Raw genomic sequence first — 70,966 nt, forward strand, 5'->3', positions numbered from 1 at the left:
CATGATGCCTTCTAATTGCAGTCGTTGTACTTATAATATACAGGAGAACGATCGCCTTACGGCAAGGATAGCTGTGCTGCAAGCCCAGCTTCAGACGCAATCGTTAGGCAAGGGTAATTTCAGTGTAGGAAAGGATGAAACAGCGTCTGTGGCACCAGTAAGTACAGATAGTAACGTTAGTATAAACCCCTTCGCACGGTCCCCGCAGCCGGACAACTTTCTCATGGCTTCTGGAGGGAAACGCTGTAGGAATGCTCAACCGGTGTCGCTTATTCAGCCGACAGAAACTTTCAACCGGTTCTCCCCATTAAGCAAGTCGGAGTCGGAGGCCGAGACTTCTCTGGTCTCTACTCCTCCCGTTGTGGGGTCTGAGACGCCGACGGCTCCCACCATTAGCTCTGACAAATTGAAAACCCTAGTCATTGGCGACTCCATTACCCGCAGTATTAGACTTAAAACGAATCATCCAGCGATCATACACTGTTTACCAGGGGGCAGGGCTACTGACGTTAAGGCTAATCTGAAGATGGTGCTGGCTTAGGCTAAAACTGGCGAGTGTAGAGAGTATAGAGATATTGTTATCCACGTCGGCACCAACGATGTTAGGATGAAACAGTCAGAGGTCACCAAGCGCAACATAGCTTCAGCGTGTAAATCAGCTAGAAAGATGTGTCGGCATCGATTCATTGTCTCTGGCCCCCTCCCAGTTAGGGGGAGTGATGAGCTCTACAGCAGAGTCTCACAACTCAATCGCTGGTTGAAAACTGTTTTCTGCCCCTCCCAAAAGATAGAATTTGTAGATAATTGGCCCTCTTTCTGGGACTCACCCACAAACAGGACCAAGCCTGGCCTGTTGAGGAGTGACGGACTCCATCCTAGCTGGAGGGGTGCTCTCATCTTATCTACGAACATAGACAGGGCTCTAACTCCTCTAGCTCCACAATGAAATAGGGTGCAGGCCAGGCAGCAGGCTGTTAGCCAGCCTGCCAGCTTAGTGGAGTCTGCCACTAGCACAGTCAGCGTAGTCAGCTCAGCTTTCCCCATTGAGAACGTGTCTGTGCCTCGATCTAGGTTGGGCAAAATTAAAAATGGCGGTGTTCGCTTTAGCAATCTCACTAGTATAAAGACCTCCTCCATTCCTGCCATTATTGAAAGAGATTGTGATACCTCACATCTCAAAATTGGGTTACTTAATGTTAGATCCCTCACTTCCAAGGCAGTTATAGTCAATGAACTAATCACTGATCATAATCTTGATGTGATTGGCCTGACTGAAACATGGCTTAAGCCTGATGAATTTACTGTGTTAAATGAGGCCTCACCCCCTGGTTACACTAGTGACCATACCCCCCGTGCATCCGGCAAAGGCGGAGGTGTTGCTAACATTTACGATAGCAAATTTCAATTTACAAAAAAAAAACAATGACGTTTTCGTCTTTTGAGCTTCTAGTCATGAAATCTATGCAGCCTACTCACTCACTTTTTATAGCTACTGTTTACAGGCCTCCTGGGCCATATGCAGTGTTCCTCACTGAGTTCCCTGAATTCCTATCGGATCTTGTGGTCATAGCAGATAATATTCAAATTTTTGGTGACTTTAACATTCACATGGAAAAGTCCACAGACCCACTCCAAAAGGCTTTCGGAGCCATCATCGACTCAGTGGGTTTTGTCCAACATGTCTCTGGACCTACTCACTGCCACAGTCATACTCTGGACCTAGTTTTGTCCCATGGAATAAATGTTGTGGATCTTAATGTTTTTCCTCATAATCCTGGACTATCGGACCACCATTTTATTACGTTTGCAATCGCAACAAATAATCTGCTCAGACCCCAACCAAGGAGCATTAAAAGTCGTGATATAAATTCTCAGACAACCCAAAGATTCCTTGATGCCCTTCCAGACTCCCTCTGCCTACCCAAGGACGTCAGAGGACAAAAATCAGTTAACCACCTAACCGAGGAACTCAATTTAACCTTGCGCAATACCCTAGATGCAGTTGCACCCCTAAAAACTAAAAACATATGTCATAAGAAACTAGCTCCCTGGTATACAGAAAATACACGAGCTCTGAAGCAAGCTTCCAGAAAATTGGAACGGAAATGGCGCCACACCAAACTGGAAGTCTTCCGACTAGCTTGGAAAGACAGTACCGTGCAGTATCGAAGAGCCCTCACTGCTGCTCGATCATCCTATTTTTCCAACTTAATTGAGGAAAATAAGAACAATCCGAAATTTCTTTTTGATACTGTCGCAAAGCTAACTAAAAAGCAGCCTTCGCAAATGGAGGATGGCTTTCACTTCAGCAGTAATACATTTATGAACTTCTTTGAGGAAAAGATCATGATCATTAGAAAGCAAATTACAGACTCCTCTTTAAATCTGGGTATTCCTCCAAAGCTCCATTGTCCTGAGTCTACACAACTCTGCCAGGACCTAGGATCAAGGGAGATACTAAAGTGTTTTAGTACTATATCTCTTGACACAATGATGAAAATAATCATGGCCTCCAAACCCTCAAGCTGCATACTGGACCCTATTCCAACTAAACTACTGAAAGAGCTGCTTCCTGTGCTTGGCCCTCCTATGTTGAACATAATAAACGGCTCTCTATCCACCGGATGTGTACCAAGCTCACTAAAAGTGGCAGTAATAAAGCCTCTCTTGAAAAAGCCGAATCTTGATCCAGAAATTATAAAAAACTATCGGCCTATATCGAATCTTCCATTCCTCTCAAAAATGTTAGAAAAAGCTGTTGCACAGCAACTCACTGCCTTCCTGAAGACAAACAATGTATACGAAACGCTTCAGTCTGGTTTTAGACCCCATCATAGCACTGAGACTGCACTTGTGAAGGTGGTAAATGACCTTTTAATGACGTCAGACCGAGGCTCTGCATCTGTCCTCGTGCTCCTAGATCTTAGTGCCGCTTTTGATACCATCGATCACCACATTCTTTTGGAGAGATTGGAAACCCAAATTGGTCTACATGGACAAGTTCTGGCCTGGTTTAGATCTTATCTGTCGGAAAGATATCAGTTTGTCTTTGTGAATGGTTTGTCCTCTGACAAATCAACTGTACATTTCGGTGTTCCTCAAGGTTCCGTTTTAGGACCACTATTGTTTTCACTATATATTTTACCTCTTGGGGATGTCATTCGAAAACATAATGTTAAATTTCACTGCTATGCGGACGACACACAGCTGTACATTTCAATGAAACATGGTGAAGCCCCAAAATTGCCCTCGCTAGAAGCCTGTGTTTCAGACATAAAGAAGTGGATGGCTGCAAACTTTCTACTTTTAAACTCGGACAAAACAGAGATGCTTGTTCTAGGTCCCAAGAAACAAAGAGATCTTCTGTTGAATCTGACAATTAATCTGGATGGTTGTACAGTCGTCTCAAATAAAACTGTGAAGGACCTCGGCGTTACTCTGGACCCTGATCTCTCTTTTGAAGAACATATCAAGACTGTTTCAAGGACAGCTTTTTTCCATCTACGTAACATTGCAAAAATCAGAAACTTTCTGTCCAAAAATGACGCAGAAAAATGTATCCATGCTTTTGTTACTTCTAGGCTGGACTACTGCAATGCTCTACTTTCCGGCTACCCGGATAAAGCACTAAACAAACTTCAGTTAGTGCTAAATACGGCTGCTAGAATCCTGAATAGAACCAAAAAATTTGATCATATTACTCCAGTGCTAGCCTCCCTACACTGGCTTCCTGTTAAGGCAAGGGCTGATTTCAAGGTTTTACTGCTAACCTACAAAGCATTACATGGGCTTGCTCCTACCTATCTTTCCGATTTGGTCCTGCCGTACATACCTACACGTACGCTACGGTCACAAGACGCAGGCCTCCTAATTGTCCCAAGAATTTCTAAGCAAACGGCTGGAGGTAGGGCTTTCTCCTATAGAGCTCCATTTTTATGGAATGGTCTGCCTACCAATGTGAGAGACGCAGACTCAGTCTCAACCTTTAAGTCTTTACTGAAGACTTATCTCTTCAGTAGGTCCTATGATTAAGTATAGTCTGGCCCAGGAGTGTGAAGGTGATCGGAAAGGCTGGAGCAACGAACCGCCCTTGCTGTCTCTGCCTTGCCGGTTCCCCTCTTTCCACTGGGATTCTCTGCCTCTAACCCTTTTACAGGGGCTGAGTCACTGGCTTACTGGTGTTCTTCCATGCCGTCCATGGGAGGGGTGCGTCACTTGAGTGGGTTGAGTCACTGACGTGGTCTTCCTGTCTGGGTTGGCGCCCCCCCTTGGGTTGTGCCATGGCGGAGATCGTTGTGGGCTATACTCGGCCTTGTCTTAGGACGGTAAGTTGGTGGTTGGAGACATCCCTCTAGTGGTGTGGGGGCTGTGCTTTGGCAAAGTGGGTGGGGTTATATCCTGCCTGTTTGGCCCTGTCCGGGGGTATCATCGGATGGGGCCACAGTGTCTTCTGATCCCTCCTGTCTCAGCCTCCAGTATTTATGCTGCAGTAGTTTATGTGTCGGGGGGCTAGGGTCAGTCTGTTACATCTGGAGTATTTCTCTTGTCTTATCCGGTGTCCTGTGTGAATTTAAATATGCTCTCTCTAATTCTCTCTTTTTGTCTTTCTCTCGGAGGACCTGAGCCATAGGACCATGCCTCAGGACTACCTGGTATGATGACTCCTTGCTGTCCCCAGTCCACCTGGCCGTGCTGCTGCTCCAGTTTCAACTGTTCTGCCTGCGGCTATGGAACCCTGACCTGTTCACCGGACGTGCTTGTTGCACCCTCGACAACTGCTATGATTATTATTATTTGACCATGCTGGTCATTTATGAACATTTTAACATCTTGACCATGTTCTGTTATAATATCCACCCTGCACAGCCAGAAGAGGACTGGCCACCCCTCATAGCCTGGTTCCTCTCTAGGTTTCTTCCTAGGTTTTTGGCCTTTCTAGGGAGTTTTTCCTAGGGAGTTTTTCCTAGCCACCGTGCTTCTTTCACATGCATTGCTTGCTGTTTGGGGTTTTAGGCTGGGTTTCTGTACAGCACTTTGAGATATCAGCTGATGTACGAAGGGCTATATAAATACATTTGATTTGATTTGATTAATGAGTGAGCGTTCATGTGGAAAGGATTAGTATTTCAATTGTTATAATTATCAACTCTGTAGTGCCTTCTCAGCTGACCCCCACTCCCCTTTTGTCTAACAAGCCGCCATGCCGGTTTAGCCCACTAGGGCACATTCCCCTATCATTTCCTTGTAAACATATCTACTGTTTGTTATGCATTTCTGTGAATTAATTAGTTAGTAAATAAATTATTTTAAGACAATTGATGAATGGATGACTCATAGTGAAGACTGGGTTCGTGCAGATAACCAACAATTTACGACGTTTGGAATGAGACTGACGTGAGGTAAATAATAATTAATTAATTCGAAGACTAATTGATCAGATTAAAATATCTGAAAGTTATATTATAACTTTGTAATCTGAATATTTCCCTTGGTGCCCCGACTTCCTAGTTAATTACAGTTACATGATTAATCAGGTTAATTGCGTAATAATAATTACAGAGAGTTATTTGATAAATGTCTTCAGTTTTAATGATGCCAAAGACACGACACTGTCCATGTTGTCTCTGTGAAGCCTGGACGCCCAGACCATCCTGCTGCAGGAGAGCCTGAGAGAGGAGAGAGAAGAGAGGGAGGAGAGGGAAAGAGAGGAGGGAGGAGAGGGAAAAAGAGGAGAGGGGTAACATCGGTGAGTATTTATAGGCATACAGCCAGGACACCTATGACCCATTTATATAATCTCTGTCTGACCGAAATCTAACCCCCCCATCCTTTTTCTCTCTATCAGCGTCTGCCAAGTTTGCTGGAGGAGGAGACTGGGTGAGTACCCAAAGTTATGGCCAGGAGTTTTTCCTTGAGTTGCCCATAGCCAATGGAAATCATCAGACCTCACACTCATGCTGCTCTGTTGTCATGTTTACCAGGGTGAAGCCTTCTGATTTCCACAACCTGAACGTCATCGGCAAAGGAAGCTTTGGGACGGTGGGAGCAACTGTGTGTGTCCCTTTACGTGTGTGTGTGTTTATGAGTAGGCCAGTGTGTGTTTGTTGTGTTGGTGATGTATTTATCTTGTTGCAGGTGGTGTTAGCGAGACACAGACAGAGTGGAAGTATGTACGCTGTCAAGGTTCTACAGAAACAGGTCATACTGAGGAAGAAAGAGGTATCTATTATTCTATTCTATTTCCATTCCATTCAACTATATCCATTATCTATCCCTCTCTCTCTCTCTCCTTCCAGCAGAGCCATGTGATGGTAGAGAGGAGTGTGTTGCTGAAGGGACTGCAGCGTCCATTCCTGGTGGGGCTCCACTTCTCCTTCCAGACCTCTCACACTCTCTTCTTCGTACTGGACTACATCAATGGAGGAGAGTTGTTCTACCATCTCCAGAGGGAGGGAGCTTTCCCGGAGCCCAGAGCAACATTCTACTCTGCAGAGATGGCCTCAGCCCTGGGCTACCTCCACTCCCTCAACATAGTCTACAGGTGCACACACACAACCACACACACACACACACACAATGAGAGAGAGCACATTTTCCTCACAATGATTTAACCCTCGGTACCCCCCCTTAGAGACCTAAAGCCAGAGAACATCCTATTGGACAGTGGAGGTCATGTGGTTCTGACGGATTTCGGGCTGTGTAAAGAGGGCGTGTCTGTGGGTGGGACTATGCAAACGTTCTGTGGAACCCCTGAGTATCTGGCGCCAGCGGTGTTGTTAGGCCACACCTACAGTGGAGCCGTGGACTGGTGGGAGCTGGGGAATGTACTTTATGAGATGCTTCATGGACTGGTGAGTGTGTTTCTCTTTCTCTTCTCTTTCAGCTACTTTTCAACTAGCATATTCCATCCACTGCACACTTATCTGGCTCCCTCTCTCCTCTTTCTTCTTTTCTCTCTCTCTCTCTCTTCCTCAGTCCCCGTTCTACAGTCGCAGTAAGGCCGAGATGTTTGAGAACATCCTTCACACCCCCCTGCAGCTCCATAGAAGTGTGTCCCAGTCTGCCCGGTCTCTGCTGCAGGGCCTGCTGGAGAAAGACTGTACCAAACGCCTTGGGGGAGAACATGACCTTGTAAGCACCCCCCCATTACCCCACCTGGCACAGAGTGCTGACACATACATGCAAGACCACATAAACACACGCACCCATACACACATTGACGTGCTGTCTCACTTTGTTTGTAGGCTGTCCAGGGATGACCTGCTAGCCAGGAAAGTCCCTCCCCCATTCATTCCCAACCTGGTGAGTGTGTTGTGTGGTATTTTGACCCGGAGTTCACGCTTCTTCCAGTCCCCGCCTCCCTCGGTTTGAGTGACATGTTGGAAGACGTGGCCAATGGAGCCTTCCCAGGGTTCTCCTATATGCTTCCGGCTGAGGTTGGAGTCACAGAGCCCTGATATCATTCTGATATTATTTGTGTTTTGAATAAATTAAAATGCCTTTTCCTATCATGTATCAGATTGTTTATATCTCACAGAGAACGGAGGCCCAGGCCGGGTTAGAACCAGTGGTTAAATTGAACCGGAGCTTCCTGGAGTCAGCCTCCTGCACCTTGGGTCAAAGGGAGAACCAGGCGGAGCCTAGCTTCAGCACATTACGGGTCAAAGAGAAAAGTAGGATAAAAAGTAAGATAAACCAACGTTAGGGTCAGGGTTGACTTTAAGGTGTCGGTCTGGCCTAGTGGTAGCCCCTCAGACTGTGGAACACATATATCCCTGGTGACGTGAGCACGAATCCCGTCTCAGCCCTTCCTCTCTGTCTCCCTCTCTATCTGTCTCCCCTCTACACTCCAACTATCAGTGGTACTATCACTGTCCATAAAACAATAGAATACAATAAACATATATTTAAAAAACAACATAAAATTAGGGCAGGGTTGAGGTGCTAGGGTTAGGGTTGTGGTTGAGGTGCTAGGGTTAGGGTTGTGGTTGAGGTGCTAGGGTTAGGGTTGTGGTTAGGGTTGAGGTGCTAGGGTTAGGGTTGAGGTGATAGGGTTAGGGTTGTGGTTAGGGTTGTGGTTGAGGTGATAGGGTTAGGGTTGTGGTTGAGGTGCTAGGGTTAGGGTTGTGGTTAGGGTTGTGGTTGAGGTGCTAGGGTTAGGGTTGTGGTTGAGGTGCTAGGGTTAGGGTTGAGGTGATAGGGTTAGGGTTGTGGTTAGGGTTGTGGGCGAGGTGCTAGGGTTGTGGTTACGGTTGTGGGTGAGGTGCTAGGGTTAGGGTTGTGGTTGAGGTGATAGGGTTAGGGTTGTGGTTAGGGTTGTGGGTGAGGTGCTAGGGTTAGGGTTGTGGTTGAGGTGATAGGGTTAGGGTTGTGGTTAGGGTTGTGGTTGAGGTGATAGGGTTAGGGTTGTGGTTGAGGTGCTAGGGTTAGGGTTGTGGTTAGGGTTGTGGTTGAGGTGCTAGGGTTAGGGTTGAGGTGATAGGGTTAGGGTTGTGGTTAGGGTTGTGGGCGAGGTGCTAGGGTTGTGGTTACGGTTGTGGGTGAGGTGCTAGGGTTAGGGTTGTGGTTGAGGTGATAGGGTTAGGGTTGTGGTTAGGGTTGTGGGTGAGGTGCTAGGGTTAGGGTTGTGGTTGAGGTGATAGGGTTAGGGTTGTGGTTAGGGTTGTGGTTGAGGTGATAGGGTTAGGGTTGTGGTTGAGGTGCTAGGGTTAGGGTTGTGGTTAGGGTTGTGGTTGAGGTGCTAGGGTTAGGGTTGAGGTGATAGGGTTAGGGTTGTGGTTAGGGTTGTGGGCGAGGTGCTAGGGTTGTGGTTACGGTTGTGGGTGAGGTGCTAGGGTTAGGGTTGTGGTTGAGGTGATAGGGTTAGGGTTGTGGTTAGGGTTGTGGGTGAGGTGCTAGGGTTAGGGTTGTGGTTGAGGTGCTAGGGTTAGTGTTGTGGTTAGGGTTGTGGGTGAGGTGCTAGGGTTAGGGTTGTGGTTGAGGTGCTAGGGTTAGGGTTGTGGTTAGGGTTGTGGTTGAGGTGCTAGGGTTAGGGTTGAGGTGATAGGGTTAGGGTTGTGGTTAGGGTTGTGGGCGAGGTGCTAGGGTTGTGGTTACGGTTGTGGGTGAGGTGCTAGGGTTAGGGTTGTGGTTGAGGTGATAGGGTTAGGGTTGTGGTTAGGGTTGTGGGTGAGGTGCTAGGGTTAGGGTTGTGGTTGAGGTGCTAGGGTTAGGGTTGTGGTTAGGGTTGTGGTTGAGGTGCTAGGGTTATGTTAAGGGTTGTGGTTAGGGTAAGGGTTTTGGTTGAGGTAAGGGTTGAGGTTAGGGTAAAGCTTGTGGTTGAGGTAAGGGTTGTGGTTGAGGTGCTAGGGTTGAGGTTAGGGTAAGGGTTGTGGTTGAGGTTAGGGTTGTGGGTAAGGGTTGTGGTTAAGGTTGTGGTTGAGGTTAGGGTAAGGGTTGTGGTTGAGGTTAGGGTAAGGGTTGTGGTTGAGGTTAGGGTTGTGGGTAAGGGTTGTTGTTAAGGTTGTGGTTGAGGTTAGGGTAAGGGTTGTGGTTGGGGTTAGGGTAAGGGTTGTGGTTAAGGTTAGGGTAAGGGTTGTGGTTAGGGTTAGGCTTAAACCAGGATGTGATAAGAACACCTGTGTGTGTGTGTGTGTGTGTGTGTGTGTGTGTGTGTGTGTGTGTGTGTGTGTGTGTGTGTGTGTGTGTGTGTACATAAGATTAACATTCATAGAGAACACAGATATTACATACTACAGATATTACATACTACAGATATTACATATAAAAGCTGTTTCCTGGACTCAAAAGCTTGCTCAGTGGAGAATCACTTGGCTCAATTGGTGTCTGGGAAGCCGGTCCAACAGAAACAAAGTGCAACAATCAAACAGGTAACCAAGTCAACAGGAACATTTGGCTTCCCTCCATTTCCACCGGACTCACTGCAAAGAACTCTAGTCAGTGTGTGTGTGTGTGTGTGTACTCAGTAGCTGTTGAAGGTGGGGTAACTCTGGTCACTCTGGCAGGTGAAGTAAGCTATCAGCTGACCGTTACAGATCATCAGAAACAACCCGCTGCCTTCAAACAAAACATACAACCAAACACACAAACACACACAAGACCGTTAATAAAGAAGAGACATAATCAATTACTCATCTATAAATCCTCAGAAGGTTTTACACAATAAAACAGAACATGTGTGGGTGAGGTGAGGTGAGGGTGAGGTACAGGTCTTACCAAGGGCCAGCCACCACTGCCATACCAAGGGAAACTCCAACATCACTGAAACACACACATTACAAACACACATTAAAAACAGGTAATATACCACACAGAACTAAGGAAGGGGAGTGTTCATCGTATTGCTTTAGAGCTAGACCCATCCAATCCTTACACATGAGGAAGGGGAATTAAAGAAGACCATTGGATAGGGTCAATATATGTGCCTTGTTTAGGGCCCAGCTGCTTCTCAACTCTAACCCCACTTCCCGTCCTGTCATGATGTCATCAAAGCTGGCCCTGAGCACTCTGCTCTGCCAGCAAGGGATTATTCTGAGTTAAGCCAGTGTGTGTGTGAGTGAGTTCAGGCATGTGTATGCATTTCTGTGTATGTGTGTGCGTCTCACCCAGGCTGGTGAGCAGTACGTGCAGTAGTGTGACTGTGAGAGCGTAGTCCCAGACCCATCTCCTCACCACGGCTGCAAACAGCAGAACACTGCAGAAATAGGTCAACTCCATGGACAGCAGGTTCACTGGAACAACAATATAAGACCTTAACCATCTGTAGAGGACATGCGCGCACACACACACACACACACACACACTACACATCTTCGCTCACCCAGGTATTTGGAGTTGGACTCCAAATTGGTTGGTTCAGTCTTAAAGTCAAAGGGAATAAGTCCATCAAAGTGATCCAACCTGAATGCAAACAGAAGAACAGCAGATAAAACAAACAAACAAACAGGATATTCAAAAGGAGGAGCTAGGAGGGAACCAGGGTGGTTGAAACTGACTGTCATTCCAATCAATGAAAACAGATCAATAGTTGCTGTGGATTCCACGAATCCCTCCCCCTCTCTTCTGTCACCTGGCACCAGGTTTCTAGAAGCCGCGTGAGGACGGCTCACCGTTCCAGCAGGGTCACTTACCCAATAACCACACGTGCACGCAGAGACAGGAAAAGGTTCGCACCTGAACGCGCCGAAACACACACTCACAATCATGTAGTGGAGAGAGTAGAATATGACGAGCCACAGCAGCAGGTGCACAAGCACTGTCTGGGGGAGAGAGATCGAGAGAAAGAGAGAGTGAAAGAGAGAAAGAGATCGAGAGAGTCAGAGTCATTCATCCCAATAATAATATATCACACATCATAGACCTAGGCTATACTCAAATCAGCCGCCAAGACACTGTAGCAAAGCCGTGACAGCACTGTCAACTGAACCGTGGATCATTCAGCAGGTGTAAAAGCTCCCATGGCAGAACTCCAACAGACTCTGCAGGGGATGCGCACTGCGGGGGAGCAGCAGAGGACAGAAGACCTTCATTTGCACAGACTGAGTGATCATTATCTGTTGCATTTGCCATTCACGATAAATGAAATATCAGTCGCTGAATAGAAATGATAGGCTGATAGCTTATGTTTCATAGTCGCCAACAACGACACCTGATGATTTCGTATTTTATTATAACAGCGTCCATATCTGACCCACGGCTGCCCGGATGGCACATAATCCGATTTTTTCTGAGTGTAAAATCCGAGTAAACAGTCCTCTTACCCTCGTGTCGGCCACTTTACCCCTGAAGGCCATCTCATGGTTTGCATCTGTCGTTCTTCTGATGTTGAGAATAATGTATGTGACTGGGCAACTGAGATGTTACAGTGTAATCCGTCAGAAAACGGCATTATTCTGCCATCTAGCGGTAGCGACTAAAAAAGCAGGCTTATTTATAGGCGACACTGCATTTGAAGGTCTGAATCTCATGCCAAATAGACTACAGTAGCCTCTTCCAGTCCAACGTTTCACTTGAAATAAGAACAGTAGGGATGTCTTATTAATTAACCCTTAAAATAGCAAAGTCAGTGAGCTTCTATTCCGGACGTCTGGTCTGATTGGGCATAGATAACAAACATGAAAAGGCATCACGTTTTACAATAAGAAACATTAAGAGCTGATAGCCTATAGGCCTTGTTGCAATCAACACTACGGTCTAACTACTGTAGACCTATTTGGCGTCTGGACTTGACTGTTCTTACTTTTTTTCGGAATTACTGGTTGGAAGTGTGGCCAAATTCATAAAACACCTAGAAGTTGGGTTTGTGATTAGTCTACTGTCATTTTTCTTTTAACATATGGGGAGAATATTGACTGGTGGTGACGTAAACAGTTATTGACGACATCCAGCGACATGACCACAATGGAAAACGCGCGCCACGCCAAACAGACTCTGCACGCCCCTGCGCTCCGATTTGATGCTCTCTGAGATTCTGAAAATACACGAGGGAGAAAGACTAGTCCCAAGGCATTAATACAATATTTAATAAACTACATGTCCACTCTAAGCGTCCGTCTTGCTGTACCTATTGACCATCGATAGTTGTGTGCTCAAGTTTACCGAGATCCAAAGTTGTCAGGCAGCGTTCATTGAACGCATGCGCATTGCATCCACTATCCAGCTCAAAATAAGAGTTAAAACAGAAACGAGGTGAGTTCCATAATTTTCAAACAATATAATCGCCGTTATACATTAAATGTTGCAAATAACAACAGTAATCGATAAAGCATCGTTCGTTTTATAATTTGCACCGGTTCTTATTATTTGTACTGTGATTTAAAACCGTAAAGATAAATCGGAGAGTCAAGTTTCTATTGAAGAAATTAAAAGCAAGCAATTCTATATTTTAGCATTGAAGAAATAAGGCAGTGTAGGGGCGGTTATTTACTTATTTATACCAACTAATGTGGAAGTCCGTTCCTAAGCAATTTCTAACGTTCAAAACCTGGAAACTTATTTATTACTGGTTGTCCTTACTTCGCTACACCAAGCCAAAATGCTAGTCCCAGTTCATAGCCGTCTAGCTACCTATTTCAATTGAACCATAGTGACGCTTTGCTAGCCAGAAGCAGTTAGCAAGCTAGCTGGCAGCTAGCTGGCTGACATTCCGAGACAAGGGGAAAGTAAAGAAAATGGCCATGATGAGGGAAAACACTAACATATGAAATTGCAGGGTATATATTTGGTTTTATTTGACAGACACGGCCCTGCATTATGTGTTTCAATAAATAACTTGAGTCATTTACATAGTTTTAACGTGTTGGTGGCCTCTTCCTTTGCTCCGCCATTTTGTATAAGACGAATGCTAATCATGGGCGCACGTCCACTTTATTTATGGTCGAATAAATTCGAGGTTTATACTTGGGAACGTAAACTGACAGCTGTTGAACAGCACACTTCATTGTTTACTTCCCATCCGTATATTTCAGTCAAACAAATATTCTTTCGTACCAAAATATAGTGTTGATGCAGCGTCGAGGCGAAAACGTTATATCGTGATCATGGTTTGATTAAAACACACGTACATTTGACCTTTATATGCAGAACACATTGTTTTCTTTAAAAACATTGATTATTCTACCATCTCTGTTGTCCGCGTCAATGCAAACAGCCGATTTAATAAGATACTGTTAAAACAAGGAAAAGCTGAACTTGTTCTTTTAACTTGTATTTGACACGTCTCTCACGGTGTTTGTCAATACTTGTGTTCTAGGCCAATCCATGCAGGAGTGCTTGTGCATTTATTTTGAGATATTTAGCTTTAAAAAGTAAAATATTTACTTGTTTTGCTTCATATAAGTGCATGCACGTATTCCACAACAGTCGCCCTCTAGCGGCGATGGGATGCGGTTCTTTAGTACCCGACAACGCGCTGGTTGACTTCTTGCAGGTACCTGTACTTTTTGTGCCAGGGATATTTTTAGAGTACCACTTTTTGGATAATGTCATTTGATTGATTGATTGTTTTTATTAGCTAATTAAAAAAATACATACACACACACTACATTCATTTAAAAAACTTAATAGGGATTGCTAAATAAAGTCAGTGACTTATTCCCATTGTGGTCCCTAAAGTACATGGTGGAAAAAGATTACAAAGATACAGACATAGATATCTTATATAAAATGAAAACAACACATAGATAGACATTTGAGAAGGATCTGTCAAATGGATACAATTTCAGTTTTACTTTGAGAACATACAGACAGACCTATTCTAGCCCATATCCTTGCATGAACAAACTCCCACACATCTTGTCTTAACATGAGAGACAGGCAGATGTCAATAGGCATGTGGCAGTGTTTCCCCATCCACTGCTGAAGCGGGAGTGCTGTCTTAATTCAAATCAAATATTATTTGTCTCATGCGTCCTAAACAACAGGTGTAGACTAACAGTGAAATGCTTAGTGATGGGCCCTTTCCAACAATACAGAGAGAGAAATAGAAAAAATAAGAACACAAGGAATAAATACACAATGAGTAAGGATAACTTAGCTATATACACAGGGCACCAGTACTGAGTCCATATTCAGGGGTACGAGGTAGTTTGGATGTGACACCTGTATGGTTATTGATTGATTGAGTGTGTTCAAGTAGTAAGGCTAACAAAACTTTGTGTTAACGAGTAAAGTCAGGCGAGGTGCATTTGGGCACAACCAAATGTCGGACATTGTAATGGTTAGGCTGTGTATCGAAATACCAGTATCACAATATTTTTTACAATGCAAAAATTCTAACCCGAGGCAGACAAAACTCTTTGGTCCTTTAAAAACCTGCTGTATGTAAAATATTGAGGCTATAGCTTGGAAATAAATCAATGTGATTCTGGATGACAACATAATACTGTTTATTTCCACCTATAGGGCTTCTTTCCAAAATAAATTTGTTTCCTTGCCATGATCCTAACGAGAATCGCGATACTGGTATCTTCCCGGCCCAAGTAATGGTTTTCCAACAGAAAGGCTCAGATCAACATGGCAGTGTCAACATACCTGCTATTGTATATAAACGTTTTTCTTTATAGATGTCGAAATAAACTTTTCTATACTTTTCTATATCACACACTCACAAGCTGAAAACATAACATGTGTACAATTAATTGGTTGGAGAGAGGTCTCAAATATCACTTTCATTTGTATCCCCTAAAGCTTTAGAATCGCAGCAAAGTTGGTTCCTGTTTGTCACGTCTTTGGTCACGTTCACGTGGGTCCACCAAAAACATCCTAATGATTGGTTGACAAATAATGCATGGTGCAGTTGGTGAGAAGCAACAGCAGCGACTTCATCAAAAACTGCATGACCTTTGATCACATCGTTTTTGTCAAGTTCAAGCAGTCGACATGTAGGCACAAGTCGGACAATTTTTATCCCCATGTTGCAACACACTTTGAAAGGCGGTGACCGTCGACTAGACAAAATGTATCTGCTCGAACACGCCCATTGACTGGCTGACTGGACAACAACCTCTCCCTCAACGTGATCAAGACAAAGGAGATGATTGTGGACTACAGGAAAAGAAGGACCGAGCACGCCCCCACTCTCATCGACGGGCTGTAGTGGAGCAGGTTGAGAGCTTCAAGTTCCTTGGTTTCCACATCACCAACAAACTAACATGGTCCAATCACACCAAGACAGTCATGAAGAGGGCACGACACAACCTGAAAAGATTTGGCATGGGTCCTCAAACCCTCAAAAGGTTCTACAGCAGCACCATCGAGAGCAACCTGACTGGTTGCATCACTGTCTGGTATGGCAACTGCTCGGCCTCCGACTGCAAGGCACTACAGAGGGTAGTGCGTACGACCAAGTACATCACTGGGGCCAAGCTTCCTGACATCCAGGACCTCTATACCTTGCGGTGTCAGATGAAGGCCCTAAAAATTGTCAAAGACTCCAGCCACCCTAGTCATAGACTGTTCTCTCTGCTACCGCATGGCAAGCGGTCCCGGAGCGCCAGGTCTAGGTCTAAGAGGCTTCTTAACAGCTTCTACCCCCAAGTCATAAGACTCCTCAACATCTAATCAAATGGCTACCCAGACTATTTGCATTGCCCCCCCGCCTTTTACACGGCTGCTACTCTCTGTTATTATCTATGCATAGTTGCTTTAATAACTCTACCTACATGTACATATTACCTCAATTACCTCGACTAACCACTGTATATAGCCTCGCTGTTGTTATTTTACTGCTGCTCTTTAATAATTTGTTACTTTAATTTATTTATTTTTTTAGGTATATTATTTGTTTTTTAAACTGCATTGTTGTTAAGGGCTTGTAAGTAAGCATTTCACTGTAAGCTCTACACCTGTTGTATTCAGCGCATGTGACAAATACCATTTTATTTTGATTTGATTTGATTTTGACCTATGGATTGATTGATGTCAGTGCAGGAGGAGGAGAGCAGGGAGAGATGACTGACACCCCGCCCAGCGATGGCCCTTCCCAGGGGGCAGAGTTTGACATGATGGGCGCTCTGGACTGGCAGGACGGCATCGCCACACTGCCCGGCAGCGACATCAAGGTACTGTGTGTGCGTGTGTGCGTGTGTGCGTGTGTGTGTGTGTGTGTGTGTGTGTGTGTGTGTGTGTGTGTGTGTGTGTGTGTGTGTGTGTGTGGATACTACAGACAGGTGTGTGACTGACTGGTATCTCTCAGTTCCGTATGACAGAGTTTGGAACTTTGGAGATCGTGACAGAGCCAGAGGTCAAAGACGCAGGGCCAACCCCCCAGAACCCCGCCCAGTTGAAAAGCCCCACCCCTCCACCAGAGGCCCAATCAGAGAGCAGCGCAGCCTCTTCTGTAGTCAAGGAAGTCCAGCCACTTGCACCTAAGGGTAAAGTAAACATACGGTTATGAAGGAGTTATAACATAGTTTTGACTGTTTATAATACAGGTGTGTAGTATTTAGACTCATAGCTCTGATATATGTCAGCACTGTGTATATTAGTATACTACATACTGGGTGCACTGCAGATGGGGGCATAGAATCCATTACATTTTCCCCATTCAACGTTGAATTCTACAAAGCTTCAATATTACTCTGCTCTTTCCCCCAGCTCAAGGCCCTGTGCGTCTGTCTTTAGAGGAGGGTACCACTGTGGAGGAGCCCAGTGTGGAGGCGGGCCCCAGCGTCGAGGCGGGCCCCAGGGCGGAGGCGGCGGGCCCCATGGCGGAGGCGGGCCCCAGGGCGGAGGCGGCGGGCCCCAGTGTCGAGGCGGGCCCCAGGGCGGAGGCGGCGGGCCCCATGGCGGAGGCGGGCCCCAGGGCGGAGGCGGCGGGCCCCAGTGTCGAGGCGGGCCCCAGGGCGGCGGAGGCGGGCCCCAGGGCGGAGGCGGCGGGCCCCAGGGCGGAGGCGGCGGGCCCCAGGGCGGAGGCGGCGGGCCCCAGGGCTGCGATGGCTAGCTGTAGGTCGTGTGGGGGCTCCGGTCCACTGGAGAGTTTCCTCCAGGGCAAATACTGCAGCTCCATTTGTGTCCAGCCCTCCAGTGGCAGGTAAAGATGTTAGCTGTTCTTACTGTACTGTATTTTAGAAAGCATATTGATAGTAGTAACAGTTAAGACCCAAAACAGTCATCACATCAGCATAGTTCCTAGAATGACCTCTGTTCCATGTGTGTTTAGGTCATCTCCCAGAGAGCAGAGGGAGAGAGAGGGGTGGGAGGGGGGACTGGGGAAACGAGTGAGGAAGAAGAGGAAGATCTACATGGACTCTGGTGATGAAGAGGAAGATAACCAGGAGGAGGAAGAGGTGACGATATAAGATGTGGCCAACGCTGGTCCTGAAAAGCATTGTAATGTTGTGTGTGTGGCAGCTCACCTGCCGATGAGTGACTGTCTCTCTCTACAGGACAAGGCCAAGGCTGTCAAAGGGAGGAGAGCTGCTAAGCTGGCCAAGCTAGGTATGTCCTATTATTACACTGAGGGGAGGGAGAGGATGGATAGCTGGAGGGATGGATTTTTTGGGAATGACAAGGGCTGGAAAGTTTGTCCAATCAAGTAGACCAGGGGTCATGAGTGCTGCAACCCTGCTGGTTTTCATGTCACTGATTGGTTGATGTGACTGTTTCATTTTCCCACCCCCAGTGACAGCCCCACCCAATAAGAAGCGACCCTGGAGCTGGCCCTCCTACATGGAGGAGGAGAAGGCTATAGCTGCCCCCCTTAAACTGTTCAAGGAGGTGAGGCACGCACACTTTATCATACTCTCTCTGACACACACACACAGCTGTACAGACATGTGAAAGAGTGTTATGTGTGTGTGCCTCGCAGCACCAGTCGTTCCCTCAGAGCAGGAATGCCTTCAAAGTGGGGATGAAGTTAGAAGGACTGGACCCCTGTCACCCCTCTCTGTTCTGTGTGCTCAGTGTTGCTGAGGTACGTGTCTAACAGGTCAGACCAATAAGATATAGGAGGAACTTCTGTTTTCTAACAACTAACCCTTTGCTTTCCCTCATTTCTTTGCGTTCCTTCCTCTCTGTCTCTCTCTCTGTCTGTCTCTCTGTCTGTCTCTCTGTCTGTCTCTCTGTCTGTCTGTCTCTCTGTCTCAGGTCCAGGGTTATAGGATAAGGCTTCATTTCGACGGGTATCCAGAGTGCTATGACTTCTGGGTAAATGCTGACACCTGGGATGTGAAGCCGGCGGGCTGGTGTGAGAAGATGGGACACAAGCTGCTACTGCCTAAAGGTCCACATACAGACACTACACACACACACACAGATACAAACACACCCGACACGCATACACACACACCCGACAGGCATACCCACACACATACACCCCCCCCCCCCCCCCCCCCCCCACACACACACACCCCAGACACAGATACAAACACACCATACACACACACCTGACACACATGCATATTCTACCGACTGTACAATGGTGTGTGTGTAGTTAGACAAAACTATAACCTTCAACTTTTTGTCTAGGTTGTAAGGATGGGGAGTTCAACTGGAACATGTATGTGAAGAACTGCAGAGGTCAGCTGGCCCCCAAACACCTCTTCAAGAGCCTCAACACGGTGAGCCTACCTGACAGCCTGTGTGGATCCATTAATAGTGTGTTTGAGTTGTGAATTGTGGCTCAGTTGGTAGAGCATGGTGTTTGCAATGCCAGGGTTGTGGGTTCGATTCCCACGGGGGACCAGTACGGAGAAAAAATGTATGAAATGTATGCATTCACTACTGTAAGTCGCTCTGGATAAGAGCGTCTGCTAAATGACTAAAATGTAAATGAATTAGTTGGTGACATTAGGTCCATTCAAGTAAGTTTGTTTATGAACCATGTGTGTGTAGTCGGTGACTCCGTCGGGGTTCCGTGCGGGTATGAAGCTGGAGGCGGTGGATAAGAAGAACCCATATCTGATCTGCGTAGCGTCCATCGCGGCTGCTGTTGACAACAGACTCCTCATACACTTTGACAACTGGGACGACACCTATGACTACTGGTGTGATGCCAGCAGTCCCTACATCCACCCTGTAGGTTACTGTGAGGAGGCTGAGCTGACCCTCACCACCCCTGCTGGTGAGACACACAAACATATTTATTTAACATATTTAACGCTTTATTTGGATACACCCTCAAACATTGTATAAGGGTGTGTGTTGTGGTTTCTCCTCTCAGAGTATAAGCACCCGAGGAGTTTTTCCTGGGATAAATACATGGAGGAGACTGGGACACAGGCAGCCCCTGCACGTGCCTTCAAACTGGTAAGACACTCACATTCTCACACACACATACAGTTGACACTCAAAACATGTGACACATGCAAATTACATTGTTGGTGTTGATTGGGAGGCCTGGGGGAATTTCACATGGAGTTCCTCAGGGCTCTGTTCTGGGTCCACTGACTCTTTATTTATGTCACCTACACCGTTACAAAACATGCATATTAATCCATCTGTATCACCTGATGTAAACTCTTGAATGTGTCCTGTAGCGTCCGTGCCATGGGTTCCAGGCTGGAATGAAGCTGGAAGCCGTCGATAAGAGGAACCCCATGCTCATCCGCGTAGCAACCATCGCCGAGGTGGAGGACCACCGACTGAGGGTACGCTGTATGTGAGAGTGCAGTATGATTATTGTGGAGTAGTGTGTGTGTGTGTGTGTGTGTGTGTGTGTGTGTGTGTGTGTGTTTGTGTGTAACTCTCTGTCTTTCTCAGATCCATTTTGATGGCTGGAGTGAGGAGTATGACTACTGGGTGGATGCTGACTGCCCAGACCTGCACCCTGTGGGCTGGTGTCAGAAGACTAGTCATCCCCTACAACACCCCTCCAATGGTGAGACACACACTTCCAAAAAATTGACATGGTAATAACTTTGCTAAAACCCACAAATATTTCCCAATCTGTCCCAAAGTGTAAGATTGGCAAAAAGGTGCATGCAGAGAAAAGACATGTAGCTCAAATGATGCTGGTTCTTCACAGCTGCTGGAGCTGTTGGTTTGTGGGGACATACACACAGACACACCATATAGTGTCTGTGGTCAGGTCATTCTCTGGTGTAGTGTGTCTGCAAGTCTGTGTTTCTGTCGCTTTGTTTATGTGTGTGGGGTTAACACTCTGGTGTTTTTGTCTCTGTTTATGTGTGTATGTGTGTAGTATTAACTCTGGTGTTTTTGTCTCTGTTTATGTGTGTTTGTGTGTCTCTGTGTGTAGTATTAACTAGTAGTATTAACTCTGGTGTGTTTCAGGCTCCACTGATATGCTGGTCCTCCCAGGGCAGGGCTGTCCTACCCCAGGATGCAATGGGGTTGGTCACATCCGAGGACCCCGCTACGGAACCCACTACACGTCAGTAACAAACACACACACTAACTGTCAAAAAAGCTTTGTAATCAAAACACGTCATACAATGACTTGTGATCTGTGTGCTGTAATCTGTGAGCAAGGCGATGTGTGTTCCTGTTCTGAACTTGTGTAGGGGGGTGAGCTGTCCGTACTCGGAGATGAACCTGAACAGGGAGGGCCAGGTACCAGACCGTCTGAGTGGAGAACGACCTATGACCCTGAGTGGGCCTCATCACCGTGGGCGACGCCCAGACCCTCCTTCACATACCCAGACAAACAGCCCCACCACACCAGAGCAGCCCGAGCCTGCAGACGACTCCCCTCAGACCAGGTATGTGTGGAACATGTAACAGAAAGGGTTCGGAAGAGCTTCCATGACTTTGTTTGTTATCTGACTGCAAATAAAGTCAGGAGTTGTGGAGTTGTTTCCATGGTAACAGTTGTTTCTATGGTAGTGTAACTAGGGGGCCGACGGTTGACGAGGGCGAACGATTCAGGTGCAGCAGTCAGAGTGAGCCACCAGGGGGCTCCACTGAGCCCATCAACGAAGGAGCCAAGGCCAAGAGGTAGCACTCAGACTCCTCTCTCTCCTACCAAACTCTAGAATGCATGATGGAGCAGAGTGTTTGTTGTTGGTTTACTAAGAGAGTACAGTGCCTTCACAAAGTATTCACACCCCTTGACTTATTCCACATTTTATTGTGTTACAGCCTGAATTCAAAATGGAATCAATAGATTTTTTTTCTCACCCATCTGCACATCTAATGACAAAGTGAAAACATGATTTTAGAAATGTTAGCACATTTTTTGGCAGTTAATACAGAAATGTCTCATTTACATAAGTATTCCTGTAAGTCGCTCTGGATAAGAGCGTCTGCTAAATGACTAAAATGTAAATGTATTCACACCCGAGTCAATACTTTGTAGAAGCACCTTTGGCGGCGACTATAGCTGTGAGTCTTTCTGGGTAAGTCTCTAAGAGCTTTCCACACTTGCCCATTATTCTTTGCAAAATTCTGCAAGCTCTGTCAAATTGGTTGTTGATCATTGCTAGACAACCATTTTCAGGTCTTGCCATAGATTTTCAAGTAGATTTAAGTCAAATCTGTAGCTCGGCCTCAGGAAATGTCACTCTTCTTGGTAAACAACGCCAGTGTAGATTTGGCTTTGTTGTTTTAGGTCATTGTCCTGCTGAAAGGTGAATTCATCTCCCAGTGTCTGGTGGAAAGCAGACTGAACCAGGTTTTCCTCTGGGATTTTGCCTGTGCTTATCTCCATTAGGTTTAATTTTTAACCTGAAAAACTCCCCAGTCCTTAATGATTAAAAGCATACCCTTAACATGATGCAGCCACCACTATGCTTGAAATATGGAGAGTGGTACTCAGTAATGTGTTGTATTGGATTTGCCCCAAACATAACATGTTGTATTCAGGACAAAAAGTTAATTGCTTTGCCACATTTTTTGCAGTACTACTTTAGTGCCTTGTTGCAAACAGAATGCATGTTTTGCAATATTTTATATTCTGTAAAGGCTTCCTTCCTTTACTCTCAGTATGGTTAGTATTGTGGAGTAACTACAATGTTGTTGATCCATCCTTCTACCACAGCCATTAAACTCTGTAACTGTTTTAAAGTCACCATTGGCCTAATGGTGAAATCCTTGAGCAGTTTCCTTCCTCTCCAGCAACTGAGTTAGGAAGGACTCCTGTATCTTTGTAGTGACTGGGTGTATTGATACACCATCCAAAGTGTAATTAATAACTTCATCATGCTCAAAGGGATATTCAATGTCTGTTTTTTTTATTTATTTTTACCCATCTACCCATAGGTGACCTTCTTTGCGAGGCATTGGAAAACCTCCCTGGATTTGTGGTTGAATCTGTGTTTGAAATTCACTGCTCGACTGAGGGACCTTACAGATAATTGTATTTGTGGGGTACAGAGATGTTAAACACTATTATTGCACTCAGAGTGAGTCCATACAACTTATTATGTGACTTGTTAAGCACCTTTTTACTCCTGAACTTATTGACTCAAGACATTTCAGCTTTTCATTTTTAATTAGTAATAAAAAAAAATAAAAAACATAATTCCATTTTGATATTATGGGGCCAGTGTGTCGGCCAGTGACAAAACACAGCTCTAATTCATTCATTTTAAATTCAGCCTGTAACACAACAAAATGTGGGAAGATTTGTGGGGTGTGAATACTTTCTGAAGGCGCTGTATGTTGTCTTTCAACAGGTCTGCTCCAGTCCCAAAGTATCTGAAGCTGCACGTCGTCAAGCAGGAGTGTGGAGATGGGAAAGGTAGAGGTTCTGCTCTCAGAAATAGAGAATGGATGTAACGCTGTGTGGATTATATATTGTCTGTGCATGTCTACTGAAGATATTTACAGCTAATTTCTCCTCCCTCTCCCCCAGACTCCCTGTCTCTCCAGCAGGCGCTCCATGAGTCAGTGTTCTCCCCGGGTGGCTCCTCCTCTCCCCCTCACAGGGTGGCTCTGTGCTGGGACAAACACTGCCAGCTGCTCCCTGAGGTCCTGGGCCTCACAGCTAAGAGAGTTGCAACCTGGACTGCTGACGAGGTCAGACATGCACACATAAGCAATACAAACATGTACAGGCGCTGTACACATACTGTACAAACTCATATATTGTGCAAAGCACATACATACACCCAATACAATAGCTTTGTGTATCCTATTGCATTTTAATCACGTGTGTGTGTGTCTTAATGTTTGTTTCCCTGTGGGTCAGGTGGCCAGTTTTGTCAAAGGGCTCCCAGGCTGCAAAGAGCATGCTGCCACCTTCAGGACAGAGGTAAGAGCTACCATTTCAAACCCCAACTTTGTGAATCACGATAGTCACACACACTCCTCTCATCTGCTGCTCCTGGTTGGTGTGTCCTATGACAATGCAACCAAGTCAAATTCAATTCTGCCATTGACATTCAAACACTCACACACACGTTCTGTGTTGGAGCTTATTTTGTGTCTCTGTGTATCGCTCCAGCAAATGGATGGAGAGGCCTTCCTGCTTCTCACCCAAGCAGACATAGTCAAGATCCTGTCAATCAAACTAGGCCCCGCCCTCAAGATATACAACGCCATACTCATGCTGAAGAACGCTGATGAGGAGTGAGACGCCCCCTCACGCTTCATTTCCTCCCACACCGGACCGCTGTATCAGAATAGTCTAGAGAAGTTTCATCTCCTTTCTTTTCCTCCTCACCTTATCCTCTTTGGTCTTCATCTGCACTGATCTGAGCCTGTAGGATAGGTCAGGGCAACGTAATGGATGGCCACCAGGAATCTGCTTTCAGCTATCCTGTTCTTCCACATCGGTGTAGAGGAGTAGAGAGGATACAGAGAGGATGTACCTGGTGTCAGTGTAGAGGAGTAGAGAGGATACAGAGAGGATGTACCTGGTGTCAGTGTAGAGGAGTAGAGAGGATACAGAGAGGATGTACCTGGTGTCAGTGTAGAGGAGTAGAGAGGATACAGAGAGGATGTACCTGGTGTCAGTGTAGAGGAGTAGAGAGGATACAGAGAGGATGTACCTGGTGTCAGTGTAGAGGAGTAGAGAGGATACAGAGAGGATGTACCTGGTGTCAGTGTAGAGGAGTAGAGAGGATACAGAGAGGATGTACCTGGTGTCAGTGTAGAGGAGTAGAGAGGATACAGAGAGGATGTACCTGGTGTCAGTGTAGAGGAGTAGAGAGGATACAGAGAGGATGTACCTGGTGTCAGTGTAGAGGAGTAGAGAGGATACAGAGAGGATGTACCTGGTGTCAGTGTAGAGGAGTAGAGAGGATACAGAGAGGATGTACCTGGTGTCAGTGTAGAGGAGTAGAGAGGATACAGAGAGGATGTACCTGTGGTGTCTGTTGGAAGATCTTAATTGCATACTCCTCGTGTCCTCTCCTCGTCTCCTTCTCAAAACCCATTGGATGAGAAAGCCAGAGGAGAGAGGACGGGAGGAGTATGCAATTGAGATCTTACCTGTCAGACAGACATCACAGACAACCCAAGAAAGTGTTTTATACTATAACATAGCAACAACTATTATTTAAAGGGGCAATCCGGAGTTGAAACAATAACAAAGCAGTATCCCCACCATTGTTTTGGCCAAAAGCTGAGGGATGGATGGGGCTGGAGAAATGTTACCGCTCTCAAATTCATAGACACAACTACCGTAATTTCCGGACTATTAAGCGCACCTGAATATAAGCCGCACCCACTGAATTAACAAAAAATATATATTATTTTGAACATAAATAAGCCGCACATGTCTATAAGCCGCAGGTGCCTACCGGTACATTGAAATAAATGAACTTTACACAGGCTTTAACGAAACACGGCTTGTAACAAAAATAAATAGGCTTTAACGAAACACGGCTTGTAACAAAAATAAATAGGCTTTAACGAAACACGGCTTGTAACAAAAATAAATAGGCTTTAACAAAACACGGCTTGTAACAAAAATAAATAGGCTTTAACGAAACACGGCTTGTAACAAAAATAAACAGGCTTTAACGAAACACGGCTTGTAACAAAAAATAAATAGGCTTTAACAAAACACGGCTTGTAACAAAAATAAATAGGCTTTAACGAAACACGGCTTGTAACAAAAATAAATAGGCTTTAACGAAACACGGCTTGTAACAAAAAATAAAAAATTAGCAGTAAGCTTTACCGGTAGTTGTCTTTTTGCACTGAGTCAATTCCTCACGCTGCTGTTTCCAACGTCTTATCATCGACTCATTAAGACCAAGCTCCCGTGCAGCAGCTCTATTTCCTTTTCCAACAGCCAGATCAATTGCCTTCAACTTGATAGCTGAATCATATGCATTTCTCCGTGTCTTTGCCATGATGAGGGTGACAAAATGACTACCGCAATCAGAATGATGGGAAGTTTGAGCGCGCTCGATTTAATCTAAACAGTAAACAAAAAAGTTGTTTGACCTTAACCCGTTTGGCAATTTCATTGGTCTAATGAAAGCATCATGCCGCCTAAAAACTGAGCACGTCACAGAATGTGTTTTTTTGAAAGAAAAAAAAATAGAAAGCGGGAAAAATCCATATATTAGCCGCGTCATTGTTTAAGCCGCGACGTTCAAAGCTGGGAAAAAAGTTGCTGCTTATACTCCGGAATTTACGGTATGTATACAAGGACTGACCATCATCAAAATGATAGTTTGAACCATGTTTTGAGGCTATACAGTGTTTGTTTACATTTACTTTGTTTACCAACATTGAAGATGAACAAGCTTATATTTGGTGTTTTGGGGTTTTGATGGGGTACAACAGTTGAACAAGCTTTCATTTGGTGTATGTAGCCACTGCAGATTACCCCATTAACTAAATGTTTTTCTGAGTGAGTAAGAAATGAGCAGTGGGCACCTTTAAAGTTCAGGCATCTTTAAAGTAGTGATATTCAATTCAATTTTAAGGTAGACTCAGTGAAATGACGTTGCCACGAGCAGCACCACAGATATTGAGATGAGCGAGATGCAAGACTTCGCTCACAGTCACACACAGTATCTGCAGAACAGGTGGTTGGTGGCTCTTTAATTGGGGGAAACGGGCTGATAGTAACGGCTGGAACGGAATCAGTGGAATGGTATTGGTTTCCATGTGTTCGATAGCGTTCCATTCACTCCATTCCAGACATTACTATGAGCCGTCCTCCCCTCAGATGTGGATGGGTTCGCTTCACACTGTTCCCTGGCCTGGCTACCAGGAATCAAAACAGCGGAGAAGTTAAGCCTCTCGCTTTAACGCTCGTAGTTGTTGTGGGAATTGATCCACTATGCTGTTTACTTTTAGCATCTACGTCAAATCGCTGCGTCAACCTTTAATATTATCATTTTTTTAAATCTGCTTTTATTTTAAATTGTTGAGCAAATGGAACCAGATTAGTCCATACATGTTTTTACTTGAATACTTGTTGATTTATTTGTTGTTGTGAAAGAAAATCACCATGTAATTTACCTCTATCAGATGGATACATTCCTCTACATGTCCAGGGCAGGAAGAGGTTGGCACGTCTCAAGGCTTGGGTGGAGGGAGAGGATTGATTGTGTGTGTGTGTGTGTGTGTGTGTGTGTGTGTGCGCGCGCGCGCCAGTCAGATGTTTATTTAAAAGGGTGAATGTTATAGCATTGTAACTTTAAGGAAAGCTGGACTTCAGGACTAATTCAACTGAAGAGAGATGTTTTTCTATGTACCTGCTTTAGAACTAATGGTAAAACGCTAATGAAATTGGAATGTAAAGAAAGAAAGAGAAAATTCATCAATTTGCTCTGAATGAATATTGTTTCCTGTTTCATTTGGTCTGATTGATCTTTGTGTACACAGTGTAAATAGTGTATTATAGCTCTGGGGTTGTGACACCCTGCATCCCTATAGGAAGTGGTTATTTGGAAGCTTATGCAAATCAATACCAATCTTTTCCAAGAAATTAAAAATGTAATTTTTATTATTGAACTGAGGAATTAATCTTTTAAAGCTTTAGTGAAATTTTGTAAACTATTTTTTTGTCAATGTCCTCGGAAGTGTGTTGCAATGAGCTTAAATGTGTTTATCAACAATATAGTTTATATTCAAAACCGGGATTTCTGCATTTTAATTTAAGGGGAATTAATAAGTGCTGTTGACTTGTGAGATGGTGTGAGTCGTGAAGGTGCATGTTGGCTTGTGTTTGCTGGAGTGTGTGAGTGGAATGGAATAAATGAAATGCAGTCTTTGGGGTTGTATATTGTTTTAATGTGCATACTGCCTGAGGGCTTGGTTATCCACTCTTCTGATCTGTTAACCACACTGATCTGTGGTCATCATTACCTAGTGTCAGTGATGTGTCTGTATCATGTCTCAGATTCACAGGAACTGACACCACACCTAAAGCACACACCTGTCCTGTCCACGGACACACCTGGTTATGTCATAAGCCTTTCTCCATCCCGGCCCACACCAATCTATTTATCAATCCCTCTTCTCCTCCCTTCATCCCCCCAGTATACTGCTGTTCTAACTAATAATAACTAAAAGGATCCCTGTGGGACTGGCCCAAACCAGCCAGCGATTCCCACGACCCCTCACAACCAGACACAGTTTATCTTGCTAACACACACACACACACAGTCTTGTTTAACTATCCTTGTGGGGACCAAACAATTGATTCCCATTAAAAAATCAATTTTCCCTAACCTTAACCCCCTAGACCTAATCCCTAATTCTAACTGTAAACCCTAAACCTAAAGTAGCATTTTTCCTTGTGGGGTCCAGCAAAATGACCCTAGTTGGGATATTAAAACCCCAAAAAACCACACAGAGCGTAATGCTCTGGCTTACTGCTTCTGAAACATCAAACTATTCCAAAAAGAAAAGTGTGCGCACAGTATTGAGTCAAGTCAAAAAGCAACTGAAACATTTAGGCCTATTTACTCATCGGGAATTTATGAGGACCAAGATCTCGCATGCGCCGTATTAGCCTACTCGCCGCTTTAAACCAAGGCTGGACAGATGTTAATATGCAGCCTGGTTGAGGGGTGAAACTCCGGGAAAACATTTTAAAGAGGGGGCTGAAGAGTCAACGTTGACCACATTAATGTAGGGACAAAATAAATAACGGGCATCATGTTGAGAAAATAGTTCCAGATATGTCAGCAGCAGGAGCGACGCGGAAATGTCCACAACGGAGCAACAGCCAAATCCAGGCAAGTAACCATTATCGGAACGTTCTCAAAAATCACAGCGCAGCACATGAAAAGCAAGTGTTACTTGTTCATGTTAGTTTGTATTTGGTCAATAGTGTTGACTTACTTTTTAAAACATTATTCAGACATCCCCAATGTCAAAAAGGATTTAGTGTCAGATAACCATAAATTAAAAGATTACCGTTACATTGTATCCGGAATCGAACAACGCAACTCCGCTCTCTCGAGAAAAGTTGTCGAGGGTCTGGTACAATGTTGAAGAAGTTCAACCCTTCGGTTAACGTTTTTGACTGATGTTATTGCCATCATTTATATAATGTTATGTAAAATCTACAATTTCTGAACTTTTTGTGATCTTTACTAAATGTCTCTTTTTTGTATTCATGTTCCTTGTTTAAGTGACGGAATGATTGAATGTTATGTTCAAGGAAAGCCCCAAATCAGACGAAATTACTTTATGTGAAATCTAATAGAAGCTACATCTGGGACTTGGTCAATTGAGAGTTACCACTGGGACCATATATTATCAATTTAGTTCAGAATTGGACGCCATTGATATGTCTGTCTTGACAGTGCTTTATTTTATTATTTACATAGGCTATTGTGGAATATTTAGTTCGAGTTTAAATGTGACGGCTACAGTGAACGGGCTTGTGTATAAAATAACCTAGCGTGGAGTTTAGAAGGAGGCGCGAGAGACTCACATACTGCATCTCATTAACTCCTGGGGTTCTTATCACCTCCGTCATTTCCTGTTGTTTACAAAGTCAACTCTCAACAATCCCTCTCTCCACCCCACCCTTTTCCCCCTGTCTTTTTTCTCTTCCTCTGATTTAACCCCTTTCTCTTCCCCATTACCTCTCTCCTGTCCTTGTCCTCTCTCTCTCTCTCTCTCCTGTCCTCTCTCTCTCTCCTGTCCTCACCCTCTCTCCCTTCCTCTCCTGTCCTCACCCTCTCTCCCTTCCTCTCCTGTCCTCGTCCTCTCTCCCTCTCTCCTGTCCTCATCTTCTCCCTCTCTCCTGTCCTCGTCTTCTCTCTCTCTCTCCTATCCTCTTCTCTCTCTCTCTCTCTCTCTCTCTCTCTCTCTCTCTCTCTCTCCTGTCCTCACCCTCTCTCCCTGTCCTCGTCCTCTCTCCCTCTCTCCTGTCCTCATCTTCTCCCTCTCTCCTGTCCTCGTCTTCTCTCTCTCTCTCTCTCTCCTGTCCTCGTCCTCCCTCTCTCTCTCGTCCTCGGCCCTCTCTCTCCTGTCCTCGCGCTCTCTCCTGTTCTCGTTCTCCCTCTCTCTCTCTTTCCTGTCCTCGTCCTCTTTCTCTCTCTCCTGTCCTCGTCCTCCCTCTTTCTCCTGTCCTCGTCCTCTCTTCTGTCCTCATCCTCTCTCTCTCCTGTCCTCTTTCTCTCTCTCCTGTCCTCGTCCTCTCTTCTGTCCTCATCCTCTCTCTCTCTCCTGTCCTCGTCCTCTCTTCTGTTCTCTTTCTCCTGTCCTCATCCTCCCTCTCTCTCCTGTCCTCGTCCTCTCTTCTGTTCTCTTTCTCCTGTCCTCATCCTCCCTCTCTCTCCTGTCCTCGTCCTCTCTCCTGTCCTCATTCTCTCTCCTGTCCTCATTCCTCTCTCTCTCTCTCTCTCTCTCTCTCTCTCTCTCTCTCTCTCTCTCTCTCTCTCTCTCCTGTCCTCTCTCTCTCTCCTGTCCTCGTCCTCTCTCTCGTCCTCGGCCCTCTCTCTCCTGTCCTCTCTCTCTCTCCTGTTCTCGTCCTCCCTCTCTCTCCTGTCCTCTCTCTCTCTCTCCTGTTCTCGTCCTCCCTCTCTCTCTCTCCTTTCCTGTCCTCGTCCTCTTTCTCTCTTTCCTGTCCTCGTCCTCTTTCTCTCTCTCCTGTCCTCGTCCTCTCTTCTGTCCTCATCCTCTCTCTCTCTCTCTCTCTCTCTCTCTCTCTCTCCTGTCCTCGTCCTCTCTTCTGTTCTCTTTCTCCTGTCCTCATCCTCCCTCTCTCTCCTGTCCTCATCCTCCCTCTCTCTCCTGTCCTCATCTTCTCACTCTCTCCTGTCCTCATCCTTCCTCTTTCTCCTGTCCTCGTCCTCCCTCTTTCTCCTGTCCTCCTCTTCTCTCTCTGTCTATCCTGTCTTTGTCCTCGCTTTCTCTCTTGTCCTCATCCTCTCTCTCCTGTCCTCGTCCTCTCTCTCTGTCTCTCCTGTACTTGTCCTCTGTCTATCCAGTCTGTGGTAGAGGATGACAGCAGCGGGGTCCACTGGAGCGGTCAACACCGTCTGCACCCAAGACTCCTCCCACTCACCTAAAACAACCTGCCCACAAACCACATGGCCCTGCCCACTCTGCTTCCCACAGCAACAGAAGGATGAGCTCGAAGTCAGACTCCGCCTCCGCTCCCCTCCTGGGGCGTGGCTAATAGCGGGCGTTGTCGTGGTGATGGTGGGAATGTTTGTGGCCGTGGCCGGGTACGCTAGCTCCACCCCTAACCCTGTGGGTGGGCGAGGCAGCTCCCACAGCGAGCGAATGAAACTGCTCGGCCCTGTCGTGATGGGCTTCGGCCTGTTCATCTTCATCTGTGCTGGAACCCTGCTGTACGAGAACCGGGACCGCGAGAACCGAGAGCGTGAGAACCTTGAGAACCCTGAGGAGTTGGGGAAACGCAAACAGAAGAAAACAAGGGAACGGCGCCGGGAGAACCGTGATTATGAGGATGTGGAACAGGGGAACCAGAGAGAGCCCTCAGACAGACACTCCCCTCTCCCTGAGGGATCAGAGTTGAATGTTCTCTCTGTGGGGGCGCTGGGCTCACTGCTGCCAGGGGAGGGACAGGGGCATGAAGAGAGAGTCAGAGCGGTGGGGGGTAAGGGGGGGTCAACCCTGCTGACCAGAGTCCTGCACCACCAGGACCCCCCCTCCTCCTGTCCCTCCCCAGCTCCCTCCTCTGTGTACTCTGACTCCTGTAACTCCAGTGAGATCAACTATAACGTCCAGACAGGCTCCCCTATCCACTCTATTCACCAACTCTGAGATACTACTGTACTCACATCTGTACACGCTTTTCTAAATAAATGCACCACATATTTCTCCATCTCTCTCTGTGGTTTCTATAGGCTGCAGATGCAGTGGAGTGTGTTGGGCATCTCTCTCTACCCCTCTAGGACGGGCAGGGCCAGGGGGAGACAGGGCTAGGTGACGTCAGCTTGTTGTTGGGTAGTAAAGTCTCTCTCAGGGGTGTTTGACTGTATTTGGGCTTGGGGGAGGATTCCGCTGCAGACAGTGACTGTGGTGCCATTCTGAATGATGCACGTACACACTAAATACAGCCAGACATTCCGCTATGGAACAGGCTGCTTTGGAGAACTTTGATTCATGATGTCGTTTTAACTGTAACTCAAAGTTTTATCTAATATTAGTGACTCTGTTTGTCATGGCTGTTCTCCTTTAGGGTTTCTGTTTACACACACACAAACTTGGCTCAAGAGATGGACAGAAATCATAGCAATGAAAAGAAAGTGAATGCCTTCTCATAGTTGGCTGTTGGCTGTCCACATGCTTGCTCTTTACTTGAGTTAGATGTTACTACCCACTGGCCCAATAACTGGTAGAATCCACATTGTTCCACTTCATTTCAACAAAACATTTGCAAAAAGTCATCAACGTAAGGCAATTGTGTCCTTTTCCCACCCAGCTTTTAACCTAAATCCAATGTCATTGTGAATTTGTTTGGTTGATTTCATGTTGAATTCACGTTAGCTGACAACTCAACCAAATGTGCCCAGTGGGTAGTCTGTTTGCAGTGCATATATGAAGTATATCTTTGCAGCATGTATGCAGCAAACCTTTGGTCTTTAAGGTACACGAAACCATTAGGATGTTAGACTGTGGCTTTAATTGAATAGAGCCCACAGACACAGATGCAGTAAAAGGGGGGAGGAGGAGGAGGGAGAGATGAAGGGGGAGAGGGAGGGGGGATTTTAATTGTCCTGAGTGTTCTCCTCCCGCCTCCAATTACGCTGTGGAACCGACCAAGGGTTTTTTATTGGTATTTCAGGACTGCAGAGTATTTCCTCTGTTGTTTAGACACATGCTGGGATAATGCCATTGAGATTAGTGAGAAACGCCAAGACTGCCTTGCCCTGCACGGCCAGACACATCTACACAACACAGGCACACACACACACACACACACACACACACACACACACACACACACACACACACACACACACACACACACCACACACACACACACACACACACACACACAACCGCATGCATGCTTTCACACATGCTAAACCTCACACACCTCGTACTGCTTTTGAACCCATTTACCCCGGTTCACCACCAGTGACACTACCAGGGATAAACCAGTACTTGGTTTCTCGCTTCTGACTATGCTAATACTGGGAAGTGTGTGTTTTTGTGAGTTTAATGCAGCAGCTGAATTATGTGGTCAGTCAGTGTTTGATTGCTAGACTGTAATCCTGAACATCAGATTAAATTCACATGTAATCCCTGCCTGACCCTAACACTTACTCTCACAATGCTCCACCTATGGCCTCCCATAACACACACACACACACACACACACACACACACACACACACACACACACACACACACACACACACACACACACAAACGTGCGCACAAGCACACACCCTCTCTGTCCCACATGGAGATAACCTGTGCATTGTATTTCTGCTCTTGCTGTTGCCTAGGTTTGTTTAACTGTCTGTCTGGCTCTGTGTTACGCAATCCCACAAACAGGACAGTTGTTTTAGTCTCCCTCTAATGTCAGTCATACATTTTATTAGAGTTTATGCAGGATCAGTACTGTAGCCCCCCCCGGTGGGACTGGGAGCACTGTCTCTAAGCTGCTTAACTCCTCGCTGAGTCAGACGTGTGTTTTACCGAGGAGGGAGACCCTACTGGGGTTACAGGACCAGAGACAGAGGGCTGAATCATAACATCAATCCTAACATGCAAATCACAACTTTGTGCAAATATCCCATTGATCAGTAGATAGTCAGGATCTCAAGTTAGTGTTTCAACCTGGGACACCTGTGACCCACAGCAACAACACCTGGGACACCTGTGACCCACAGCAACAACACCTGGGACACCTGTGACCCACAGCAACAACACCTGGGACACCTGTGACCCACAGCAACAACACCTGGGACACCTGTGACCCACAGCAACAACACCTGGGACACCTGTGACCCACAGCAACGACACCTGGGACACCTGTGACCCACAGCAACGACACCTGGGACAGCTGGGACCCACAGCAACGACACCTGGGACCCACAGCAACGACACCTGGGACAGCTGGGACCCACAGCAACGACACCTGGGACAGCTGGGACCCACAGCAACGACACCTGGGACACCTGTGACCCACAGCAACAACACCTGGGACACCTGGGACCCACAGCAACGACACCTGGGACAGCTGGGACCCACAGCAACAACACCTGGGACACCTGTGACCCACAGCAACAACACCTGGGACACCTGTGACCCACAGCAACAACACCTTAACATAAAGTAGGATTTCAATAGCACCCCCCTTCATGTGGTAGACCATTCAGTCAAGTACAGATGTCCATTAGTCATCTAACCCTCATTGTTGATTTAGGACATCCCATTATTCCCTTTGAGGTGTTTAAACATGTTCATGAAATAATAAAGTGTAACAGGCTTTTTCCAGCGGCCCTGCGAGATACCCTAATCCTCTCCATCTGTTCTTTCCATTGTAACTTTTTAAATCCATATTTTTTGCTTTTCGTAGTGTGTTTTTGTAATTACAGGGCTCATCTGTAAAATAAACCGTGGTCTCAGCATGACACTGTCAAAATAAAGGTTCAATCAAATAAGTATTTAGATCCCACATAAGGAGTATTTCTAAGAATCCAACAGCTTTTTCTCAAAAAAACATTCTCTCTGATGATGCTAATGTGTTAGTTTAATATGGGGGGGAAGTACAGATATTTTCATGAGCTAGTGAAATAGCCCAGACTAGTTACAGACAGATCTTTGTCTGAGCCGATTGGTTAACTAAATGTCTTAGCTTTACAATAACACAGTTGTGTAAAGTACTTAAGTAAAAATACTTTAAAGTACTAATGAAGTCGTTTTTGGGGGTATCTGTACTTTACTTTACTATTTACCAGTGTGACCTGACTATTAAAAAACAAGAAAATTATGCCGTCTGGTTTGCTTAATATAAGGAATATGAAATTATTTATACTTTTACTTTTGATACTTAAGTATATTTGAGCAATTACATTTACTTTTGATACTCAAGTAGTATTTTACTGGGTGACTTTTACTCACGTCATTTTGTATTAAGGTATCTTTACTTTTACTCAAGTATGACAATTGGGTACTTTTTCCACTACTGCAATAAAATGCTTCAGATCTGAGCCATCCGGAGCAGATATATATATATATATATGACAGCTTATAGAGAGCCTCTGTCTTTACCTCTCTGCTCCGGATGGCTTGCGCAGTGGTGCCTCTGACAACAACAGTGATTGGTCTGTGAGAATAGACAGGTATAATGCGTCTTAATCCAATTCTAGCTACAGGGGTGCCTGCTCCTACTGTCACAATGGAGCTCATTCACTTCCTCAGGGACACTCCTCGTTTTGTGGTCTCAACTGGCCCTTCTCTGGATAGTTTGAAGGATTTATTTCTGAAATGAGGGGATTGATGCTCTGTGTTTTTGCCCTGGCGATGTTAACAGCTTCTGCAGGTAAATCGAGATGAATTGGTCTTTCTCTGATCTGGGTCATAGTATTTAGGTAGGCTATACTTTAGGTATGGGATGTGAAGTTTTTCACACAGAAGCTGGGGGACATACAATTTGAATGTTATAATCATAGAATTATATTATATATCTTTCCTGATGTTGTTTAACACCAACTACAGACCCAGGTCATTGTAAATAATAATTTGTTCTTAACTGACTTAAATACATAAAATAAAAAACTCCAAACTGCTACAGCACATTTAAGATATATATATATTTTTAAATGTGTGTTCATAAAGCATACATAACACGTCAATAGGAACATAAACATGACATTTTAGCTACACAGAGCCTCCATGAACATATTCACTATGAAAATAATTATATTATGATATTATACAAATATGTCAGTATCAGTTTTATACAAATACTGGGATTGTTCTGATTGAAGAGGATGGGCTTTTCATGTCTTTAACCACCTCCACCAGTCCTGCAGTCACTATCCTGAAGGTAGTTGTGATTTTTTTCCTGAAAAAAGGTTGGGTTGGGTGAATCTATGTTTGGGATGATTACTGGAAGAGAAGATAATTACTGGAAGAGAGTTAAGTTGAGGTTGAGTTGGGTGACTCTATGTTTGGGACAGAGGAGGCTGGTGGGATGAGCTATAGGAGGAATGGAATGAATGGAACAGAGTCAAACATGGTTTTCATATGTTTGATGTGTTTGATACCAATCAATTGATTCCATTCCAGACATCACAATGAGCCTGTCCTCCTATAGCTCCTCCCACCAGCCTTCTCTGGTTTGGGATGATTACTGGAATTGGTTTTAGGTAGCTATTATAATCCATATAGTAATCATTAGGTCCACTGTAGTCCTGGTGTGTGCATGCAGGTCTTTGTTCCAACCCAGTGATATAGGAAACACTGGATGAAATACTTCCTAGTTCTAGTTGGTGAATTTGTGCAACCCCAACCCTCTAGCCAATTAGTGTTCACCTGAGCTGGCAGGGGCTAACAAGCTAACAGGATAAGAGGGGCTGATGACCAGAGATTAGGAACATCACAGAAACTCAGGGTTTGGATTAGCACTAGGAGCTGCTCCCACCAGAGGTGGATGGCCATGTTAGGTGGTAATGGAACAACAGTATAGCTAGACTAGCTATAAGCAGTAAGTCTAACCCTAATTTGTACATAGTGTTAGACTTACCACCTAAACCTAATTTCCACCTACTGTAGGTGCTCAAAGTGCTTTACAAACTTACCTCATCCGCCATTAATGCTTTTCAGTAGAGGGATGCATTGTGGTATACTGCTGGCAGATGGACACAAGATACAGCTACCTAAGAAAATTACCTGACTAAACTACTTTAGTTTCCCCTCTTACTGTAACATCTTGGTGCACTATACTCATTCTTCTGTAGTCTACTATAGACACAGTGTTCTGTAGTCTGCTATAGACACAGTGTTCTGTGGTCTGCTATAGACACAGTGTTCTGTAGTCTGCTATAGACACAGTGTTCTGTAGTCTGCTATAGACACAGTGTTCTGTAGTCTGCTATAGACACAGTGTTCTGTAGTCTGCTATAGACACAGTGTTCTGTAGTCTGCTATAGACACAGTGTTCTGTGGTCTGCTATAGACACAGTGTTCTGTGGTCTGCTATAGACACAGTGTTCTGTGGTCTGCTATAGACACAGTGTTCTGTGGTCTGCTATAGACACAGTGGTTACTGCCAAAGATGCCATGAGCTACCTTGGATGTGAGTAAGATAGTGACCCATCAGGTGAGAGTATGGCCTTAAAATCTCTCACCAAGGTTAACCAAAAAGTAAAGTTTCTGGCTAGGAAATAATGTTTTCACGATAGGAAAATACTGCAGACACTGGCAGGGCCCCTTGTGCAGTGTCATTTTGATTAGATAATTGATAATGTGTGTGCCTCAAGAATAAGCTTCAGAAAACTCAGAATAAGCAGTGGTCGAAAAAGTACCCAATTGTCATACTTGAGTAAAATTAAAGATACCTTAAAATGAAATGACTCAATTAAAAGTGAAAGTCACCCAGTAAAATACTACTTGATTAAAAGTATTTGGTTTTCAATATACTTAAGTATCAAAAGTACATGCAATTGCTAAAATATACTGAAGTATCAAAAGTAAACGTATAAATAATGTCAAATTCCTTATATTAAGCAAACAAGACGGCACCCTTTTCTTATTTACAGATAGCCAGGGGCCCACTCCAACACTCAGACATCATTTACAAATGAAACATGTGTTTAGTGAATCTACCAGATCAGAGGCAGTAGGGATGACTAGGGATGTTCTCTTGATAAGTTTGTGAATTAGACCATTTTCCTGTCCTACTTTTGGGTGTCAGGGAAAATGTATGGAGTAAAAAGTACATCATTTTCTTTAGGAAAGTAGTGAAGTAAAAGTTGTCATAAATAGTAAAGTACAGATACCCTCCAAAACTACTTAAGTCGTACTTTCAAGTATTTTTACTGAAGTATGTTACACCACTGAGAATAAGATAGTCAAGATTGTTCTCAAGCTCCCATTCGGTACTCATGTTCAACCCTGTCTCTTTGATAAACTGAAAGGGCTCAAGAGTTGCTCAAGTGAAATCAGTCACCCAAGTTGGGGGTTACCCACAACATTTTACATAACTATTTCCCAAATTTACAATACCTTTGTAATTATTTTATCACATTGGTGACACCCAGCAGTATTCCACCAGAGGGAGCTCTACCAACTTTATTCCCTGTAGATTCAAGAGCTTCATCGGGAATAACGTATTCCTCTATTCTACTCTTGTCTTGCAGTACTGTGGAACAAATTACCACTGTAAATTAAATCTTTCATCAGAGAACAGCTTTAAAGCATCACATAAAAATAATGGTTGATTGATTAGGGCTTTTTTTCTTTTCAAGAAGTGACCTGTGTAAGGGTTTATTTAAATGTTTTATTTAACTAGGCGAGTCAGTTAAGAACAAATTCTTATTTAAAATGACGGCCTATCCTGCGAAAACCATAACCCGGACCAGGGTCTGTAGTGACGCCTTGAGCACTGAGATGCAGTGCCTTAGACCACTGCGCCACTCGGGAGCCTTGGGTACCTCTGTACTGTTGACTATGTTGTAAATATTTGTAATTGTTAATGTTTTTAAAACTGCATTGAGTGTAGTGTGTACAATCACTAGTGGTTCTGGGGGGGGGGAAGAAAACGATATGACAACAATAACGTCTAATGTAACTGGCCCCTCTAACAGTACAACTGGCCCCCAGTTGAAATGGTCTCAGACCGCCACTGTGTACAATGGGATCTTGCCCACCTTTCATATTATTTGACAAAGAGGATCACAATAGAAATAAACCTTTAATCTTTTTTTATGTATGTAATGTTGTCTCCGTCAGGAGCAGCCTTCGACTTTAAATGATCAATTCTATCAATAAATCAATATAGCACTCATGACTTGTAGCGATTATGTCCCTGTGTGAGAGTGTACTGTATATGATATTACCCTGTGGTCCCAGATGAGGAGGAGCAATGGGAGGAGGGGCCTCTGCAGTGTTTCCGCTGTGACCTGGGCTTCTGGGATGCCTGCTACACCACCAAAACCAACTGCAACATCGGGGAGAAGTGCTACACTGGCCGAGGGAAGGCAGGTGGGTCACATGGATAGACATGGCCGGCGGGTGCTGTGTGTGAGTGTTTCTGTGTGTGTGAGTGTTTCTGTGTGTGTGTGGGGGCTGTGTGTGAGTGTTTCTGTGTGTGTGTGGGGGCTGTGAGTGGGACATTACGGTGCTGGGTTTTGTGGATTTTTGGCAGAGAAATGTGAAGCAGAGCATATTAGTGTGTTGACAGTGTCTATGTGTGTTAATGGTGTGTGTGTGTGTGTGTGTGTGTTTCTGTAGGTGATGTGTTGGATGTTAAATTGCTGGGCTGTGTCAAGGCGAAGGAGTGTGAGCTGGTGACCAATGTGGAGATCTTCTCCAACACAACCATCTACGTGATGACCAGGCACTGCTGTGACACACACTTCTGCAACACCGGACACACACTACCCCTCAACACACTCCTCTCCCTGGCACTGACTACAATAACTGTCATCCACCTCTCCTCTCCCTGACAGTGACTACAATAACCATGATCCTCACCTTCAAACAGACTACAATAACCACCATACATCATAAAGTCACCAGCAGCACACATTTATTCAATTTTCTTAATTCTGTTAATATTCTGTGTTTATTTGTCAAGGAATATGGACAGTAATTAACATATGTGGATGTGCCAGACTGAGGCAAAAGTCTCATGTTCAACCCTTAGAAGCTGTCTCTAGGCTTGGGCAAAATTGATTAGATGGTTTTATGGAATTCAATTTTGAATAAATGTAATTTTCTCATTCTGTTGTTGGCAAAAACAAGAAAAGGAGACTGGATTTTATATCATATTTATTGAACATTCTGAATTGTAACCGTGAATAACGTAATACAAATTTACATTGTCCTCAATCTTGGTTGGGATATTTTAAAACACGTCAAAATTACTTTTATGTTCTCCTCCAAACAAAATATTTCCATAGAGAATACTACATTATTTCCTATTGACTTTAGTGTTATGGTAAATCCTAAAGTAGTATGCATCAATCTCTCAGACCCATAGGCACAGATCTAGGATCATCTTAACCTCTCTAAAACCATCAGCATCTTGGGGCAACTTCCTCTTACAGTCAGTGAAGCTGAGGTCATACTGGTATACAGTAGTGTTGCTGTTAGACAACAGTAGTACTGGTATACAGTAGTGTTGCTGTTAGAGCAGGTCTCCTTCAGAGGGAAGCGGCTCCTCCTTCATGTAGCGCTGCAGATCCACACTCTGGTCCTCAAGGTTCACACACAGGAACTTCTTCACCACATAAACACACCTGACAGACACACACACACAAAGAAAACACCTGTGTGTGATTGTGAGTATCTATTGCAAGCAGAATAACTTATTTAGATGTTCATCTGAGCCATCTGTGTTGCAGGTGAATGGTAACAGCTGAATAAGATGAGAAAAGAAGAAACCCACACACTGATCTTGATAGTATCACTGCTCTTTAATAACTTTACGTATCGACCTCAAGGCCTTCCTCAGAGCGTTTGTGAGTGTTTATAAGAACATACAGAACTCACACTCTTAGTTTGCATTTCTGTTGAAAAAAATGTGATGCCTTATTGTACTTGTGTGCACAGACACAGGAAGTAGTTTGGGAGTGTGGGGGCTGCGTTATATATTCATTTTTGCTAGAAATAAAATTGTAAAAAAAATTATTTGTGGGTGGGTGCTGGAAAAATATTTTTCGGCCGCATTACAGATGCTATATCAGTCCGCTAATACAGAACTATTAAAGATGGAGTGCACTACTTTTGTGGAGAAAAAATTAAAATAAAAAATTAAATAGTTTGTAGTTTGTTTGTATCCTGTTTAGTGAATGATTACTGTGATTATTAATGGAGTTTAGGTCATGAAACTGTGTGTATGCTCATTTAGAAAGGTTGACCTAATCAGATAAGAAGAAATTGCCTAGTATCAAAGAGCAGGGTCAGGCCCAGGACAATGAAGATGTACGGGGTGTGATTCTGACATCTAGCTAAACAAAGAGAGGACCATGGACATTCCACAGGGGAAAGGAGGGAAACTCATTGGGGTTATAAAATGTATAGCTGGGGAGGTGACACCTACAAGAGGGTGGTGACCAAAAGGAGGGAAGAGTATAAGATGTTTTGTGAACTTTCTAAATGCATGCACTCAGCTGACTGTATCCTTGGTATTAAACACTTAACTTCTCTTGAGCTTTTGGTCTCAATTCCTTATTGCAAAGAGGTTGCAATAGCATTTTTCTTAGAAACAAATGGAAACAGGATGCACCTGAGCTCAATTTCGAGTCTCATAGCAAAAGCGTCTGAATACTTATGTAAATAAGGTATGTTTTTTAGTTGTAATAAATGTGCAGAAATGTTTAAAAAAAAAAGCTGTTTCGCTTTGTCATTATGGGGTATTGTGTGAATTTAAGGCTGTAATGTAACAAAACGTGGAAAAAGTCAAGGTCTGAATACTTTCCGAATGCACTCTCTATATATATATAAAAGAAAATCTTCATATTTTTCAGGGAGTGCTTCAGCACCCCTACTTCCCGCAGCTACGCTAGTGTGTGTGTGGTGTAGTGTACCTCCACTCCTCTCTGTACGAGGCTGGGGGGAAGGCCTGCCAGTGTAGCAATGCTGGCTGCGTAGCTGGAGCGACATATCCCATCCTTCAGCTGGTACAGAAACACCAATTCATCCCCATCCACCGCTGTCTCCAGAGTCTACACACACACATCAAGGCTGGGATTCAGTCCAAGACATGCTTAGGGCTTCAGTCCAAGACATGCTTAGGGCTTCAGTCCAAGGCATGCTTAGGGCTTCAGTCCAAGGCATGCTTAGGGCTTCAGTCCAAGACATGCTTAGGGCTTCAGTCCAAGGCATGCTTAGGGCAGACAATACACCTTTTAAAGGGTTTTTCCCCAACTAATCCCAGCCTTACATACTGAAAGGGACAGATCACACACACACACACACACACACACACACACACACACACACACACACACACACACACACACACACACACGTGACAGCAGGCCTGAGGAAGGTAGGAGACCCAGCTGTAGCAGACTGTGGAAGTTAGTGGCCAATAGAATGTGAGGAACCTCGGCTGGAACTCTTTTCAGCCAATGAGAGATAGATGCCGCTAGAAGGGAAAGCCCATCCACCTGGTGAGAAACAGTTCACTTGGACCCACATTGAAACACTGAAGCATAGAAAGACACAAAGAAAGGCAAATAACTGGGCAGTGTAAGGGAGACCTTTCTCCTCCATCCCTACTTTCATGTCTCTCACGTGTTTCATCCCTCTTTCCCTCTCTCTCACCGTGTTAGTTCCTTTCCCAAACTCATCAATCAGGACCAGTGAGTGACCGCTGCTGTGGTTCAGAGCATGAGCCATCTGTAGCACAGACATACACACACATACGTGTATGACACACTGAGAATAGGTAAATGCATGTGTGTCTGTAGTGCAGTGGTGTAAAGTATTTAAGTAAAAATACTTTAAAGTACTACTTTATATTTGTGAAAACTTTTACTTCACTACATTCCTAATGAAAACAATGTACTTTTTACTCCCATACATTTTCCCGGACACCCAAAAGTACTTGTTACATTTTAAATTCTTAGCAAGACAGGAAAATAGTCAAATTCACGCACTTAAAGAGAACTTCCCTGCCTACATACTGCCTCTGATCTGGCAGACTCACTAAACACACATGCTTTGTTTGTAAATGATGTCTGAGTGTGCCTCTGGCTATCAATATTAAAAAATAAATAATAATAATTGTGCCGTCTGGTTTACTTAATATAAGGAATTAGAAATTAATTATACTTTTACTTTTGATACATAATGTCATTTTTTGGTTGACCTGACCAAATTCACATAGAATTGTGAGTTATAGATCTTTCATTCCCATTGAAAGCAAGTCTAAGAAGCGCTAGATCTGTTCTATGTGGGCTATTTCTATGCTTCGCGTTCTGAAGTTTGTTTTTGCGTCTTTTACTTTTGGTTTTGTACATCAGTTTCAAAAAGCTGAATATACAATAGTTTTGGTTACGAAAAGTATGTTTCACAGCGGTTTAGAAGGTACAATGATTCTCTACACAATGACTGCTTGTTTTGTCAGATAAATTGAAATTTGGCAAAGTCTCAGAACTCAGGAAGGAGTTAGACACAAACATAGGAGAACACAACTCCAACAGAGGGTGTCTGAGAGAGTGAGAGATCTGAGCAACAACAACCCTTATCTGCCTCTCTAACCTCCTCCCTGGATACTCTAGGGGTTCATACAGGCGTCTAGCCAACTGGAATGGGGTCTGAGTGTGCGTACCTGGCCTGTCTGAGTGTTATCCTGTGGTGGTTGGCCAGAGTGGGGGTAGTGTATCCGTACTCCTGGGAGGCGTGGCTCAGTGCCATCAGACAGTCCAGCTCAGCACTCAGATCCTACACACACGTAGCATAATCCCACAAAAAGGTAAGTGTGCACACAGAGATACCACATAAAGATGCACACCTTGTACAGACAGGCGCTTCTCCCCAGCACTGTGGTCTGCAGCTGTGTCATAACCACTCTCTCTCTCTCTCTCTCTCAGACATGCAGAGAGTATGGTCTACTTTTTTTCCCCAAAAGGGTTTCTTCGGTTGTAGCCTAGAGATCTTCACGGGTCCACCTGTAACCGAATACCAGAGCGGGTCTGGATCCTGAATTGTAAATAACGTCACGGGTCTGGGTCAGATCTAATATGATTGTCACAGGTCTTGGGTATGTGTAATTTTAACTGACTTGTGCGGAACGGCAAGTAAATATCCGAACGCGAAATTGTATAATTTATGCTGCTGGTCTTGCTTTTCAGAAGAGTGGACATTGGTGCGTGTAGCTTGTTGTCGGCCAATCATAAGTTATCAAAGTGCCAATAGGCTACAATCATAGTCTCCATGTGAGGCAAAAGTTAGGAGATATCTAATCAACGGAAGATGGAATTAAAAGGCAGACTGCTACTTAATATTCTGAAAAGAGTTGATGTTATTTGTAACTGTAGGATGAGAAAGCGCACGCACTGCAGCATCAGTTAGCATAGCTAGCTAGCGTTACTAGCTTCTCGTCCTGGTTTGATGCCATCCAAGACTGGTACTATGTAATCATATTGGATCAAATCAAATTGTATTTGTCACATGCACCGAAAACAACAAGCCCTTAACCAACAATGCAGTTCAAGAAATAGAGTTAAGAAAATATTTACTAAATAAACTAAAGTAAAAAAAGAAAAAAAATCTAAAAGATAATAAGAAAATTACATAACAATAACGAGGCTATATACAGGGGGTACCGGTACCGAGTCAACGTGCGGGGATACAGGTTAGTCGAGGTAATTTGTAAAGTGACTATGCATAGATAATAAACAGCGAGTAGCAGCTGTGTAAAAGCAAAGGGGGGGGGGGGGTCAATGTAAATAGTCCAGGTGGCCATTTGATTAATTGTTAATAATAGCAGTCTTATGGCTTGGGGGTAGAAGCTGTTAAGGAGCCTTTTGGTCTTAGACTTGAGGCTCCGGTACCACTTGCCGTGCGGTAGCAGAGAGAACAGTCTATGACTTGGGTGGGACCGGGGTCTTTGACAATTTTTTGGGCCTTCCTCTGACACCGCCTAGTATATAGGTCCTAGATGTCAGGAAGATTGGCCCAGTGATGTACAAGGCCATACGCATTACCCTCTGTGGAGCCTTATGGTCAGATGCCGAGCAGTTGCTATACCAGGCGGTGATGCAACCAGTCAGAATGCAGCTGTAGAACTTTTTGAGGATCTGGGGACCCATGCCAAATCTTTTCATTCTCCTGAGGGGGAAAAGGTGTTGTCGTGCCCTCTTCACAACTGTCTTGGTGAGTTTGGACCATGATAGTTTGTTGGTGTTGTGGACACCAAGGAACTTGAAACTCTCGACCCGCTCCACTTCAGCCCCGCGATATTAATAGGGGCCTGTTCGGCCCTCCTTTTCCTATAGTCCCAGTTGTCTTGAAAGCACCATAAATCCAGAGAATGCCAGACTGATGACAAAATTTGCCCACAAAGGACTGGCGCGCCACCTTCCTGTTCAAGTGAGCACAGCACAACAAGGTGAGTCCAAAAATGTCTTGTATGCTGCTGCATAAATGATGTAATATGGCAGGGAGATATGTATACTGTAGCTAAGAAAGTAATACTAAGTGTGAATGTAGTAGCCCATGTGCCTCACCCAAATAATTTGGTCTATTTTCACTTCTTAATTTTGTTCTGACTTGGTGGTGCACATGTAGCCTATAACCAGTTTTTTTTTAAATGTAATCATTGAATATTGTAAGACCTTTCATTGTCTGCTTATATGCCCCCTTTATTTATCCTACAGTTTTGACTTGGTGTACAGGGAGAACACTAAGAACGACCCATGTTCTGAATTCTGTTGCTGTACATTTCAAAAGTGCTGAACAAATAGTTATATTGACTACGTCCGTCCTAGCTTGCTCATGAATGTCTTAATCAAAATTACGGATTGCCTGTGATTCGCTTGTCATCCCCTTATGCCATAGTTTGTACATCTCAATTGTCAGTAGAAACCACATTTGTTTAAACAAGTCAGCCATTTCCAGGCTTTATCCCATCCGGCCGTGATTGGGAGTCCCATAGGGCGGCGCACAATTGGCCCAGCGTTGTCCAAGTTTGGCAGGGGTAGGCCGTCATTGTAAATAAGAATTTGTTCTTAACTGACTTGCCTAGTTAAATAAAGGTTACATATCAGCTATGTTTTTTTAAAGGCAGTAAATGAGGCTGAATGAACAGTTTCGCTGACAGACAAGTCTCCGCTGACAGCCAGGTGTATCAGTGGAAAGATGTTGGGACTGCTGTTGGGACTCTGCTGTTGGGACAGCTTTATGTAGGCCCTAACAGTTATTGGGCACCGTTTGTCACCGTTATAATGCAATTAATGTATTGTTGAGTGTCGTGTTGTGTAGTGGCTTTGCTGGCATGCATCCCACAATAGTTTTTTTCACCCCACCAAGATTTACATGCTAAAATCGCCACTGGTACCAACACACATTGACTTGGTACCGGTACCCCCTGTATTATAATTTTTTTAACTTTATTTAGTAAATATTTTCATAACTCTTATTTCTTTCACTGTATTGTTGGTTAAGGGCTTGTAAGTAAGCATTTCACGGTAAGGTCTACACCTGTTGTATTCGGCGCATGTTTGATTTGTTTGCTGTATTTGATACCATTCCACTTCATTAACATGAGCCCGTTCTCCCCAATTAAGGTGCCACCAACCCCGTGGTATATATATATTTATATTCCGGTCTCTGACATTGCTCGTTCTGATATTTATTTTTCTGGATTATGTGTGTCCCCATTTTAGAGAGGACAGAGAGAGAGACGAGAAAAGAGGAGCGAGAGAAAGAGAGGGGAGGGCTGACAGCCTGACCTTTGGTGTCACAGTGTAAGTCTCCCAGCAGGTCATCTAGCTCCTTGGTTCTCTGACTGCGGTAGTGCAGACGCTCCTCAGACAGAAACTAAACACACACGCACAGTGAGAACATACACACATCATAAACTCACACTCACAGTAGGAGCAAACATACACATGTATCATACACGCACCATGAAGTCAAGGCCCTCTATCTCAAAGTCCTCTTTCTCCACCATGCTGGGCAACCGAGGGACCGAGAGCAGGAACCCTATCTGAGAGAGAAAGAAAGAGATAAATAAATTATGTTGATAGGATAGGACATCCAGATTACAATTTCACCTCATCTTATGGATATTTAGAAAGCATCAGCATCCTATCGATCCTGACAGTCAGCAAGGTACACTTTAGATGTATTTGTTTAGCATCCTTGTTAGCATGTAAACCAGGGATGGGTAACTCCATGATGGATGTCAGATCAGAGGGATGTAGACAGACAGTAATAGTAGATGTCTCAGACCAGGGGGATGTAGACAGACAGTAATAGTAGATGTCTCAGACCAGGGGGATGTAGACAGACAGTAATAGTAGATGTCAGACCAAGAGAATGTAGACAGACAGTAATAGTAGATGTTAGACCAGGGGGATGTAGACAGACAGTAATAGTAGATGTCAGACCAGGGGGATGTAGACAGACAGTAGTAGTAGATGTCAGACCAGGGGGATGTAGACAGACAGTAGTAGTAGATGTCAGACCAGGGGTATGTAGACAGACAGTAATAGTAGATGTCAGACCAAGGGGATGTAGACAAACAGTAATAGTAGATGTCTCAGACCAAGGGGATGTAGACAAACAGTAGTAGTAGATGTCAGACCAGGGGGACGTAGACAGACAGTAATAGTAGATGTCTCAGACCAGGGGTATGTAGACAGACTGTAGTAGTAGATGTCTCAGACCAGGGGGATGTAGACAGACCGTAGTAGTAGATGTCTCGGACCAGGGGGATGTAGACAGACCGTAGTAGTAGATGTCTCGGACCAGGGGGATGTAGACAGACAGTAGTAGTAGATGTCAGACCAGGAGGATGTAGACAGACCGTAGTAGTAGATGTCAGACCAAGGGGATGTAGACAGACAGTAGTAGTAGATGTCTCAGACCAGGGGTATGTAGACAGACAGTAATAGTAGATGTCAGACCAGGAGGATGTAGACAGACCGTAGTAGTAGATGTCTCAGACCAGGGGGATGTAGACAGACGGTAATAGTAGATGTTTCAGACCAGGGGGATGTAGACAGACCGTAATAGTAGATGTCTCAGACCAGGGGGATGTAGACAAACCGTAGTAGTAGATGTCTCAGACCAGGGGGATGTAGACAGACCGTAGTAGTAGATGTCTCAGACCAGGGGGATGTAGACAGACCGTAATAGTAGATGTCAGACCAGGGGGATGTAGACAGACAGTAATAGTAGATGTCAGACCAGGAGGATGTAGACAGACCGTAGTAGTAGATGTCTCAGACCAGGGGGATGTAGACAGACCGTAATAGTAGATGTCAGACCAGGGGGATGTAGACAGACAGTAATAGTAGATGTCTCAGACCAGGGGGATGTAGACAGACAGTAATAGTAGATGTCTCAGACCAGGGGGATGTAGACAGACAGTAGTAGTAGTAGATGTCTCAGACCAAGGGGATGTAGACAGACAGTAATAGTAGATGTCTCAGACCAGGGGGATGTAGACAGACAGTAATAGTAGATGTCTCAGACCAGGGGGATGTAGACAAACCGTAGTAGTAGTAGATGTCAGACCAGGAGGATGTAGACAGACAGTAGTAGTAGATGTCAGACCCGGGGTATGTAGACAGACAGTAATAGTAGATGTCTCAGACCAGGGGGATGTAGACAGACCGTAGTAGTAGATGTCTCAGACCAGGGGTATGTAGACAGACCGTAGTAGTAGATGTCTCAGACCAGGGGTATGTAGACAGACCGTAATAGTAGATGTCTCAGACCAAGGGGATGTAGACAGACAGTAGTAGTAGATGTCTCAGACCAGGGGGATGTAGACAGACAGTAGTAGTAGATGTCTCGGACCAGGGGGATGTAGACAGACCGTAGTAGTAGATGTCTCGGACCAAGGGGATGTAGACAGACAGTAAAAGTAGATGTCAGACCAGGAGGATGTAGACAGACCGTAGTAGTAGATGTCAGACCAGGGGTATGTAGACAGACAGTAGTAGTAGATGTCAGACCAGGGGTATGTAGACAGACAGTAGTAGTAGATGTCAGACCAGGGGTATGTAGACAGACAGTAATAGTAGATGTCAGACCAGGGGGATGTAGACAGACAGTAATAGTAGATGTCAGACCAGGGGGATGTAGACAGAGAGTAATAGTTGATGTCAGACCAGTGGAATGTATACAGACAGTAATAGTGATGTCAGACCAGTGGAATGTAGACAGACAGTAATAGTAGATGTCAGACCAGGGGGATGTAGATGACGCAGCAGGAGGGGATGCGGGTGTCCAGGTGCTCCAGCTCTCTGCGAGCCACGTCCGTCAGGAAGTCAGACAGTCCCATCATCCTCCTCTTCTCTGGCAGAGGGAGCAGACGGAGGTGAGTAAGATGACCTTAACCTGTTATGGCTAGGGGGCAGTATTTTCACGGCTGGATAAAAAACGTACCCGATTTAATCTGGTTACTACTCCTGCCCAGTAACTAGAATATGCATATAATTATTGGCTTTGGATAGAAAACACTCCAAACTTTCTAAAACTGTTTGAATGGTGTCTGTGAGTATAACAGAACTCAAATGGCAGGTCAAAACCTGAGAGATTCCTTTACAGGAAGTGGCCTGTCTGACCATTTCTTGAACTTCTTTGCCATCTCTATCTTTTACAAAGGATCTCTGCTCTAACGTGACACTTCCTACGTCTTCCATGGGCGCTCAGAGCCCGGGAAAAACCTGAATGTCGTCATCCCAGCCCCAGGCTGAAACACATCATCGCCTTTCTCAAGTGGCCGATCAAGGGACTGTGGGCTTAGGCGCGTGCCCTGGCCGCCCCCGTCTTTGTGATTTTTCCTCTGTTTGCCGAAAAGGAGATTCCCGGTCGGAATATTATCGCTTTTTTACGAGATAAATTGCATAAACATTGATTTTAAACAGCGGTTGACATGCTTCGAAGTACGGTAATGGAATATTTAGAAATTCTTTGTCACAATTTGCGCCATGCGTGCGACCCTGATTTACCATTTCGGATAGTGTCTAGGATGCACGAACAAAACGCCGCTATTCGGATATAACGATGGATTATTTTGGACCAAACCAACATTTGTTATTGAAGTAGCAGTCCTGGGAGTGCATTCTGACGAAGACAACAAAAGGTAATCGAACTTTTATAATAGTAAATCTGATATTGGTGAAGGCTAAACTTGCCGGGTGTCTAAATAGCTAGCCCGTGATGGCTGGGCTATGTACTTAGAATATTGCAAAATGTGCTTTCACCAAAAAGCTATTTTAAAATCGGACATATCGAGTGCATAGAGGAGTTCTGTATCTATAATTCTTAAAATAATTGTTATGCTTTTTGTGAACGTTTATCGTGAGTAATTTAGTAAATTGTTAGCAAATTCCCCGGAAGTTTGTATGCTAGTTCTGAACGTCACATGCTAATGTAAAAAGCTGTTTTTTGATATAAATATGAACTTGATTGAACAAAACATGCATGTATTGTATAACATAATGTCCTAGGTGTGTCATCTGATGAAGATCATCAAAGGTTAGTGCTACATTTAGGTGTCTTCTGGGTTTTTGTGACATTATATGCTAGCTTGAAAAATGGGTGTCAGATTATTTCTGGTTTGGTACTCTGCTGACATAATCTAATGTTTTGCTTTCGTTGTAAAGCCTTTTTGAAATCGGACAGTGTGGTTAGATAAAGGAGAGTCTTGTCTTTAAAATGCTGTGAAATAGTCATATGTTTGAAAAATTTAAGTTTTTGTATTTTTGAGGAATTTGTAATTCGCGCCACGCCTATCATTGGATATTGGAGCAGGTGTTCCGCTAGCGGAACGTCTAGATGTAAGAGGCTAACCTTCACCTTAACCATCAGCAAACTCTAACCTTCAGCTAACATAACTCTAACCTTCAACAAACATAACCCTAACCTTCAACAAACATAACCCTAACCTTCAACAAACATAACCCTAACCTTCAACAAACATAACCCTAACCTTCAACAAACATAACCCTAACCTTCAACAAACATAACCCTAACATAACTCTAACCTTCAGCATTCCCTAATGTTATTAACACTCACTCTCGTCTATAGCAGGGTCCACATTGGGTTTGACAGTGAAACGGTTTTCTGCTAAACTGCCCTCGAAGTCCACCTATACAAGACACAAATCACAGAATAAAATGAGAATGAAACACATTGACATACAGAACATGGGAGCTGCACCTGACGTGTGTACTGTGTGTCCCACCACTCTGATGAGCGAGGCGATGTAGTAAAGGTCGTCTGAGAATCCCTCACTGATCTCCTGGAAGAGTTGGATGGACTGAGGCAGGGAGCGCACTGTGTCCCTGATACACACTGCACTATACACTGTCTACAACACAGACACACACACACACTATTCACACTGCACCGTGGATTGTCTAATACACATTCAGACACACTATTCATATATACTGCTCAAAAAAATAAAGGGAACACTTAAACAACACAATGTAACTCCAAGTCAATCACACTTCTGTGAAATCAAACTGTCCACTTAGGAAGCAACACTGATTGACAATACATTTCACATGCTGTTGTGCAAATGGAATAGACAACAGGTGGAAATTATAGGAAATTAGCAAGACACCCCCAATAAAGGAGTGGTTCGGCAGGTGGTGACCACAGACCACTTCTCAGTTCCTATGCTTCCTGGCTGATGTTTTGGTCACTTTTGAATGCTGGCGGTGCTTTCACTCTAGTGGTAGCATGAGACAGAGTCTACAACCCACACAAGTGGCTCAGGTAGTGCAGCTCATCCAGGATGCCACATCAATGCGAGCTGTGGCAAGAAGGTTTGCTGTGTCTGTCAGCGTAGTGTCCAGAGCATGGAGGCGCTACCAGGAGACAGGCCAGTACATCAGGAGACGTGGAGGAGGCCGTAGGAGGGCAACAACCCAGCAGCAGGACCGCTACCTCCGCCTTTGTGCAAGGAGGAGCAGGAGGGGCACTGCCAGAGCCCTGCAAAATGACCTCCAGCAGGCCACAACTGTGCATGTGTCTGCTCAAACGGTCAGAAACAGACTCCATGAGGATGGTATGAGGGCCCGACATCCACAGGTGGGGGTTGTGCTTACAGCCAAACACCGTGCAGGACGTTTGGCATTTGCCAGAGAACACCAAGATTGGCAAATTCGCCACTGGCACCCTGTGCTCTTCACAGATGAAAGCAGGTTCACACTGAGCACATGTGACAGATGTGACAGAGTCTGGAGACGCCTTGGAGAATGTTCTGCTGCCTGCAACATCCTCCAGCATGACCGGTTTGGCGGTGGGTCAGTCATGGTGTGGGGTGGCATTTCTTTGGGGGGCCGCACAGCCCTCCATGTGCTCGCCAGAGGTAGCCTGACTGCCATTAGGTACCGAGATGAGATCCTCAGACCCCTTGTGAGACCATATGCTGGTGTGGTTGGCCCTGGGTTCCTCCTAATGCAAGACAATGCTAGACCTCATGTGGCTGGAGTGTGTCAGCAGTTCCTGCAAGAGGAAGGCATTGATGCCATGGACTGGCCCGCCCGTTCCCCAGACCTGAATCCAATTGAGCACATCTGGGACATCATGTCTCGCTCCATCCACCAACGCCACGTTGCACCACAGACTGTCCAGGAGTTGGTGGATGCTTTAGTCCAGGTCTGGGAGGAGATCCCTCAGGAGACCATCGGCCACCTCATCAGGAGCATGCCCAGGCGTTGTAGGGAGGTCATACAGGCACGTGGAGGCCACACACACTACTGAGCCTCATTTTGACTTGTTTTAAGGACATTACATCAAAGTTGGATCAGCCTGTAGTGTGGTTTTCCACTTTAATTTTGAGTGTGACTCCAAATCCAGACCTCCATGGGTTGATAAATTGGATTTCCATTGATTATTTTTGTGTGATTTTGTTGTCAGCACATTCAACTATGTAAAGAAAAAAGTATTTAATAAGATTATGTCATTCATTCAGATCTAGGATGTGTTATTTTAGTGTTCCCTTTATTTTTTTGAGCAGTGTAGATAAATGGCCGTAGAACTCCTACCCTTGTAGAGACCCTGCCAGTCAGACTTTGGTGTGAGACAGAGACATCGAACGCAGGAGAGTCTACAGCAGGAGAAATAATACTGTTTATTACAGAAAATTCATACTCATCACTGATGTTGCAGACTGAGGACTGCATGGCGCTGAAGGGTAAAGTTCACAGGTCATGGTTACCGAGATGTTCCTGATGTTGCGTAGGGAGGACTGCAAAGTGTTTAAGGAGTCAGAGTTGTGTGGACAGGAGAAGAATCTCACAACTTCCTGTCTCCTGTTCAACACCGCCAGATCACGAGTAGGCCTCAGAAACCACTGGCTGAGAGAGAGAGGATTTCACAATAACCAACATCTAGCAAAACAAGGAGGGATAGATTATGACTACGCACCACAAACAGGTACTGAGGTATTGATTATGTTTCTCAGATATAATCTGTGTGTGGTTGGTTTCTGACACTTCAACCATGAGAACAGGTTTTCCTCACCGAAGCAGTTTGGAGCCAAACTTGCACCTGCAGTGATTCAGTATCCCTGAAACAGAGACACCAACACCCATGACATCATCACTACTGGAAACACGACTGAGAGATCACCGCTTCTCATAATGCGAGTGTGAGAATGTACTGACATCACATCAGCGCATTAACTTCCCATAATGTGTGTTACCATAGAGACTGAGCCCTTCCTTCTCCCCAGACTGCAGCTTGTACACAGAGGGGTGCAACTCCGACTTGAAGATCTGCAGCACGCTGGAACACACAACAAACATGGCAGAGAGAGTGTGTGTGTGTGTTTGTGTCTGTGTTCGTCTCCAGGGGGACTGACCTGTAAGTATCCTGGTCCACGTACACTACGTCTTTCCTGTAAGAGGAATGAAATTCAGATGTGAAGAAAACATTCAACCACAATACCTATACACAACTGACCCATCTCTCTGTATGTGTGTGTTGTGTGTGTGTCTTACAGTGTGTAGGTGTGGAACTGTAAGATGGGGACTCCCACACTGCTGTCCTCTAGCTCCACTCCCACTCTCCTCCTGTCCAGACACTTCAGCAACGCACCTACTGACCGCAGCTAGGACACACACACACACACACACACACACACACACACACACACACACACACACACACACACACACACACACACACACACACCATTTTCAATTTAATCTCAAATGTCAGTGTGAGGTTATTTTCCTGGAACAAGGGGGAGGAGAACTCACCATGAGGGGGGAGGAGAACTCACCATGAGGGGGGAGGAGAACTCACCATGAGGGGGGAGGAGAACTCACCATGAGGGGGGGAGTCGAAGGAGATGCAGGAGGAGAGGTAGGAGATTCTCTCTCTCTCTGAGACGGCGGGAGGAAGGAAGGGAAAATGGGCAGACAACAGCCTCTGCTTACTGACCTCCAGACCTGTGGTAAAGAGAGGGAGAGAGAGAGAATCTGTAACTGAAAACTTGACTATTGATGTTCAAAAGTTACACTGAGAACAATACCTAGTGTATTACCACCACAGGCAAGGCAGCTGTTCTTACCAAAGTCCACATAGGGATAGGTCACCACCTCAGGCCTGTAGTCTGGGTTGGCTCCTGGAAGCAGGGAGGAGAGAGGGAGTCAGAAAGAGAGGGGGATAGAAGAGAGAAAAAGAAGAGAGTGAGAGATAGAAGAGAGCTTGAGAGAGAGCGATAGAAGGGCAAGCAGATAAAGTGAGAAAGGGGGAGAAAGTGCAAATGTATAAAGATTTTTTAGCATTAACCTTTACCCTCCACCTTAACCATCACCCCTCCCCGGCCAGCCTAAAGGTTTCCCTTCCCCAGTCCTCCCTGTGCGGTGCTCCTCCTCACCCAGTCCCTGCACGAACTGGACCCTGCACGAACTGGACCATGCAGCGTTCCTGCTTAGCACTGGTAATGATTTGTACATTTTTTTTTACATTTACGTCATTTAGCAGACGCTCTTATCCAGAGCGACTTACAAATTGGTGCATTCACCTTATGATATCCAGTGGAACAACCACTTTACAATAGTACATCTATATCTTTTTGGGGGGGGGGAGGGGTTAGAAGGATTACTTAATCCTATCCCAGGTATTCCTTAAAGAGGTGGGGTTTCAGGTGTCTCCGGAAGGTGGTGATTGACTCCGTTGTCCTGGCGTCGTGAGGGAACTTGTTCCACCATTGGGGTGCCAGAGCAGCGAACAGTTTTGACTGGGCTGAGCGGGAACTGTGCTTCCTCAGAGGTAGGGAGGCGAGCAGGCCAGAGGTGGATGAACGCAGTGCCCTTCTTTGGGTGTAGGGACTGATCAGAGCCTGAAGGTATGGAGGTGCGGTTCCCCTCACAGCTCCATAGGCAAGCACCATGGTCTTGTAGCAGATGCAAGCTTCAACTGGAAGCCAGTGGAGTGTGCGGAGGAGCGGGGTGACGTGAGAGAACTTGGGAAGGTTGAACACCAGAGGGGCTGCGGCATTCTGGATGAGTTGTAGGAGTCATGATCACATGAGGGCTCACCTCCTGGACCACTGAGAGAGGGAGGGGGAAGATGGGAGGGGGGGACAGAGGCAGGGGACCGGGGACGGGGGAAGGAGAGGAGAAGAGGAGAACAGGGGGAGGGAGAGGGGGAGAGGACGGGGGATGGAGAGGAGAAGGAGACGGGAGAAGGGGACCAGTGGGAGGGAGGGGGAGAGGACAGGGGGGAAACGGAGAAATGTGTTTGGGTCAGTTAGTAGTTAGTGTGTGTAAGTGTATGTGTGTTTAACTTTAGTATGTACCTCTGGCCAACAGTTGGAGCTTGTGGTTGTCTGAGGTGTCAGGCATGTAGTGCAGAGTGAAGTCTCTGCTGTCATAGAAACACAACCCCAACTGCACATGCTGGGCAAACACGCTCAGCAACACCTGGATACAGACACACATTATCTTACTCTGCCATGGCCCATTGTTTGTAGTTGGTTTAGCACACATGACGTGTGTGTGTTCACTGTTGCTCTCACCTCATGTGATTCTTCCTCCTCCTCCTCTTCTCTATTCATATCTGGGAGCCCAGACAGGCCTCTTCCTCTGACATCACCAGGCACCAGCCATATACTCTCTAGGCTACACAAAGACACGCAGACAACTTTGGCCTGAACTTTGTCACGTCAATCATGATATCATCATTTGGCTACTGTTAGTTTGCTACTGTTAGCCCTTTCAGTTTACAGACATATAGAATGTGCGCCTCAGTTATGGCATGTCTGTTAGTTAGCAACTTACCCGTGGTCTATCTCAACTGACTTTAACGTTTACTCGGCTTTTTGCTGCTGTGTGTAGTTGATTTTAAGGGCGTCTCTCACTGTGATCTGGCACCTGGCGCGAGGCATGTCACCAAGCGCGCTAAATTCATCCCCACGTGCGCTGGCGTGGCTGCAGCAGAATTAAAGCCAAAGATGATAGATAAATGAAGACGTCCCACTCGTTTACCAGCTAGTTAAGCCCCCAGTCTTTTCTTTATTTTGTTAAATATATTTTTCTCTGTATTTTGAATTGTATTTTTAAGTAATCACCATATGTCTAATAAATCAATGTGTGTGTTTATTTCATGAAAATAATGTCATTATATGTTTAATATCTTATTTCCCTGAGCCTCCTTTTACCATTGAAATGCTCAGTCTGGTCTTGTTAGCCCCTGTTGATATACATGTAAATATATTTGGCAGATAGGATATTACAGCACATCCACCCTTACCCCTTCAAAGTAGTAGGATATATACGCATCAGAATAATCAGATCAGATTGTGATGTCGTGATCTGGGACAAAAACATCATCCCACCTGAACATGCTGACACAAAAAGGACATTATCATAATGTTATTTCGACCTCATAGTGTAAATTACATTTTTGACGGCACTGCCCCTTTAAGGGGTGGTTCTCCCATATACACCAATGCTAGCAGCTGGGTTTGGTCTACTTATACAGTTCATTGACACTATAAGAACCAGAAAACATTTGCAAGTGGCAGTGGTGTAGTGAAGGGCACACACAGGTATACGCTGTATACTCACTTATTTTTCAGTGGGCATTGCATACACTCACTTCTTAATCCCCACTGATACCTATCAAAGCAGTGTAGTGGAGGTATCCACCTTATCAATTAATAGGGCTGATGGAACAGATTGGACTGTTTAGCTTAAAATGTTGCTAAAATATTATTTCTTCACATTTTAGGCGCAACAATGTACACATGACTGTGTGAAAATTACAAAATGCAATTTGGGGAAAACACCTTTCTAAAATGTGCACTGCACATGTGAGCTGTTTCATGGACAGAGATGGGAATATCTGTTAGAAAGTGGTGGGATTTAAAGATGCAATAACTGTCATGGGTTGCTAATATGATTAGGATAATTCCTTTGGCTGCTAGACAATGAAAGAAAGTTGAAAGAAAACCAATAGAACATGAGAATGCATGCCTACCTGTCAGAATGATATCATGATTATTTGCATCAATCCAGTGGACATTTATTTTGCAAACTCCATCTCATGTGCTACAGAAACACTGCTAACCAAACAACACTGATAGGTGCCTGCACAGTTGCATTCAAGGGTAACTACACTCAAATAAAAATGTATTTGATTTTTCCCAGACCTCAAAAGTGGTCTCCAGATGTGGTTTATTAAGCATTGTTATGAACTTAGAACATACGTTTTTTTTCTGTTTAAAAAAAGGTGACTTTGAGAACGAAAGCCTGAAAGAATTGGGGAAAATCTGAAACCTGTGAATTTATGATTCAGTTGATCTGTTTCAATAATAGGTACTACTATTAGCCTACTGCACAGTACAGCTTGGGTTGGCCTGACAGTGAAAGAATATGTGATTGATCATTTTAGGTCATTCAGAGTGAATGTCACTGTTTCTCCTAGTATTTTTCACACAGGGCATCTTTCCTTCGCGGGGAGGGCCATTTGAAACATTTTTGGCAAAATTATAGTATTTCCACTTCTCCATGCACCACTACACCACTGGGGAGTGGGATGTCTTGCTTCCTATTTCATCTCTGCTAAAGCATGGGTTCAGAACTGAATTAAATCTGTGAGTATACATGTGTGATGACAACCATCCTGTGTGTGTGTGTGTGTGTGTGTGTGTGTGTGTGTGTGTGTGTGTGTGTGTGTGTGTGTGTGTGTGTGTGTGTGTGTGTGTGTGTGTGTGTGTGTGTGTGTGTGTGTGTGTGTGTGTGTGTGAGAACATGTGGTAGGGAAGACTTTAACAATAACAATGAGCCCCAGGACAGGAGTTATGGTAATATCAGATATTTAATAAAAAAAAATGCATTTTAAAACAAACAGCAATAGATTTAACATACATTTAAAAAAAAAATGAAATTGCTAACATTCATTGGTCAAAACTGAAGTCACATTGTCAAAACTCTTCACACAGTGAGCGAAACAGAAGTGTATGTAGACCAAATTGTGAATAATTTTTCATTGCTTTCACACAAAATGCATTCAATGACCACATTATCTGAAATCCATTAACTCTTTTCTCATTCATACTCCACCATCTGCAAAACTACAGTGGCAAGAAAAAGTATGTGAACCCTTTGGAATTACCTGGATTTCTGCATAAATTGGTCATAAAATTTGATCTGATCTTCATCGAAGTCACAACAATAAGCAAACATAGTGTGCTTAATCTGATAACATACAAATTATTTTATTTTTCTTGTCTATATTGAATACATCATTTAAACATTCACAGTGTAGGTTGGAAAAAGTATGTGAACCCCTAGGCTAATGACTTCTCCAAAAGCTAATTGTTGTCAGGAGTCAACTAACCTGGAGTCCAATCAATGAGACGAGATTGGAGATGTTGGTTAGAGCTGCCTTGCCCTATAAAAAACACTCACAAAAATTGAGTTTGCTATTCACAAGAAGCATTGCCTGATGTGAACCATGCCAAGAGATCTCAGAAGACCTAAGATTAAGAATTGTTGACTTGAATAAAGCTGGAAAGGGTTACAAAAGAATCTCTAAAAGCCTTGATGTTCATGGAGAATGTTCAGCACTGTTGCTACTCTCCCTAGGAGTGGCCATCCTGCAAAGATAACTGCAAGAGCACAGCACATAATGCTTAATGAGGTTAAGAAGAACCCTAAAATGTCAGCTAAAGACATACAGAAATCTCTGGAACATGCTAACATCTGTTGACGAGTCTACGATACATAAAACACTAAACAAGAATGGTGTTCATGGGAGGACACCACGGAAGAAGCCACTGCTGTCCAAAAAAACAATTTCTGCACGTCTGAAGTTTGCAAACTGGATGTTACACAGCGCTACTGGCAAAATATTCTGTGGACAGATGAAACTACAGTTGAGTTGTTTGGAAGGAACACACAACACTATATGTGGAGAAAAAAGGCACAGCACACTGATAAGGTTTAAGGTAATGACTAAAAGTATTCCACCCTGTTACTGTATAATGGAGTGAAATGTATTTGAATCATAAGACTAGAATTCTCTAATGTGTGTGCGTAGGACAAGTTAACCTGTTTAGGATAGGGGGCAGTATTGACACGGCTGGATAAAAAACATACCCGATTTAATCTGGTTACCACTCCTACCCAGTAACTAGAATATGCATATACTTATTACATATGGATAGAAAACACCCTAAATTTTCTAAAACTGTTTGAATGGTGTCTGTGAGTATAACAGAACTCAAATGGCAGGTCAAAACCTGAGAGATTCCTTTACAGGAAGTGGCCTGTCTGACCATTTGTTGAACTTCTTTTCCATCTCTATCATTTACTAAGGATCTCTGCTCTAACGTGACACTTCCCACGTCGTCCATAGGCGCTCAGAGCCCGGGAAAAAACAGAATGTCGTCATTCCAGCCCCAGGCTGAAACACATTATCGCCTTTCTCAAGTGGCCGATCAAGGGACACTGGCTTATGCGCGTGACCCCGACCGCCCCCGCCTTTGGGATTTTTTCCTCTGTTTGCCGAAAAGGAGATTCCCTGTCGGAATATTATCGCTTTTCTACGAGAAAAATGTCGTAAAAATTGATTTTAAACAGCGGTTGACATGCTTCGAAGTACGGTAATGGAATACTTAGAATTTTATTGTCACGAATTGCGCCATGCGCGTGACACTTCTTTACTATTTCGGATAGTGTCTGGAACGCACGAACAAAACGCCGCTATTCGGATATAACGATGGATTATTTTGGACCAAACCAACATTTGTTATTGAAGTAGCAGTTCTGGGTGTGCATTCTGACGAAGACAACAAAAGGTAATCAAACTTTTATAATAGTAAATATGATTATGGTGAGTGCTAAACTTGCCGGGTGTCTAAATAGCGAGCCCGTGATGCCTGGGCTATGTACTTAGAATATTGCAAAATGTGCTTTCACCAAAAAGCTATTTTAAAATCGGACATATCGAGTGCATAGAGGAGGTCTGTATCTATAATTCTTAAAATAATTGTTATGCTTTTTGTGAACGTTTATCGTGAGTAATTTAGTAAAATGTTAGCGAATTCCCCGGAAGTTTGCGGGGGGTATGCTAGTTCTGAACGTCACATGCTAATGTAAAAAGCTGGTTTTTGATATAAATATGAACTTGATTGAACAAAACATGCATGTATTGTATAACATAATGTCCTAGGGTTGTCATCTGATGAAGATCATCAAAGGTGAGTGCTGCATTTAGCTGTCTTCTGGGTTTTGGTGACATTATATGCTGGCTTGAAAAATGGGTGTCTGATTATTTCTGGCTTGGTACTCTGCTGACATAATCTAATGTTTTGCTTTCGTTGTAAAGCCTTTTTGAAATCGGACAGTGTGGTTAGATTAACGAGAGTCTTGTCTTTAAATGGCTGTAAAATAGTCATATGTTTGAGAAATTGAAGTAATAGGATTTTTAACGTTTTGAAAATCGCGCCACAGGCTTGCAGTGGCTGTTACGTAGGTGGGACGAATTCGTCGACTTTACTATTTAGCAATATAGGCGAGACAGTGTGTGCATAGGAAAAAAGGAACTTGTGACAGACAACTTGTGACCACTGTGAAACTGATAACAGGAAAGAAGTCTCCCCACCCAGGGAGGGGAGAAACCGTTAGGCTTACAGTAGATTATGTAACATGTTGCAGGATAAGATAAGCAATGTATGTCTTGGAGAAGACTTGTAAATAAGCATTGACAGTGTTAAAGAAGAGGAGGGGCATTTATAAGGGGTATGACATATGGTATGACCAAATCTAAGGTATAAAAGGCTATGTGTTTGTATGATTGGGAGAGCCCTTGTGAATAAACATTCTGACTATTGTAAGCTGGGACTCCGACAAGATAGAACTGCCAAAGGGGGCAGCGTTGCAATGGTTTCATTCAACCAGAATCTTACAAACTCTGGGTTTCAGACCGAGTAGTTTAATTGAAGTTCATTTTAAGAATATTTGAGAACAGAATTCTCGTATCACACACCAACATCAAAACCTCAACTGTAAAGTATTGTGGAGGGAGCATCATGGTTTGGGGTTGCTTTGCTGCCTCAGGTCCTGGACAGCTTGCTATCATCAACAGAAAAATGAATTCTCAAGATTATCAAGACATTTTGCAGGAGAATGTTAGGCTATCTGTCCACCAATTGAAGATCAACAGAAGTTGGGTGATGCAACAGGACAACAACCCAAAACACAGAAGTAAATCAACAACAGAAAATACACCTTCTGGAGTGGCCCAGTCAGAGTCCTGAACTTTTTATTATGGAATGGTCTACCGTATCAAAGGCTTTTGCCAAGTCAATAAAAATAGCAGCACAATATTGCTTAGAATCAAGGGCAATGGTGACATCATTGAGGACCTTTAAGGTTGCAGTGACACATCCATAACCTTTTATTTCACCTTTATTTAACCAGGTAGGCCAGTTGAGAACAAGTTCTCACAACTGCGACCTGGCCAAGATAAAGCAAAGCAGTGCGACACAAACAACAACACAGAGTTACACATGGAATAAACAAACGTACACAACAGAAAAAATCTGTCAGAGGGAGAAGAGGGAGAACACTATAACACAGCAAACATGAACAACAACAGTCTAAACATAGCTGAGGGCAATTGAGCAAAATGTCCACTAGATGACAGCAAATGGACCTATCACGAACCTGGATTTCTCACCCTTCCTGTAGGTTCGTGATAGGTCCATTTGCTGTCATATAGTGGACATTTTGCTCAATTGCCCTCAGCTATGTTTAGACTGTTGTTGTTCATGTTTGCTGTGTTATAGTGTTCTCCCTCTTCAAATTAGGGCTAATTGGAAAAGCTGTATAATAGAGGACATTGTATTAGTTCTTTGTACTTCCTGACGAAGGCCATGCAGCCGAAACGCGTCGGATCTTTAAAACTTTGTTTCTATTGAACATGCCATACAAATAAAGGCATTTTAATTCATTATATGAAGAGTGCCTTGGTCCTCCTTTCTTTTTGATGACCAATTCACCCCTTTTACCAAAGAGCACCTTCTGTCTACCAAAATGTACTATTGTGTACCTTTAGTAGCGCTTCACTTCCTCCTCTTTCTGCTCTACTCAGAAAATTGGATGCAGTCTATCACAGTGCCATCCGTTTTTGTCACCAAAGCCCCATATACTACCCATCACTGCGACCTGTATGCTCTCGTTGGATGGCCCTCGCTTCATATTCGTCGCCAAACCCACTGGCTCCAGGTCATCTATAAGTCTTTGCTAGGTAAAGCACCGCCTTATCTCAGCTCACTGGTCACCATAGCAGCACCCACCCGTAGCACGCGCTCTAGCAGGTATATCTTTCTTTTTGCTGAGTAGAGTGTTGGAGGCTATTTTGTAAATGACATTGCCGAAGTCAAGGATTGGTAGGATAGTAAGTTTTACAAGGGTATGTTTGGCAGCATGAGTGAAGGATGCTTTGTTGCGAAATAGAAAGCTGATTCTAGATTTAATTTTGGATTGGAGATGCTTAATATGAGTCTGGAAGAAGAGTTTACAATCTAACCAGACACCTAGGTATTTGTAGTTGTCCACATATTCTAAGTCAGAACCGTCCAGAGTAGTGATACTGGACAGGCGGGCAGGTGCGGGCAGCAATCGGTTGAAGAGCATGCATTTAGTTTTACTTGCATTTAAGAGCAGTTGGAGGCCATGGAAGGAGAGTTGTATGGCATTGAAGCTTATCTGGAGGTCAGTTAACACAGTGTCCAAAGAAGGGCCAGATGTTTACAAAATGGTGGCGTCTGCATAGAGGTGGATCAGAGAATCACCAGTAGCAAGAGCTACATCATTAATGTATACAGAGAAAAGAGTCGGCCCGAGAATTGAACCCTGTGGCACCCCCATAGAGACTGCCAGAGGTCCAGACAACATGCCCTCCGATTTGACCCACTGAACTCTGTCTTAGAAGTAATTGGTGAACCAGGCGAGGCAATCATTTGAGAAACTAAGGCTTTTGAGTCTGCCGATTAGAATGTGGTGATTGACAGAGTCGAAAGCCTTGGCCAGGGTGATGAATATGGCTGCACAGTATTGTCTTCTATCGATGGCGGTTATGATATCGTTTAGGACCTTGAGCGTGTCTGAGGTCCACCCATGACCAGCTCAGAAACTAGATTGCATAGTGGAGAAGGTACGGTGGGATTCGAAATGGTCGGTGATCTGTTTGTTAACTTGGCTTTCGAAGACCTTAGAAAGGCAGGGTAGGATAGATATAGGTCTGTAACAGTTTGGGTCTAGAGTGTCTCCCCCTTTGAAGAGGGGGATGACCGTGGCAGCTTTCCAATCTTTGGGGATCTCAGACGATACGAAAGAGAGGTTGAACAGGCAAGTAATAGAGGTTGCAACAATTGCGGCAGATAATTTTAGAAAGCGAGGGTCCAGATTGTATAGCCCAGCTGATTTGTAGGGGTCCAGATTTTGCAACTCTTTCAGAACATCAGCTATCTGGATCTGGCTAAAGGAGAAATGGGGGAGGCTTGGGGGGGGGGGGGGGGGTGCAGGGCTGTTGACCGGGGTAGGGGTAGCCAGGTGGAAAGCATGGCCAGCCATAGAAAAATGCTTATTGAAATTGTCAATGATTGTGGATTTATCGGTGGGATTTGGGGTTGTTCCTGGTAGGTTCATTGATAATTTGTGTGAGATTGAGGGCATCTAGCTTAGATTGTAGGATGGCCGGGGTGTTAAAACCTGTTGGGGCTAGGGGGCAGTATTTTCACAGCCGGATGAAAAACGTACCCAATTTAAACAGGTTACTACTCTGGCCCAGAAAATAGAATATGCATATTATTAGTAGATTTGGATAGAAAACCCTCTGAAGTTTCTAAAACAGAACTCATATGGCAGGCAAAAAACCTGAGAAAAATTTAATCAGGAAGTGGGAAATTAGAAATTTAGTTTTTGTTTTGAATCCCTTGAAAAAGTACAGTGACATAGGATTTACGTTGCACCTCCTAACCATTGGCTGTCAACAATCTTTAGGAACCTGTTTCAACCGTCACCTGTTGCCGGGCAGATAATTATGGCTCAGTCAATCACTGGCCAGTCTGAGGAGAGGTGTCTTATGATGCGTGTGCACGTGACTTCGTCGTTTTTTAAATTTTTCTTCTGGGATGAATACCTATTGTCCGGTTGTAAAATTATCGCAATTTTACGTTAACCTGTTAGGGCTAGGGGGCAGTATTTGCACGGCTGGATAAAAAAAATGTACCCGATTTAATCTGGTTACTAATCCTACCCAGTAACTAGAATATGCATATACTTATTATATATGGATAGAAAACACTCTAAAGTTTCTAAAACTGTTTGAATGGTGTCTGTGAGTATAACAGAACTCATTTGGCAGGCAAAACCCTGAGACATTTTCTGACAGGAAGTGGATACCTGATGTGTTGTATTACCTTTAAACCTATGCCATTGAAAAACACAGGGGCTGAGGAATATTTTGGCACTTCCTATTGCTTCCACTAGATGTCACCAGCCTTTACAAAGTGTTTTGAGTCTTCTGGAGGGAGATCTGACCGAACAAGAGCCATGGAACGATGATGGCCCATTAGACACCTGGCGCGCGAGTTCATGTTGGGTACCCTCGTTCCAATACGGTATAAAAGAGAATGCATTCGTCCACCTTGAATATTATTCATGTTCTCGTTAAAAAAGGCCCTAATGATTTATGCTATACAACGTTTGACATGTTTGAACGAACGTAAATATATTTTTTCCCCTCGTTCATGACGAGAAGTCCGGCTGGCTTAGATCATGTGCTAACAAGACGGAGATTTTTGGACATAAATGATGAGCTTTTTTGAACAAAACTACATTCGTTATGGACCTGTGATACCTGGAAGTGACATCTGATGAAGAGAATCAAAGGTAATGGATTATTTACATAGTATTTTCGATTTTAGATCTCCCCAACATGACGTCTAGTCTGTATCGCAACGCGTATTTTTCTGGGCGCAGTGCTCAGATTATTGCAAAGTGTGATTTCCCAGTAAGGTTATTTTTAAATCTGGCAAGTTGATTGCGTTCAAGAGATGTAAATCTATAATTCTTTAAATGACAATATAATATTTTACCAATGTTTTCTATTTTAATTATTTAATTTGTGGTACTGACTTGACTGCCGGTTATTGGAGGGAAACGATTTCCTCAACATCAATGCCATAGTAAAACGCTGTTTTTGGATATAAATATGAACTTGATAGAACTAAAAATGCATGCATTGTCTAACATAATGTCCTAGGAGTGTCATCTGATGGAGATTGTAAAAGGTTAGTGCATCATTTTAGCTGGTTTTATGGTTTTGGTGACCCTGTCTTTGAATTGACAAAACATTACACACAACTCTTGTAAATGTACTGTCCTAACATACTCTAAATTTATGCTTTCGCCGTAAAACCTTTTTGAAATCGTAAAACGTGGTTAGATTAAGGAGATGTTTATCTTTCAAAGGGTGTAAAATAGTTGTATGTTTGAAAAATTTGAATTTTGACATTTATTTGGATTCAAATTTGCCGCTCTTGAAATGCACCTGCTGTTGATGGAGTGCACCACGGGTGGGACACTTGCGTCCCACCTAGCCCATAGAGGTTAAAAAATACCCTAAAGGATTGATTGTAAACATCGTTTGACGTGTTTCTACAAACGGTAATGGAACTTTGAACATTTCGTCTATCGATTTGCGTCCACGCCACATGGCATTGTAAAGTGTTCTGGATGGGTCAACAAAATGGACGTATTTGGACATAAATGATGGACTTTGCAGAACACATTAACATTTCTTGTGGAAGTGGGTGCCCATCCGAGTGCATTCCGCCGAAGATCAGCAAAGGTAAGTAAATATTTCTAACATATTGTTAGAGATTTGTCGACGCCGTGGTTGTAGGCTAACTGTATAGCTTAGCATTGAAGGCTAAGTTCTGTACTCAGAATATTGAACAATGTGCTTTTTCCGTAACGTTATTTTGAAATCTGACAAAGTGTTTGTATAAAGGAGTAGATTATCTCTAATTCTTTAAATAATTGTTATAAATTTTATCAACGTTTATGAGTTCTTCTGTAAATTAAATGTGCCTATTCACCGGGGGTAATGGGGAGAAAACATTTTCTGAACGTCACACGCCAATGTAAAAATGGGGTTTTTGGATATAAATATAAACTTGATCGAACAAAAAATGCATGTATTGTCTAACATGATGTCCTAGGAGTGTCATCTGATGAAGATTGTCAAAGGTTAGTGCTTCATTTTAGCTGTATATCTGGTTTTCTGATGGCTATTGTTAGGGTTTGACCAACTATTTGTTTGCATTACCTATATAATATAACAAAGAAGCTATGCTATAATATTAAGTTTATACTCTATATGATAAGAGCATACTGCTGTGTGAGAGGAAGGGGCTCATGGGATGTTGAGTCATATGGAAAGAATGCAGATGCTGTAAATCAGGGATATGGAAGAGCTTGTTAACCTGTTAGGGCTAGGGGGCAGCATTTGCACGTCTGGATAAAAAAAATGTACCCGATTTAATCTGGTTACTAATCCTACCCAGTAACTAGAATATGCATATACTTATTATATATGGATAAAAAACACTCTAAAGTTTCTAAAACTGTTTGAATGGTGTCTGTGAGTATAACAGAACTCATTTGGCAGGCAAAACCCTGAGACATTTTCTGACAGGAAGTGGATACCTGATGTGTTGTATTGACTTTAAACCTATCCCATTGAAAAACACAGGGGCTGAGGAATATTTTGGCACTTCCTATTGCTTCCACTAGATGTCACCAGCCTTTACAAAGTGTTTTGAGTCTTCTGGAGGGAGATCTGACCGAACAAGAGCCATGGAACGATGATGTCCCATTAGACACCTGGCGCGCGAGTTCATGTTGGGTACCCTCGTTCCAATACGTTATAAAAGAGTATGCATTCGTCCACCTTGAATATTATTCATGTTCTGGTTAAAAAAGGCCCTAATGATTTATGCTATACAACGTTTGACATGTTTGAACGAACGTAAATATATTTTTTCCCCTCGTTCATGACGAGAAGTCCGGCTGGCTTAGATCATGTGCTAACAAGACGGAGATTTTTGGACATAAATGATGAGCTTTTTTGAACAAAACTACATTCGTTATGGACCTGTGATACCTGGAAGTGACATCTGATGAAGAGAATCAAAGGTAATGGATTATTTACATAGTATTTTCGATTTTAGATCTCCCCAACATGACGTCTAGTCTGTATCGCAACGCGTATTTTTCTGGGCGCAGTGCTCAGATTATTGCAAAGTGTGATTTCCCAGTAAGGTTATTTTTAAATCTGGCAAGTTGATTGCGTTCAAGAGATGTAAATCTATAATTCTTTAAATGACAATATAATATTTTACCAATGTTTTCTAATTTTAATTATTTAATTTGTGACGCTGACTTGACTGCCGGTTATTGGAGGGAAACGATTTCCTCAACATCAATGCCATAGTAAAATGCTGTTTTTGGATATAAATATGAACTTGATAGAACTAAAAATGCATGCATTGTCTAACATAATGTCCTAGGAGTGTCATCTGATGGAGATTGTAAAAGGTTAGTGCATCATTTTAGCTGGTTTTATGGTTTTGGTGACCCTGTCTTTGACTTGACAAAACATTACACACAACTCTTGTAAATGTACTGTCCTAACATACTCTAAATTTATGCTTTCGCCGTAAAACCTTTTTGAAATCGTAAAACGTGGTTAGATTAAGGAGATGTTTATCTTTCAAAGGGTGTAAAATAGTTGTATGTTTGAAAAATTTGAATTTTGACATTTATTTGGATTCAAATTTGCCGCTCTTGAAATGCACCTGCTGTTGATGGAGTGCACCACGGGTGGCACGCTAGCGTCCCACCTAGCCCATAGAGGTTAAATGATAACGGCAGGATATGGGTGAAATGTATATGCGGAGGGGTGTCGGGGTTTTAGAGAACTGTGCATTGTACCGTCACAAGATAAATCAACTGCCAAAGATAATAACTACGCCCGGCAACAGGAGGCGTCTCGAGGTTGGGACCAACCTGCACGCCAACGATAGGATGAGTAAGTTTAAACCACGCTCATCCTCCCTCTGACAGGCCAGCAGTGAGCGGGAACTATCTCTGTCAGATTATTTAATGAAAAGCAAAGGATGTGTAACTCAGTTCTCTGTCTGCCCTGCGAGGTGTTACAGTGAGCCCGTATATACGAACATTGCATTTATCACTATTTACTTAGCTTAATAAACAGCTGTGAAACCGTACTAGAGACCAGAGTTTCTCTTTGTTCTGACACCAGAATTGAATTGACGCGACCTAACACTATCGTGCTTGGAAAATGGCTTTTTTATTTTTTTTGCTGAGGTGCTATGCTAAAATAATCTAATGTTTTGCTTTCACCGTAAAGCCTTTTTGAAATCGGACAATGTGATTGGATTAACGAGTAGAGCATCTTTAAAATGCCATATAATACTTGAATTTTAATTTTGAGATTATTTTGTTTTGAATATCGCGCCGTGCTATCTCACTGGTTGTTGTCCAACCAATCCCGTTAACGGGATTGTATCCTCAAGAGATTTTAAGCATGTCCCAGTTTAGGTCACCTAACATTATGAGCTCTGAAGATAGATGGGGGCCAATATTCACATATGGTGTCCAGGGAACAGCTGGGGGCTGAAGGTGGTCTATAACAAGCAGCAACGGTGAGAGACTTGTTTCTGGAAGGTGGATTTTTAGAAGTAGAAGCTCAAATTGTTTGGGCACAGACCTGTATAGTATACCAGAACTCTGCAGGCCATCTCTGCAGTAGATTGCAACTCTGCCCCCTTTGGCAGTTCTATCTTGTCGGAAAATGTTATAGTTAGGGATGGACATTTCTGGATTTTTGGTGGCCTTCCTAAGCCAGGATAAAGACACGGCTAGGACATCCGGTTTGGCAGAGTGTGCTAAAGCAGTGAATAAAACAAACTTAGGGAGGAGGCTTCTAATGTTAACATGCATGAAACCAAGGCTTTTACGGTTACAGAAGTCAACAAATGAGAGCGCCTGGGGAATGGGAGTGGAGCTAGGCACTGCAGTGCCTGGATTAACCTCTACATCACCAGAGGAACAGAGGAGGAGTAGGATAAGGGTACAGCTAAAGGCTATAAGAACTGGTTGTCTAATGCGTTCGGAACAGAGAGTTAAAGGAGCATGTTTCTGGGCACGGAAGAATAGATTCAAGGCATAATGTACAGACAAGGGTATGGTAGGATGTGAATTCAGTGGAGGTAAACCTAAGCATTGACTGACGATGAGAGAGGTTTTGTCTCTAGAGACACCATTTAAACCAGGTGAGGTCCCCGCGTGTGTGGGAGATGGAACAAAAGGGCTAGCTAAGGCATATTGAGCAGGGCTGGAGGCTCTACAGTGAAACAAGACAATAATCACTAATCAAAACAGCAATGGACAAGGCATATTGACATTAGGGAGAGGCATGCGTAGCCGAGTGATCATAGGGACCAGTGAGTAGCTAGGCAAGCTGGAGACTCGGCGATTCAGACAGCTAGCGGGCCGGGGTTAGCAGGCTAGCAAAAGGGCCTTAGGGGGACATCGCGACGGAAGAGTCTGTTGTAGCCCCCTCGGACTGTTACGTCGGAAGACCAGCCGTGATGGATTGGCAGGGCTCTGTGTAGACAGTAAAAGGGTCCAGGCCAATTGGCAAAATAGGTATTGTAGCCCAAGAAATTGGCTGATGTACCTCTTCAGCTAACAGTCTGATATGCTCTAGACAGCTAGCGGGCCGCGGCTAGCAACTGGTGCCTGCTTCGGGACAGAGACGTTAGCCAGGAGTAGCCACTCAGATAGCAGCTAGCTAGCTGCGATGATCCAGGTGAAAAGGTTCAGAGCTTGTGGTAGGAATCCGGAGATGTGGAGAAAAAGCAGTCTGGTATGCTCTGGGTTGAATCGCGCTATGCAGACTGGCAGGAGTTAGCCACTGCTAGCGGTCATCAGCTAACTGACTACTAGCTAGTAGCTAGTTAGCTGGCTAGCTTCTGTTGGGGGTTCCGGTTCTTAAGTATAGAAAATAGCAGATCCATACCACATTGGGTGAGGTGGGTTGCAGGAGAGTATGTTGAAATAGAGGTTCAAAATATAAAAAATATATACAAAGGACAAGAAAAATATATACACGGGACATGACAAGACAAAGATGTCTGAACTGCTACGCCATCTTGGATATGACTGAGATGCTGTGGCATGACCTCAAGATAGCAGTTTACACCAGACATCCTAAGAATATTGCTGAACTGAAACAGTTTTGTAAAGACGAATGCTCCAAAATTCCTCCTGACCATTGTGCAGGTCTGATCCGCAACTACAGGAAACATTTGGTTGAGGTTATTTCTGCCAAAGGAGGGTCAAACAGTTATTAAATCCAAGGGTTCACATACTTTTCCCACCCTACACTGTGAATGTTTACATGGTGTGTTCAATAAATACACGAAAACATATAAGTGTTTGTGTGTTATTAGTTTAAGCAGACCGTGTTTGTCTATTGTTGTGACCTAGATGAAGATCAGATCAAATTTTATGACCAATTTATGCAGAAATCCAGGTATTTCCAAAGGGTTCACATACTTTTGCTTCACACTAACACACTGTTTCCAAAACTGTTAAAAACACATTCAAAACAGAATGTTGGCAAATGTTGTGCATTTCTGCAGTAACCAGATAGAAACATATAGAACATCTCAGCAGAATATGTAATCATTCCAAACACAGCTGATTGCAATGTCAGCTGAAA

At 44.1% G+C, this 70,966-nt stretch overlaps 4 protein-coding genes, 1 long non-coding RNA gene and 1 pseudogene across 8 annotated transcripts; 4 read left to right on the plus strand and 2 right to left on the minus strand.

Moving 5' to 3' along the window:
- The first annotated feature begins 5,456 nt into the window (after positions 1-5,456).
- Positions 5,457-7,457, plus strand: LOC106592818 (serine/threonine-protein kinase Sgk1-A). Its single transcript, XM_082968604.1, is given in 4 exon segments — positions 5,457-6,541; positions 6,632-6,851; positions 6,976-7,309; positions 7,312-7,457. Coding segments are annotated over 4 exon segments (933 nt in total). The 5' UTR covers positions 5,457-6,308.
- Positions 7,458-7,937: 480 nt separating this feature from the next.
- Positions 7,938-10,939, minus strand: LOC106592819 (putative transmembrane protein 244). Its single transcript, XM_014184165.3, has 4 exons — positions 10,820-10,939; positions 10,605-10,730; positions 10,216-10,260; positions 7,938-10,056 (listed from the first exon to the last, which is right to left on the minus strand). Exons 2-4 carry the CDS (start codon positions 10,714-10,716, stop codon positions 9,962-9,964), a joined length of 252 nt encoding a protein of 83 aa, XP_014039640.2. The 5' UTR covers positions 10,717-10,730; positions 10,820-10,939; the 3' UTR covers positions 7,938-9,961.
- A 1,463-nt stretch (positions 10,940-12,402) lies between these two features.
- Positions 12,403-27,577, plus strand: LOC106596708 (lethal(3)malignant brain tumor-like protein 4). 3 transcript variants are annotated; one of them, XM_082960247.1, is made up of 21 exons: positions 12,403-12,687; positions 16,429-16,559; positions 16,694-16,871; positions 17,095-17,530; positions 17,660-17,786; positions 17,886-17,937; positions 18,122-18,216; positions 18,308-18,412; positions 18,586-18,721; positions 18,967-19,058; positions 19,333-19,561; positions 19,661-19,746; positions 19,977-20,087; positions 20,200-20,317; positions 20,731-20,830; positions 20,961-21,158; positions 21,283-21,393; positions 23,073-23,137; positions 23,252-23,415; positions 23,588-23,650; positions 23,843-27,577. In XM_082960247.1, the coding sequence occupies exons 2-21, from the start codon at positions 16,449-16,451 to the stop codon at positions 23,969-23,971; spliced, it is 2,706 nt and encodes a 901-aa protein (XP_082816373.1). In that variant the 5' UTR covers positions 12,403-12,687; positions 16,429-16,448; the 3' UTR covers positions 23,972-27,577. The 3 variants fall into 3 exon arrangements, with proteins under 3 accessions (XP_082816373.1, XP_045554389.2, XP_082816372.1); XM_045698433.2 differs by having other exon boundaries at positions 12,437-12,687; positions 16,424-16,559; positions 18,128-18,216; XM_082960246.1 differs by having other exon boundaries at positions 12,439-12,687; positions 16,424-16,559.
- Positions 27,578-28,289: 712 nt separating this feature from the next.
- Positions 28,290-31,613, plus strand: LOC106606035 (uncharacterized). The gene is made up of 2 exons (XM_014202106.3): positions 28,290-28,547; positions 30,756-31,613. Exon 2 carries the CDS (start codon positions 30,769-30,771, stop codon positions 31,555-31,557), a length of 789 nt encoding a protein of 262 aa, XP_014057581.3. The 5' UTR covers positions 28,290-28,547; positions 30,756-30,768; the 3' UTR covers positions 31,558-31,613.
- Positions 31,614-32,773: 1,160 nt separating this feature from the next.
- LOC145850426 (uncharacterized) lies at positions 32,774-40,235 on the plus strand. Its single transcript, XR_014380117.1, has 2 exons — positions 32,774-38,958; positions 39,208-40,235. It is a non-coding gene; the product is annotated as an uncharacterized LOC145850426 (long non-coding RNA).
- Positions 40,132-55,519, minus strand: LOC106606036 (mutS protein homolog 5-like; annotated as a pseudogene). Its single transcript, XR_014380116.1, has 18 exons — positions 55,434-55,519; positions 54,201-55,184; positions 53,956-54,078; positions 53,626-53,735; positions 53,487-53,522; positions 53,328-53,410; positions 53,147-53,192; positions 52,842-52,980; positions 52,669-52,730; positions 50,856-50,977; positions 50,687-50,759; positions 48,851-48,960; positions 46,559-46,639; positions 46,383-46,470; positions 43,259-43,371; positions 42,250-42,324; positions 41,508-41,645; positions 40,132-40,217 (listed from the first exon to the last, which is right to left on the minus strand). The product of XR_014380116.1 is annotated as a mutS protein homolog 5-like (transcript).
- Positions 55,520-70,966: the final 15,447 nt, after the last annotated feature.

This window comes from Salmo salar, chromosome 02 (assembly GCF_965601325.2).
Source record: "Salmo salar chromosome 02, fSalSal1, whole genome shotgun sequence".
Taxonomy (NCBI): domain Eukaryota; kingdom Metazoa; phylum Chordata; class Actinopteri; order Salmoniformes; family Salmonidae; genus Salmo; species Salmo salar.

What these genes read in the sequence shown, in the direction of transcription:
- LOC106592819 (XM_014184165.3), bottom strand. Translation starts at nt 10,716, where the DNA reads ATGGAGTTGACCTATTTCTGCAGTGTTCTGCTGTTTGCAGCCGTGGTG. An exon ending in CGTACTGCTCACCAGCCTGG is followed by an intron (nt 10,261 to 10,604) that starts GTGAGACGCACA and finishes TGTGTGTTTCAG; the next exon opens with TGATGTTGGAGTTTCCCTTG. An exon ending in GCAGTGGTGGCTGGCCCTTG is followed by an intron (nt 10,057 to 10,215) that starts GTAAGACCTGTA and finishes TTTTGTTTGAAG; the next exon opens with GCAGCGGGTTGTTTCTGATG.
- LOC106596708 (XM_082960246.1), top strand. Translation starts at nt 12,635, where the DNA reads ATGCGCATTGCATCCACTATCCAGCTCAAAATAAGAGTTAAAACAGAA. An exon ending in ATAACCAGGAGGAGGAAGAG is followed by an intron (nt 17,787 to 17,885) that starts GTGACGATATAA and finishes CTCTCTCTACAG; the next exon opens with GACAAGGCCAAGGCTGTCAA. An exon ending in GAAGGAGCCAAGGCCAAGAG is followed by an intron (nt 21,394 to 23,072) that starts GTAGCACTCAGA and finishes GTCTTTCAACAG; the next exon opens with GTCTGCTCCAGTCCCAAAGT.
- LOC106606035 (XM_014202106.3), top strand. Translation starts at nt 30,769, where the DNA reads ATGACAGCAGCGGGGTCCACTGGAGCGGTCAACACCGTCTGCACCCAA.